We start from the raw sequence: 72,089 nt of genomic DNA on the forward strand, positions 1-72,089 counted from the left end.
CCCATGATGGGCCGGGATATGTTATCGTGCACAGTGTTACTACTTCTTTCATCGCGTCCCGGGCCGGATGTGTATAGTTCCACGCACGAGGAGACGATGTCGTACGTGAGGTGTGATATATGTTATATGTTATGACGATACGATTATTCACCGAGTCCCGGGCCGGCAGTAGTATGATAGTATATGTGGTAAAATAAGGAAGGAACACCGAGTCCCTCCTTAGAGGGCCGGGTACATATGTATATTATGATGGTACGCTATAGACGTACACCACTCCATTCACCGAGTCCCTCACTAAAGGGCCGGATACTTTATGTAGGCATGCATATGAGATTAAAGCAATACATTGTGACCCTGAGCCCCGCAGTGAACCGGGTATAATACGATGATATACATGATAAGATGATACCGTATATGATGGTATGATACCGTATACGATGATATGATGAAATGAAATGCATTATGATACGATGATATGTGATTATGAAGTAATGATGATGACACCGAGTTCACTAGAGGGCCGGACACAGTATATGATGGTGTATAGGATTACGTGTCCTAAGGTGCAGGTACAGTAATTTGTTAATTGTTATACTTATCCCCTGCATCCCTATTTCAGTTATGATCTCAGTTACGATGTGTTATGCTTTACATACTCAGTACATATATCGTACTGACCCCTCTTTTCTCGGAGGGGGGCTGCGTTTCATGCCCGCAGGTACATATGTTTATTCTGGAGATCCATCAGCGTAGGAGTTCCTCTCAGCTGTGTCGGAAGTGCTTCACTGTTCTGGAGCCTAAATTTTGATGGTGGTCACTTAATGTATATATTTGTACATTCAGGGGTACGGCGGGGGTCTTGTCCCGCCATATGTTGTTGTTACTATTCTTAGAGGTCTGTAGACATATGTATATGTGGGTTGTTTGTGAGTTAGTTTCGATGTTGCCTATTCGATATGTTGTGAATGTTTTTGTTATAGCAGCCTTGTCGGCTCGCGTGCCCTTTCATGATATGATACAAATGAAAGAGGCTACATGTACATGAAAAAGTTTTAAACTATTGGGGTTTTTGTATATAGTATCACATAACACACGGTTCAACTTAAGTGTAGTTGATAAATACGCATAAGAGGGTCCAGGTCGGACCACAGTTGCGGCCTACGGGGTTGGGTCGTGACAAAGACAGCTTAGGAGGAGTATATTAATCGAAAGTCCTTTTTGACATTTTAAAAATATATGCAATAATCCAACGATTTAATATCAAAGAGGTTTATTATCTCATTTAAAATTTGAAGGGAGTATTATTTTCCAAACCCAAATTTTTAAAGGGTACGTGAGCCTTTTTCTTTACAAAATTGGTAAAGTATTTTATTTCAGAAAAATCCTAAATTGAGTGAAGATAATAAATAAAACTAAATGAGTTGGGTACGTTTTGAGATATTTGTTATGAGGAAGCTATTGCATTATTGTAAAGCCTCTACCCCGAAAAATGAAGGCTCTGTTTTGGCAGTGTTGACTGACACTATAAATACCACGTCTTCTTCACAGCTAGGAATTAGGGTTCATAATGTCAATGCCAGTAGATATCTTTTGCTTCTAAACCTAGACAAATTCTGAAAAGTACTCATCTGAAACATTCTCTCAATTTCAAAATCCGCAGATATCGCGCGCATTAGGTATTCTTCCAAGCACATTTACGAATTTGGATGAATGAATTCGCATCTCTTCTCAATTGAATGAATTTATTGTAAATTTCCTCATGCATTTCTCATTTTCTTAATATATTAGCCGATTTTTGCTCACACAGTAAAGCTTTTTAGCGGGAGCTTAAAAGAGAACTGATTCGAGGTTTTGAACATATTCATTTGATATTCTATCTCGTTGATTATTAGTTAATGTGCTTGTGATCACAGCAGAAATTCAAGGAATATTCTACGGTAACGGTAATCATTAGAAACCGCTTAAACTCTGAAACTGTTCATCACATACATTTTCTGAATTTCAATCTCCTCAGAAATCACGCGCATATGGTGTTTGTATACAGAGTCCAGAGCACAATCACGAACCTTTATTAACGAACTCAGATCTTACTGAGGTTCTCTTTCTTATTGATTGTATATTGTACATTTTCGATGAATTTATCATTCTCATGTAAATTTATTTTTTTGAATTTGCAAGTACATCATTTGTCCAACAGGAAAGTTTGGAAATTTGGAGGTAGCTCAAACTCAAATTCAAAATCGTAAGTCAGAGGATCGAATTTTAGTGTAAAGATGTTTAAATAATATTCAATTTTAATTAGGGAGATTTTTGTTTTGATGCATTGTGATTGCAGAAGAATTTGAAGAACGTCATGGAATTTTTTTACGGAAGCAGTAATGATATGCAAGCTTACAAAGTCCATTCCTTCGACGGCAATGTTTCGCCGATCAACGCTCAGAACTTCATAGGACGAGGCCGTTTCTATCCTGGATCAAAAACTCCTACCCTCGATCCTTACGTTTCTTCAGAAAGTACAGGTAGTTCTTCCAATATAGTCTCTCCGCTAGCCAGATACCTTTGTCCTCGCTCGCCGCTGCCATTTACTAGCGATTCTCCGAAGCACCGTTCTTTGGTCAATACTAGCAGCGGAAGCAGAAGCGGTTCCGGCGGCGGAGTTTCCCGTTCGCCTCTAGCGTCACTAGAAAACATCGAGATTCCCCTGATGTTCAGAACTCCGGTGAAGGTCGAAGAGGATGTGGTAGTCATGGACGGTATTCTCGTTGAGCCGAAACATGGTCCGAGAGCTAAATTGTCACCGTCGACATCAGATTCAGGTGGACGGTTGTCTTCGTCGACATCGGGAAAAGACAATAGCTTTCATAAATCGGAAACTTGTCGGTGGTGGGAAGATTCCGGCAGTTGCCGCTTTGGTTCCAAATGCCGGGTCTCTCTCTTCTTTTTCTTCTCTCCTTTCAAAGAAATATGATCCAAATGCTTGTGAAATATTCGTGCAGTCATGTACGGTTGAGATCAACTTTCTAGTTGACAGTGATCTCAACCACAATTTTTCGCATTAGTCAACTTCACCAAAATCCAAAACTCTTACCATTTCTAAATATTTTAGTATTTATTATTGCTTCAATTAAACAGTTTGTACACGGGAAAGAAGATTTACGCCCAACTGCTTTCGCCAACAGAAATTCATCTGAGGTATTAACAATTGAATGGAATGTATTTACTGCTGATTTTTTTTAGTGATGATAATGCATCCATTAAAATTCATGGTGATCACCTTCACATGGTTATGTTTGTAGGCACTGCTCTGCAGATCATACAGTTCTGGATCATCTTCGTATGGACCAAGGGGACGATCTGTTCATCACCAGGTCCACTCAACCGCGCCTCCAACAGAAGCAGCAGAAATGTCCACCCCAACTACTACTACTACTCTTAAAGTGTTTACTAAAGACAAAGAGCCCTCAAGCAGCGACAGTAGCACCACTTCCACCTCCACCGGTACTATCTCTGGCACTGACTGGTGTCCCCTGGATGATAATATCGAGGTCACCTTGCCTTCTTCTGGTGAAAATTGTGCTTCCAGGGAAGATGTTGATGCTCATATACAGACTGTTCTCTATGGCCCTTCTGGAAGGAAGAGATTGCCGGTATTCATTGACTTTGCTGAGGAGTAGATATTCCATATTAACGAGTCAGTTCAAGCCATCAATTCTCAATAAAGGTAATCAAGAGCTGTTAGTTACTTCGTTGTGTTCAAAAAGGGTTTAGGTGCTTTTGTTGTGTTGCAGATTTGACATCCTGAAAGTACTATCATAACCAAGACAATACTCTCAAATAATATCTAGTATATGAATGGACAACTGGGCATTATATCATACAACATAGAATTGCTGATAGTATAATGTCTGGGACATGGAATAAAACAGGAAACATATCATAATTGATCGAACATGCAGGGGTCTTGTTTTTGAATTGCTTTCCTGAATATTGAGCTTTTGTATCTAAGATCAAGTTAATTAACATCACCTGCCTATTTCAGCAGATAGTCCCTGAATACTCTGAGACTGCTTAATTAAGGCGATTAAGTTCAAGATTTATAAAACCAATTAAGTGAGATGTTTTGTTTTAGAAAAACAAATGAAGCTGGGTTTGTTTTTCAAAACATCCATCAACTGAGAGATAGGTGCTAAATTTTCTTCGATCCTTGCCTTGTCAAGATTGTATTTAGGTAATCCTCTGCAATTGTACAGTTTCTTTTGTTGTGCTAGTATATTTCATTTAACATTGTAAAACAAGTGAAGAGGGAGAAACTTCCTGGAAAACCACTAGGCTCAAATTGGTAATATGTAATTCAAATTGTGGCATCTTGACCATTAAGGAAGTACTAGGATATAAATTCATATTCAAATTGTGATATCTTGACTATTGAATTGACTTTGCAGAAACTTATTGTGCTAATATTTGAAGCCAGTATAAGTTCACAACATGTAGCTTTGAATTCGTAAACTCTGTTGATAATAAAATCAATTTCTATGGGTTTAGTAGCTCAAGTGCGTAGGTTTACAAAGAATTGCTGGTCGTCCTTACGGTGTTTTTAGCTATAAAACAGTCCTGAAGGGTTGGCGTTTATGGGAAAAAGAGGTTCAGAGATCTGCCTTTTATTGGACAAAATATCCAAAACTAAACAGAACGCATTTGTCTGTGTTATTACTGTAATGTAGTTTATTAGCAGTAATACTTATTCTTAATGTGATGCTTCCCAAATTCTTTTCGATGTTAGCCTTGGTTTCAGTCATGCATTTAAATTTCGCCTCTTGTGGGTAGCAAGTTCTCGTATCCTTTTAAGGAATATCCATTCTCACCTGTTTAAACAGCTCCTCGATAAATCTAAATCTCCGCACAACTACCTTAAATTTAAATGATTTAGCAGATGAACACCATAATTTATTTTTTGAGTTAATTGTTAAAAATCTCCTTAAATTTGACACACTTTACTAAATACACACCTAAACTATGAAAAGTCTTAATTATCCCTCAAGCATGGATTCTTGAAATAATTTACTCCCTAAATTATGAGAAATCTTAATTACCCGCTCAAATATGAATTTTTGGAATTATTTACCCCCCCCCCCCACCCCCTAATAAGCCACATGATTAAAAAAAAATATTTTGTTTCAATTTATATAACTCGTTTTCCTTTTTAGTCAATTCTAAAAAGGAATGATATAGAGCCCGTTTGGATGGGCTTAAAAAAGTAGCTTTTATGTATGAAATGCTTTTAGAACTTTGAAGTGTTGAAAGTTATTTTTATAAATAAGCAGTTGAGTGTTTGGATAAAAGTGCTTATGATGTGAATTTTAGGGTTAAAAGAATAAAAAAAAGTAGTTTGAGAATTTAGTTAAAATATAAGGGATATAAAAGTAATTTTCATGGTCAAAGAAAATGACTTTAAGCACTTTGGGAAAAAAAGTTAGGAATCCTAACTTTTCATTTTTGACTGACTTTAAGAATTTTATGGCTTAAAGTCAGCATTAGGCAAACACGTCCAAAAGCTAAAAAGGGGCTTTAAGTTGGTTTTGACCAACTTAAAGCCAATCCAAACAGGCTCATATTATATTTAGTAAAAAATTTAACTTAAATTTTTTTATTTTATCCCTAATGAAATAATTATTGTCACACAAATATTTATGATTTATTTTAGAGCACATTTTTTTAAACTTCATTTCAAGTCAAACTATATTTTATAAATAGGAACGAAAATTAATTTTTTACTAAATATACAAATTTATCATTTCTTTAAGAATTGTTTAAAACAGAAAGTGAGTCATATAAATTGGACATGGTAACTTTTTGTGCCTTGTGACATATTATGGGTAAATAGTATCAAAAATTTATGTTTGAGGGGGTAATTAAGATTTCTCATTGTTTAGGGGGTAAATAGTTCCAAAAGTGCATGTTTAATGAGTTAATTAAAACTTTTCATAGTTTAGATGTACATTTAATAAAATGTGTCAAGTTTTAGGGGGCTTTTAACTATTAACTCTTTACTTTTTAGGCTAACATTAAGGTGAAGGAGATTGGATGGGGTCACTCATATGGGTCAATATGGATCTATATTAATTAAAAAATAATATATATAAATATATATTTAATATATTAATTAAAAGGAAAGAGATATTGAAAAATTGTGTATTTAGAATTATAAAAGGTTTCTCTTTTAGAGAAACAATATAACTTTTCCTAAGAACCGGAAAAAAAAACGCAATTTTTTTCTTCCTTCTCCTTCTTCTTCTCCAATTCCTTCTCTTCTTCTTCTCCAATTCCTATAAAGTCCAAGTGAAAATTCTTGTGAAGATTTTTCTACGAAAAGCGAACAACTATAATAGGTATGCAATTATAGACTGTGGTTTTATATGGTATAGTTCATTTTAGTATGTGATTATACTTTCTAGCTAGTGAAATAATATTCAATGATCTTACAAACTAGGTGTTTGATTAAATTTTTCATTTGTATCAGAGCTGCATTGTTTATTTGTTTCCTGATCTAGATAAATACCGAGACGAAGTCCCTGTTTAGCGTTTATTTTTTTTTCTCTTGCTGCAATTTTTGTTGTTGTTTTGGCGTGATAGCCGAATACTAAGGCATGTCATTTTGCACTTTTTATGTTTGAATTCTTATTAAATTCAAACTAAAAAGAGAGTGAGTTTAAAGTTTTTTTTCCTAATAGGATATGCTTATTTTTTAAGGATTTTTTTCTCCATTTTTTATCATTGGCACATAAACTAAAGTTCTTTTTAATAAACAAAAAGGTCAAGATTTATGGCACTTTAATTTGTTGTGCATCAATTCTTGAAATTTGTTTTTCAAAAGTTTTTTTTCATAAAAAAAATGGAGGAGAGACGCACTTGGGGAGACCAAAATCTCACCCAGTTAGCATTTGTCATCACAACACTCTGTCATGCTTCAGTTGAAAATCCAAATCGGATCTGTACCGTGATGACATAATAGAATTTTAAAGTGATATGTCTTCTTGAATCTATTTTCCATATGGATATATTTTTCATTCATTAGATTTTTTTTTAAAAAAGGACTTGAATCATTAAATGGGTCTCATAATTTGGATTCGGTGTGCTGGTGTGATGATTTGTGTTTCTTAGAATTAAAGGCATCTAATCTCATAAATTTTGAGAGCAGATTGATTTTCATTGTTGAACCCCATATAGGTTTTTTTATATAAATTATTGTATAATTCTTTTGTTATATGATTAATCTTAATCATTTTTTGTATGTGCTACAAAAAAATCATGATATTGATAACGATATCTAGACGAGTTTTCACAAGAAACAGAAAAATATGGTGAAAATTTTGATTGATAATTTGGTTAATCTCTAGCCAAAATTTGATGTTCAAGATGATCTTACAATATTTGTGAAACACATAACGAGAATTAACAAGTTAATTCAAGAAGTTGTGTGGGCTGGGAGTTTATTAACCGCGGAGAAGAAATATATTATTTTACGATCTGCATTGCCTGATGATTTTCAAATGAAATTACTTGAAAAATCATGGCATAAGTTACACCTCAAAGTGTCAAGATCTTACAAGCCATTGATCCAACATTTTATGGATAAGTGCACCACAAAGTTAAGAAGACTGTGTGTCATTCTCATTAGCTACCTATAAGAAATAAATTATCTATGGACTTGTATAAATTTTATTTATCTATTCATGTCCCCAAAGAAAAATAATTTTGATAATGTGTATTTAATTTGTATAATGATTGTTTATATGTGACATGACTTATATAAATTTATAATTTAATTATTATGTTAATTATTATTGTTGAGTGTTTCTTATGTACTATAGAATTTATGCTTATTCCATCGTGAATTTGTGTGATTTAAGATAAGTGTTCCTTAGATTATTAATTATGTTATATTTACAACATATTGGAATTCAAATGAGGATTGCGAACTTAGTGAACTTTCGATTCTGAACCCTATATGAAATAGATACTGACATAGTGAATTATTTTAAGAATTATTATGTATATTAATTTAGGCTGTAATTTGTACATCGTTGTCTCACGTAACTTTATACTTATGTAGATCAGTATTTCAACTGTAGGAGTAATATTGTTGCTGGACTTAACAAAGGTGATAAGCTTAACAGTAATAACTATAAAATATGGAGCATGAAAACTATACTCATACATTCCATGTACTGACGCATTTGGCCTGCATCATTTCATGATGCAGAGACAAGTACTAGAGATCATCAACCGGCGTACCGTTGAAGATCTACCCACTCCCAGCTAGTTGGTGAGTCCTCCTAGTTTCCAGAGGATGCCGAGATCTTCCTTATAACTTTATTTTATTTTCTTTATTTTGATTGTTGGTAGCAATAGACTTGTCATTGGCACCTCCTAGATTGTTGATAGAGGCTTCATAGACTAGAGTGTGGAAATGTTGTATTGTGCATTTTATCTAGTTTTATTCTATCTAGTTATTGATTTGATAGTTGTTGGCATTTGGCCCTATATTATGGATAGTATTCCTATGATTGAGTCTTCCGCTGGTAGAATGTGAATGAATGGAAGTGTGACTGGACCAGGTGGTTCACTTGGAGGCTAGAAATGACTTTCGAGTGCCGGTCACATCTAGGGTACCCTCCCGGGGCGTGACAAACATGGTATCAGAACCCAGAGTTCAAGAGTCCTAGGGAGTCTATGAAGCCGTGTCTAGTAGAGTCTTGCTTATGGGTGTGTTGTGCACCACACTTATAATCAAGAGGCTATAAGACATTAAGAATTATTTCACTTCTTTCATACTCTGAATTCGTGCGATAGAGTTAAACTTTATAAACTTCCTTTCTAATTCGTGCGTTTATACATTACAGATAATACCTCTTAAGCATACTGCTAGCCAGAGGAATGCTGATAACGTAAAGATGCCACAGTCAGAGGTACGCCCATAGAGGGCTAGAGGCCGACCGGGGAGGTATGCGGAGGCACCTCAAATGCCTACTACTCCACCTGCACCAACTTCGGAGGCAGATTTTCGAGGGGCGATTGCTATGCTCACTCAATTAGTGGCTGCCTGAAATGGTAACCAGAGTTCGCCAACTCTTAGCTCTAGTTCCCAAGAGCCGTCTGCTGCCACCAGAATTAGAGACTTTCTGAGAATGAATCCGCCGGCATTCACGGGGTCTAAGGTTGATGAAGACCCCCAAAATTTTATTGATGAGATGTGGAAAATCCTGAAAGCTATGCATGCTATAGAGATTGAGGGGGTTGAGTTGGTGTCTTACCAGCTCAAGGATGTGGAAAACATCTGGTATAACCAATGGGAACAAGGTAGAGGTGAGGATGCTGAACCTGCTATGTGGGATGAATTTGAGGGAGCCTTTATTGACCACTTCTTTCCTCGAGAATTGAGGAAAGCAAAAGTGGAGGAGTTTGTGAATCTGAAACAAGAAGGTATGACTGTTAAGGAGTACAGCCTGAAGTTCATCCAACTGTCCAGATATGCTCCAGAGATGATCCCAAATGTGAGGTCGAAGATGAGGAAATTTGTCTCCGGCTTAGGAAGACATGTGAAGAAGGAGTGCAAAGCGACATTGCTAATCTCCGACATGGATATTTCAAGATTAATGGTGTATGCTCAACAGGTGGAGGATGAGAAGAGGAAAGACAGGGAGGAGCATCTGAGCAAGAGGACAAAATAAGCGGGGCATGAGAATGAACCGAGGCAGAAAAAGAGCAACAGGTCCTTCTTCCAGAAAAGGCCTTCCAGTTATGCCTCATCGACTGCAAGTGCACCTATGCCGCAAAATAGGTATGATCGGCAGGGACAGAGTCATCAGAATGTCAGACCCCAGGGTTCTCAATCCCAGGCTAGCGTGGGTCAAGGTTTGAGAGGGAAGCCACCGTGCAACAAGTGTGGTAAGCTCCACTTCGGAGAGTGCAGAGCGGGAAGGGGTGGTGGTTATAAATGCGGCCAAATGTACCATTTTCAGAGGGAGTGTCCAACAGGGAGGAAAGAGACCAGTATTATACCACCGCACCATCTGCTAAAGGTAATCAGAGAGACACTACTTCAGGTTCGAGCGGAGGTACAAACCGTCTATATGCCATGGGTAGTCGCCAAGATCAGGAGGACTCTCCAAACGTCGTGATGGATATGATTCGAGTCTCTTCTCTTGACTGTTATGTTTTGATGGATCCGGGTGCCACCCTATCTTTTGTGACTCCTTACATGACAAGTAAATTTGATAGAATTCCTGAATGTCTTCATGAGCCTTTCTGCGTAGCTACTCCTGTCGGTTATTCTGTCTTAGATGAGAGAGTCTATAGAGATTGCACTATGTCAATTCATCACAGGGATACTGTCACGCCCTGGGAGGGTACCCTAGACATGACCGGCACTTGAAAGCCATTTCTGACCTTCAAGCGAACCACCTAACTCAATCATTCCGTCATTCAGTCATATATGCTCAAAGGAAGGCTCAATTATAACATGTTATTTACAATATGGGGGCCGAAGGCCAAACATGTTTAACTCAACAAAATAAGTATAATAGGACTCCTCAAAATAACAGTCCAACCTCCCCACACTCTAGTCTATGAAACCTCTATCAAAGTCTGGAAGGTGCCAATGACAAGTCCATGGCTACCAACAATCAAAATACAGAGACAAAATGAAACTATGCAAGGAGCTCAAGATCCTCTGGAAACTAGGAGGACTTACCAACAGGCTGGAAGTGTGTGTGGATCTTCAACGGAGCGCCGGCTGATGATCTCTAGTACCTGTCTCTGCATCATGAAACGATGCAGGCCAAATGGCGTCAGTACATCAAATGTACGAGTATGTAAAATGGACAGAAGAAACGAACATCAAGAAAACATCAATATCAACTCAGGATCTCAACTCATATATACATATATACATAACAACTCACTCAAGGGTCCTAAGTCTAACAAGAAGTGTTTTAGACCGGAACAAATCTCATGCCACTCAACTCAACTGACTCGGAGTACTAGCAAGACCTAAATGAGAGTTTCTCTTATCCGACAACCATCTCTTATGAGCCAGTGATAGTACAACAATCAGACGTTGTTGCCACGTTCGTCCATATCTTGCCAGGGCATGAACGCCTCCCTAATCATGGATTCCATCGATTAGTCAAGTCCTATCATTTCAGGAAAAATAAATGGGAAACATCCGACTTTAATGGTTCGATCCCATGAGAAGCATCCGACTTTAACGGTTCCATCCCTACCTATGTTGGCGGTGTAGTTCCTGGGGTCCGAGTACGGACTATACTCTCACCCACCTCGGTGCTCGATACTCCTCCCATAACTCTATGCTCATAAGACTCCCTCCAATCATCTCAAACAAGCCCTCACGGCTAGCTTCATGCGGGACATTGCCAACTCATCAACTCTATCCCCATTTCAACTCAATTAAGTCATAATGGCAAGTTTCATTTAGGACCTCGTCCACTCGTCAATTCTATCCTCCAATCAACTCAATCAAGCCTCATTTAGATAAGCATTTATAACATCTCCTCAAGACTCATCACAACTCTATGACTTTAGCTCAATAATTCGAGTAGAATAACACATTTAAGGAAATTGACTTATGCAACATAATTACATAGTTAAAGAGATCAACAAAACATATAATAAGTCCTCTCCATCAACTCACACTAACATGAAGGTTTTAGGAACTTTTTTTCTCAACAACATCAACACATATAGCATCAAATAAATAAAGGACAAAACTCATTCAAACATAAACCATACCAAGAAACTCCATTTTTCATGGACATCTAACCTCAAAGCAAGAGTAGGGCACATGGGTGAACTCAACCCATGTTTTGGATAGCCTTACATACCTTAGTGAAGACTTGAAAATACTTGAAGAAAACCTTGTTGTTGGGCCTTCAATGGGAACATGGAGTCTTGAAGCTCTTGGAACCCTTCTTATTGGAAATGGAGAAGAAGAAGAGAGAGAGAGAGAGGGACTCCTAGGGCTTTTCTAGAGAGAGAGTGGGGCTGCAAATTGTGATCCCAAAATGCCCAAGGATGATACATATATAACTTGGGTAAGTTCCCAAATTGCCCCATCTTAAAAGTTCTGAAAATAGGCTAAAATGCTCCTGGCTCGATAGTGGCGCGTCGCGCCAGGCCAATTACGCCTAAAAACCTGCACAACTTTTAGTGGCGCGCCGCGCCAGAGACCAAACTACTGAGGCATGTTTCTGGCGCGATAGTGGCGCATCGCGCCCTTACAGCGCCAAGGCCAGTTTTTTCTAGGTTCTGGAAATTTAGCCTGAAAAACCCTGCACAACTTTTAGTGGCGCGTTGCGCCAAGTACCAAACTACTGAGGTATGTTTCAGGCGCGATAGTGGCGCGTCGCGCCCTTACAGCACCAAGGCCATTTCCCCAGCAGTTGCAACCCAGGCCAAAAATGAAATTCCTTCCGTGCTAGTTTGTCTTAGGATCGTCATATCTTTTGATTCCAAACTCTAAAATGTATATTTTTGGTGGCGTTGGAAAGAAGACTCGACGACCTTTAATTCAATTAGTCGTGGGCCACCCAGATCGTCATATTTCAAAATATAGGGTCGTTAGAAGTCAACCCCTTATGCGAACTCCTTCTCAAACTTAGCCACGATGAATCTTTTGGATTTGATTTGGTCTTAGGGGTCCTTCATGACCCCACATCACCTCTAAAGCTGCTCAATTTCTCAAAACTCATCTTAACTCACGCAAATGCTCCACAATACTCGAGTTCGACCCTACCCGAATACAAGAAGTGTCCGAATCTTAGGAATTTTTTTTGAGAGGTATTACATTATCTCCCCCTTGGGATCATTCATCCTCGAATGACGAGTGACCAAGAATAGACTCGGGGTACAAATCACAATCAGAACTCAATCAATTAATCAATCAAATTCTCAAACAATTATCAATCAATACTCAAAATGCACAAATGAATTCAAGTCAAGGAAATGGGCATTACCTTCAACATCCTCATCGGTAGGCACGAATAGATATGGATATTTAGATTTCATGGCTTCCTCCGCTTCCCATGTGGCTTCCTCAACAAATTAGTTTCTCCAAAGGACCTTGACTGAGGCGATCTCTTTATTCCTCAATTTACAGATTTGGCGATCAAGAGTTTGGACCGAAACCTCTTCATAGGATAAGCTATCCTTAACTCCAATGCTATCAGTGGGGACTACCAACGAGGGATTGCCCAAGCACTTTTTCAACATCGAAACGTGGAATACCGGATGAATAGAGGCTAGCTCTGAGGGTAACTCCAACTCATAGGTAACACTCCCAATCCGCCTCAAAATATGGTAAGGACCAATATATCGAGGACTGAGCTTCCCTTTTCTTCCAAACCTCATGACACCCTTCATGGGTGACACTTTCAAATACACCCAATCACCCACCTCAAACTCTAAGTCTCTCCTCCTCACATCGGTGTAAGATTTTTGGCGGCTTTGGGCTGTCTTTAGCCTATCTTGGATAACTCTCACCTTCTCCATGGCTTGGTGAAAAAAGTCAGGCCCAATCAACTCAACCTCACCAACTTCAAACCTCTCAATGGGCGATCTACACCTCCTCCCATACAAGGCTTCATAAGGAGCCATTTGAATGCTTGCATGATAACTATTGTTATATGCAAACTCTATGAGAGGTAAGTGATCATCCCAATTTCCCTTGAAGTCAAGCACACATGCCCTCAACATATCTTCCAATGTCTGGATGGTGCGCTCTGCTTGGCCATCTGTCTGAGGATGAAAGGCCGTACTCAAGTTCACCTTCAAACCTAATCCCTTCTGAAAGGATTTCCAAGAATTGGGAAGTGAATTGGGCTCCTCTGTCTGAGATGATAGACAAAGGGACCCTATGCAATCTGATGATCTCCTGTATGTACAACTTTGCATAATCTTCTGCGGTGTCAGTAGTCTTAACCGCCAAGAAGTGAGCTGATTTCGTCATTCTATCCACAATCAGCCAAATGGAATCGTGTTGCTTTCGGGACCTCGGCAAGCCTGTAAAAAGTCCATGTTGATCATCTCCCACTTCCATTTCGGAATTTCTATGTTTTGGGCTAAACCACATGGCCTTTGATGCTCAACCTTCACCTGTTGGTAATTTGGACACTTGGAAACAAATTCCGCAATATCCCTCTTCATCCCACTCCACCAATAGATTTCCCTTAAGTCATGATACATTTTCGTGGAGCCTAGATGAATAGAGTATCTGGAACTATGCGCTTCGTCCATAATCCTCTCTCGAACATCATCGACATCAGGTACACACAATCCACTTTGGTACCTCAACACACCATCTCCCCCTTTGGTGAAAACCATCACCCCTTGTTTGTGAACAACTTCCTTCAACCGGAGGAGGACGGGATCCTGATCTTGTTTCTCCTTTACCTATGCTACAAGTGAGGATGTAGACCCATCCTGAACAGTAATTTCGCCTCCATTGTTCTCTTTCAGATGATCTCCCAATTGGGCTAATCTATGTACCTCCTTCGCCAATTCCCTCCTTCCCTCATCTACATGAGTAGTGCTACCCATAGACAATCTGCTAAGAGCATCAGCAACAACATTAGCTTTACCTGGATGGTAGAGGATGCTCATGTCGTAGTCCTTGAGTAGCTCGAGCCATCTCCTTTGCCTCAGGTTGAGTTCTTTCTGGCTTAAAACATATTGTAAGCTCTTGTGATCGGTGAATACGTCAACATGCACTCCATACAAGTAGTGGCGCCAGATTTTAAGCGTGAATACCACAGTTGTCAGCTCAAGGTCATGAGTTGGGTAATTCCTCTCATGAACCTTAAGATGTCTCAAAGCATAGGCTATCACCTTCCCTCTTTGCATCAACACACAACCCAAACCAATTCTGGATGCATCACAGTAGACCACAAAGCCCTCTGTCCCATCGGGCAAGGTCAGGACAGGAGCAGTGGTTAGCTTGGCCTTCAGTTTCTAGAAACTCTCCTCACAAGTATCGGACCATTGGAACTTAGCCTTCTTTTGAGTCAGCTTAGTCAATGGTGATGATATGGATGAAAATCCCTCTACAAACCTTCGATAATAGCCGGCCAAACCCAAGAAGCTTCTTATCTCTGTCGGGGATGTGGGTTTGGGCCAATTCTTCACTGCCTCAATTTTCTGAGCATCAACCTGAATACCATCTCCAGATACAACGTGGCCTAGGAAAGCCACTGATGCAAGCCAAAATTCATATTTGGAGAACTTTGCATACAATACCTGGTCTCTCAAGGTTTGTAAAACGACTCTAAGATGATAGGCGTGCTCTTCTTCATTCTTGGAGTAGACCAGAATATCATCTATGAATACAATCACAAACATATCAAGATATGGTTTAAACACCCGATTCATGAGATCCATGAAAGCTGCGGGGGAATTTGTCAACCCAAAGGACAAGACCAAAAATTCAAAGTGGCCATAACGAGTCCGAAAAGCAGTCTTCGAAATATCACATTCCCTCACCTTCAACTAATGGTAGCCGTATCTCAAGTCTATCTTTGAGAAACACGTGGCACCCTAAAGTTGATCAAATAAATCATCTATTCTGGGGAGAGGGTATTTATTCTTTACGGAGACCTTATTCAACTGCCTGTAGTCAATACACATTCTAAGGGACCCATCCTTCTTTTGCACAAATAGGACGGGAGCACCCCATGGTGAGGCGCTCGGCCTAATGAATTCCTTATCTAACAAGTCTTTCAACTGTTCTTTCAACTCCTTCAACTCGGCCGGAGCCATTCTATATGGAGGGATTGAGATAGGCTGGGTATCAGGAAGAACATCAATTCCGAAGTTGATCTCCCTATCAGGAGGGACTCCAAGAAGATCCTCGAGAAAAACGTCGGGAAACTCATTGACAATCGGGACTGACTCGAGAGATGGAGACTCAATATGGCCATCTTTCACTCGGATAATGTGATAGATACACCTTTTCGAGATTAGCTTCCTGGCCCTAAGGTAAGAAATAAACTTACCCTTAGGCATAATGGGACTACCCCTCCACTCTATGACAGCTTCGTTTGGGAATTTGAACCTAACAACCCGAGTCCTATAATCAATAGAGGCATAACAGACATAAAGTCAATCCATGCCAAGGATCACATTGAAATCAACCATGTCCAACTCAACCAAGTCAGCCAAGGTATCCCTGTGATGAATTGACACTGTACAATCTCTATAGACTCTCTCAGCTAAGACAGAATCACCCATAGGAGTGGCTACACTAAAAGGCTCAAGAAGACATTCAGGAATTTTATTGAATTTACTAGCCACGTAAGGAGTTACAAAGGATAGTGTGGCACCCGGATCCATCAACACATAACAATAAAGAGAAGAGACTCGAAACATACCCGTCACGATGTTTAGAGAGTTCTCTTGATCTTAGTGACTACCAATGGCATATAAAAGATTTGTACCTCCGCTGGTGCCGGAAGTAGTGCCCCTCTGATTGCCCCTAGACGATGGTGCGGTGGTAGAATGCTGGGCTTTGTTTCCCCCTGTTGGACACTCCCTCTGAAAATGATCCATTTGGCCGCATTTATAACAACCAACCCTTCCCGCTCTGCATTCTCCTAAGTAGAGCCTACCACACTTGCCGCATGGTGGCTTCCCTCTCGAGCCTTGACTTACACTGGTATGGGATTGAGAACCCTGGGGTCTGAGATTTTGGCAACTCTGTCCCTGCCGATCATATCTGTTCTGCGGCATAGGTGCACTGGCGGTGGATGAGGCATAGTTGGAAGGCCTCTTCTGGAAGAAGGACCTGCTGCCCTTGATTTGCTTTTGTTCATTCTCATGGCCCGCTGATTTTACCTTCTTGCTCAGATGCTCCTCTCTGTCTTTCCTCTTCTCATCTCTACCTGTTGAGCATACACCATTAACCTGGAAATATCCATATCCGAGATCAATAATGCTGCTTTGCATTCCCTCTTTACATGCCTCCCTAATCCGGAGACGAACTTTCTCATCTTTGACCTCACATCTGGGATCATTTCTAGAGCATACCTGGACAGCTGGATGAACTTCAGGCCATACTCTTTAACAGTCATACCCTCTTATTTCAGATTCATAAATTCCTCCACTTTCGCTTCCCTTAATTCTCGAGGAAAGAAGTGGTCAAGAAAGGTTCCCTCAAATTCATCCCACCTAGCAGGTTCAGCATCCTCACCCCTACCTTGCTCCCATTGGTTATACTAGATGTTTGCCACATTCTTGAGTTGATAAGACACCAACTCAACCCCCTCAACCTCCGTAGCATGCATAGCTTTCAGGATTTTCCACATCTCATCAATAAAATTTTGGGGGTCTTCATCAACCTTAGAACCCGTGAATGCTGGCGGATTCATTCTCAGAAAGTCTCTAATTCTAGTGACAGCAGACTGCTCTTGGGAACTAGAGCTAAGAGTAGGCGAACTCTGGTTACCATTCCGGGCAGCCATTAATTGCGTGAGTATTGCAATCGCCCCTCAAAATTCTGCCTCTGATGTAGTTGCAGGCAGAGTAGCAGGCACTTGAGGCACCTCCGCATACCTCGCAGGTCGGCCTCTAGCCGTTGCTGGACGTACCTCTGATTGGGTATCTCGGCGTTATCAACGTTTCTCTGGCTAGCCGTACATTTAGGAGGCATTATCTGTAACGTATAAACGCACGAATTAGAAAGGAGTTTTATAGAGTTTAACTCTATCGCACGAATTCCAGAGTATGAAAGAAGTGAAACAATTCCTAATGTCCTATAGCCTCCTGCTTATAAGTGTGGTGCACAGCACACCCATAAGCAAAACTCTACTAGACACGGCTTCATAGACTCCCTAGGACACTTGAACTCTGGGCTCTGATACCATGTTTGTCATGTTTCGGGAAGGTACCCTAGACGCGATCGGCACTTGAAAACCATTTCTGACCTTCAAGCGAACCACCTAACTCAATCATTCCGTCATTCAGTCATATATGTTCAAAGGAAGGCTCAATTATAACATGTTATTTACAATATGGGGGCCGAAGGCCAAACATGTTTAACTCAACAAAATAAGTATAATAGGACTCCTCAAAATAATAGTCCAACCTCCCCACACTCTAGTCTATGAAACCTCTATCAAAGTCTAGAAGGTGCCAATGATAAGTCCATGGCTACCAACAATCAAAATACAGAGATAAAACGAAACTATGCAAAGAGATCAAGATCCTCCGAAAACTAGGAGGACTCACCAACTGGCTGGAAGTGTATGTGGATCTTCAACGGAGCGCCGGCTGATGATCTCTAGTACCTGTCTCTGCATCATGAAACGATGCAGGCCAAATGGCGTCAGTACATCAAATGTACGAGTATGTAAAATGGACAGAAGAAACGAACATCAAGAAAACATCAATATCAACTCAGGATCTCAACTCATATATACATATATACATAACAACTCACTCAAGGGTCCTAAGTCTAACAAGAAGTGTTTTAGACCGGAACAAATCTCATGCCACTCAACTCAACTGACTCGGAGTACTAGCAAGACCTAAATGGGAGTTTCTCTTATCCGATAACCATCACTTATGAGCCAGTGATAGTACAACAATCAGACGTTGTTGCCATATTCGTCCATATCTTGCCAGGGCATGAACGCCTCCCTAATCATGGATTCCATCGATTAGTCAAGTCCTATTATTTCAGGACAAATAAATGGGAAACATCCGACTTTAATGGTTTGATCCCATGAGAAGCATCCGACTTTAACGGTTCCATCCCTACCTATGTTGGCGGCGTAGTTTCGGGGTTTGAGTACGGACTATACTCTCGCTCGCCTCGATGCTCGATTCTCCTCCCATGACTCTATGCTCATAAGACTCCCTCCAATCATCTCAAACAAGCCCTCACGGCTAGTTTCATGTGGGACATTGCCAACTCATCAACTCTATCCTCATTTCAACTCAATTAAGTCATAATGGCAAGTTCCATTTAGGTCCTCGTCCACTCGTCAATTCTATCCTCCAATCAACTCAATCAAGCCTCATTTAGATAAGCATTTATGACATCTCCTCAAGACTCATCACAACTCTATGACTTTAGCTCAACAATTTAAGTAGAATAACACATTTAAGGAAATTGACTTATGCAACATAATTACATGGTTAAAGAGATCAACAAAACATATTAATAAGTCCTCTCCATCAACTCACACTAACATGAAGGTTTTAGGAACTTCTTAGCTCAACAACATCAACACATATAGCATCAAATAAATAGGGGACAAAACTCATTCAAACATAAACATACCAAGAAACTCCATTTTTCATGGACATCTAACCTCAAAGCAAGAGTAGGGCACATGGGTGAACTCAACCCATGTTTTGGATAGCCTTACATACCTTAGTGAAGACTTGAAGAAAACCTTGCTGTTGGGCCTTCAATGGGAACTTGGAGTCTTGAAGCTCTTGGAACTCTTCTTGTTGGAAATGGAGAAGAAGAAGAAGAAGAGAGAGAGAGACTCCTAGGGCTTTTATAGAGAGAGAGTGGGGCTGCAAATTGTGATCAGCTCCTATTTTCATAGATACACCATCTGAATCAAATCATATTGATATTGTTGGTTCGAGTGGGAGTAACTTACCAATCTAAAGCAATTTTTTTATCTTTACCTCGATGAATAAGTCATGCAGAAATACCCCGTCGTCGATTTGAGATCAAAGGGAAAGAATTTTGTAATAACCTGTAACTTAAAGTACGTCTACGACTCCTAAATGCCGATGCATTGGTGTGATTTTGAGAGAATATTATTGCAAATGGTTATGAATACCAAGTAATCCTTATATTAAGTCATTTAAAATGTTACACCACAGTTATAGGCCAAAAAGATCATTAAAAATGTTCAAGTTTAAAGGTTCATGTTGGATGAATATTTTAAATGATCTAATTTATCATCTAACTTTGAACGAGTATATCTCCTAATATATAATAAGTTAGAGTTTATACAACCTATCAAATGAAAGGTATTTGAGTCTAGTTTCTAGCAAAATAAATCGCTCATCAATACAACTTCGGAGTAAAAATTTATGGGCATTCTATTACAGATACGTGCACTGCCCAATCATTGCGGATCATGTGGCACTTTAAGAAAGTTATGTTTTTATATTGAAACTTAGATTTCATTTCATATATTCCTAAAACTCTAAGTTTTTGTTCCTAAGAGTTTTTTTCATCCTTTCTTCATAATATATTAAGGGTTCTGTAACACCCCCCAAAATATTTCCCTAAGATTCAGACCTTTTTTGTATACGTGTAGGGTCGAACTCGATTAGTGTGAAGTGTATGCATGAGTTAGGATGTGTTCCCAAGTAATTAAAGAGTGTTAGGGGTGATGTGGGATCATAAAGGATCCCTAAAACCAAGCTAAGTCCAAAAGGATTCGTCTTGGGTAAGTTGTTGAGGGAGTTTATATAAGGGTCGACTTCTAACGGCCATATCATTTGAAATATGATGATCTGGGTAGCCCACAATCTATTAAATTAAAGGTCGTCGAGTCTTCTTTCCAACGCCACCAAGAATGTAATTTTTAGAGTTCGGAGTCAAAAGATATGACAGTCTTAAGACGGACAGGTACTGCAGGAATTTCAGGCCTGGATGACAACTGCTGGAAACCTGGGCTTGGCCCCGTAGTGGCGCGACGTGCCACTATCGCATCAGGAACAAGCCTCAGTAGTTTGGTCCCTAAGAGATATGCAGGGGTTTTAAGCCTATTTTCCAAAACCCAGAAAATATGGACTTGGCGCTGTAAGGGCGCGACGTGCCACTATCGCGCCACAAAATGGCCTCAGTAGTTTGGTCCCTAGCGCGATGCGCCACTATTGGGTTGCAGGGGTTTTAAGCCTATTCGACTTGGCGCTACAGTGGCGCGATGCGCCACTATCGCGCCAAGAGTGTTTTGGCTTATTTTCCAGATTTTGGAGAAAGGGCAATTTGGGTATTTCCCCAAATTATGTATACACAACGTTAGAACATTTTGGGATCATTTTCAGTCCCTCTCTCTCTCTCTAAAAGACCTAACATTTCACTCTCTTCTTCTTCTCCAAATCCTTCTCCAATAAAGAGTGCCTTCAAGAGCTTCAAGATTTCAAGTTTCCCATCGAAGATCCAACAACAAGGTTTCTTCAAAATCTAGTCCAAGGTATGTAAGGCGATTCAAAACATAGGTTGAGTCCACCCATGTGCCCTATACTTTCTTTGAGGTTAAATGTTCACAAGAGTAGAGTTTCTTGATAGGCTTATATCCAAATGAGTCTTGTCATCTATTAATTTGATTCTTGTTATGTTGATGTTGTTGAGTCAAGAAATTTCTAAAAATGAGCCTTCATGTGAGTATGAGTTGATAGAGATGAGTTGTTAAACATACTTTATTGATTTTCTTAACCATGTTAATTTTGATAAATATGTTAATTTTCTTGATATATTATTCATCTTGAATTATTGATTTAGAACCTTGGACTTGTGATGAGTCCTAAGGATGTGATAAATGAGAAGAGGAATGGTTGAATATGTTGGTAGGTTGTTATAAATGCTTATCTAATGTACACTTGATTGAGTTGAATTGAGGATAGAGTTGATGAGTTGACAAGGTTCTAAATGAGACTAGCCGTGATGATTTGTCTGAGTTGATTGGATGGAGTTTTATGAGCATGGAGTCATGGAAGGAGTATCGAGCATCGAATTGGGTAAGAGTATTGTCCATACACGAACCCCATAAACTACGCCGCCAACGTAGGGAGGGATGGAACCGTTAAAGTCGGATGCTTCCCATGGGATCGAAGCGTTAAAGTCGGATGTTTTCCATATTATTATCCTGAAATGATAGGACTTGACTGATTGATGGAATCCATGATTGGTGACTCGTTCATACACTGGCAAGGTATGAACGGACGTGGCAACAACGTCGGCTTGTTATACTATCACTAGCTCATAAGTGATGGTTGTCGAATAAGAGAAACTCCTATATAGGTCTTGATAGTATTCTGAGTCGGATTGAGTTGAATGATATATGATTGGTCCCGTTTAAACCATATTCTTGTTTAGACTTAGGACACTGGATTGAGTTGTTATTTCTCTTGAGTTGAGATTCCGAGTTGATTTGATTCTTCCTTGACGTTTGTTTCATTCGGCCATTTTACATACTCGTACATTCCATGTACTGTTGCATTTGGCCTGCATTGTTTCATGATGCAGATATAGGTATTAGAGATCATCAACCGGCGCACCGTTGAAGATCTACCCACTCCCAGCTAGTTGGTGCGTCCTCCTAGTTTCCGAAGGATGCCGAGATCTTCCTTACAGCTTTATTTTGTTTTCTTTATTTTGATTGTTGGTAGCCATAGACTTGTCATTGGCACCTCCTAGATTGTTGATAGAGGCTTCATAGACTAGAGTGTAGAAATGTTGGATTGTGCATTTTATCTAGTTTTATTCTATCTAGTTATTGATTTGATAGTTGTTGGCATTTGGCCCTATATTATGGATAGTATTCCTATGATTGAGTCTTCCGCTGGTAGAATGTGAATGAATGGAAGTGTGACTGGACCAGGTGATTTGCTTGGAGGCTAGAAATGACTTTCTAGTGTCGGTCACGTCTAGGGTACCCTCCTAGGGCGTGACAAACATGGTATCAGAACCCAGAGTTCAAGAGTCCTAGGGAGTCTATGAAGCCTTGTCTAGTAGAGTCTTGCTTATGGGTGTGTTGTGCACCACACTTATAATCAAGAGGCTATAAGACATTAAGAATTGTTTCACTTCTTTCATACTCTGAATTCGTGCGATAGAGTTAAACTCTATAAACTTCCTTTCTAATTCGTGCGTTTATACATTACAGATAATGCCTCCTAAGCATACTGCTAGCCAGAGGAATTCTGATAACGCAAAGATGCCATAGTCAGAGGTACGCCCATTGAGGGTTAGAGGCCGACCGAGGAGGTATGCGGAGGAACCTCGAATGCCTACTACTCCACTTGCACCAACTTCGGAGGCAGATTTTTGAGGGGCGATTGCTATGCTCACTCAATTAGTAGCTGCCCAAAATGGTAACTAGAGTTCGCCAACTCTTAGCTCTAGTTCCCAAGAGTCGTCTGCTGCCACCAGAATTAGAGACTTTCTGAGAATGAATTCGCCGGCATTCACAGGGTCTAAGGTTGATGAAGACCCCTAAAATTTTATTGATGAGATGTGGAAAATCCTGAAAGCTATGCATGCTACGGAGATTGAGGGGGTTGAGTTGGTGTCTTACCAGCTTAAGGATGTGGAAAACATCTGGTATAACCAATAGGAACAAGGTAGAGGTGAGGATGCTGAACCTGCTCTGTGGGATGAATTTGAGGGAGCCTTTCTTGACCACTTCTTTCCTCGAGAATTGAGGGAAGCAAAAGTGGAGGAGTTTGTGAATCTAAAACAAGAAGGTATGACTGTTAAAGAGTATAGCCTGAAGTTCATCCAACTATCCAGATATGCTTCAGAGATGATCCCAGATGTGAGGTCGAAGATGAGGAAATTTGTCTCCGGCTTGGGAAGACATGTGAAGAAGGAGTGCAAAGCGGCATTGCTAATCTCCAACATGGATATTTCAAAATTAATGGTGTATGCTCAACAGGTGGAGGATGAGAAGAGGAAAGACAGGGAGGAGCATCTGAGCAAGAGGACAAAATAAGCGGGGCATGAGAATGAACCGAGGCAGAAAAAGAGCAACAGGTCCTTCTTCTAGAAAAGGCCTTCCAGTTATGCCTCATCGACTGCAAGTGCACCTATGCCGCAGAATAGGTATGATCGGCAGGGACAGAGTCATCAGAATGTCAGACCCCAGGGTTCTCAATCCCAGGCTAGCGTGGGTCAAGGTTTGAGAGGGAAGCCACCGTGCAGCAAGTGTGGTAAGCTCCACTTCGGAGAGTGCAGAGCGGGAAGGGGTGGTGGTTATAAATGCGGCCAAATGAACCATTTTCAGAGGGAGTGTCCAATAGGGAGGAAAGATCCCAGTATTGTACCACCGAACCACCTGCTAGAGGTAATCAGAGAGGCACTACTTTAGGTTCAAGCAGAGGTACAAACCGTCTATATGCCATGGGTAGTCGCCAAGATCAGGAGGACTCTCCAAACATCATGATGGGTATGATTCGAGTCTCTTCTCTTGACTGTTATATTTTGATGGATCCGGGTGCCACCCTATCTTTTGTGACTCCTTACGTGGCAAGTAAATTTATAGAATTCTCGAATGTCTTTGTGAGCCTTTCTGCATAGCTACTCCTGTCGGTGATTCTGTCTTAGCTGAGAGAGTCTATAGAGATTGCACTGTGTTAATTCATCACAGGGATACTGTCACACCCCGGGAAGGTACCCTAGACGCGATCGGCACTTGAAAACCATTTCTGACCTTCAAGCGAACCACCTAACTCAATCATTCCGTCATTCAGTCATATATGTTCAAAGGAAGGCTCAATTATAACATGTTATTTACAATATGGGGGCCGAAGGCCAAACATGTTTAACTCAACAAAATAAGTATAATAGGACTCCTCAAAATAATAGTCCAACCTCCCCACACTCTAGTCTATGAAACCTCTATCAAAGTCTAGAAGGTGCCAATGATAAGTCCATGGCTACCAACAATCAAAATACAGAGATAAAACGAAACTATGCAAAGAGATCAAGATCCTCCGAAAACTAGGAGGACTCACCAACTGGCTGGAAGTGTATGTGGATCTTTAACGAAGTGCCGGTTGATGATTTCTAGTACCTATCTCTGCATCATGAAACGATGCAGGCCAAATGACGTCAGTATATCAAATGTACGAGTATGTAAAATGGCCAGAAGAAACGAACATCAAGAAAACATCAATATCAACTCAGGATCTCAACTCATATATACATATATACATAAACACTCACTCAAGGGTCCTAAGTCTAACAAGAAGTGTTTTAGACCGGAACAAATCTCATGCCACTCAACTCAACTGACTCGGAGTACTAGCAAGACCAAAATGGGAGTTTTTCTTATCCGATAACCATCACTTATGAGCCAGTGATAGTACAACAATCAGACGTTATTGCCACGTCCGTCCATACCTTGCCAGGGCATGAACGCCTCCCTAATCATGGATTCCATCGATTAGTCAAGTCCTATCATTTCAGGACAAATAAATGGGAAACATCTGACTTTAACGGTTCGATCCTATGGGAAGCATCCGACTTTAACGGTTCCATCCCTATCTACGTTGGCGGCGTAGTTCCTAGGGTTCGAGTATGGACTATACTCTCACCCACCTCGATTCTCGATACTCCTCCCATTATTCTATGCTCATAAAACTCCCTCCAATCATCTCAAACAATCCCTCACGGCTAGCTTCATGTGGGACATTGCCAACTCATCAACTCTATCCTCATTTTAACTCAACTAAGTCATAATGGCAAGTTTCATTTAGGACCTCGTCCACTCGTCAATTCTATCCTCCAATCAACTCAATCAAGCCTTATTTAGATAAGCATTTATAACATCTCCTCAAGACTCATCACAACTCTATGACTTTAGCTCAATAATTTTAGTAGAATAACACATTTAAGGAAATTGACTTATGCAACATAATTACATGGTTAAAGAGATCAACAAAACATATTAATAAGTCCTCTCCATCAACTCACACTAACATGAAGGTTTTAGGAACTTCTTAGCTCAACAACATCAACACATATAGCATCAAATAAATAGGGGACAAAACTCATTCAAACATAAACATACCAAGAAACTCCATTTTTCATGGACATCTACCCTCAAAGCAAGAGTAGGGCACATGGGTGAACTCAACTCATGTTTTGGATAGCCTTACATACCTTAGTGAAGACTTGAAGAAAACCTTGTTGTTGGGCCTTCAATGGAAACTTGGAGTCTTGAAGCTCTTGGAACTCTTCTTGTTGGAAATGGAGAAGAAGAAGAAGAGAGAGAGAGAGACTCCTAGGGCTTTTCTAGAGAGAGAGTGGGGCTGCAAAATTTGATCCCTAAATGCCCAAGGATGATACATATATAACTTGGGTAAGTTCCCAAATTGCCCCTTCTTAAAAGTTTTGAAAATAGGCTAAAATGCTCTTGACGCGATAATGGCGCGTCGCGCCAGTGCAGCGCCTGGCCGATTACGCCTAAAAACCTGCACAACTTTTAGTGGTGCGCCATGCCAGAGACCAAACTATTGAGGCATGTTTCTAGCGCGATAGTGGCGCGTCGCGCCCTTACAGCGCCAAGGCCAGTTTTTTTTAGGTTCTGGAAATTTGGCCTAAAAAACCCTGCACAACTTTTAGTGGCGCGTTGCGCCAAGGACCAAACTACTGAGGCATGTTTCAGGCGCGATAGTGGCGCGTCGCGCCCTTACAGCGCCAAGGCCATTTCCCCAACAGTTGCAACCCAGGCCAAAAATGAAATTCCTGCCGTGCTAGTTCGTCTTAGGATCGTCATATCTTTTGATTCCAAACTCCAAAATGTACATTCTTGGTGGTGTTGGAAAGAAAACTCGATGAACTTTAATTCAATAAGTCGTGGGCCATCCAGATCGTCATATTTCAAAAGATAGGGTCGTTAGAAGTCAACTCCTTATGTGAACTCCTCCTCAAACTTAGCCACGATGAATCTTTTGGATTTGATTTGGTCCTAGGGGTCCTTCATGACCCCACATTACCTCTAAAGTTGCTCAATTTCTCAAAACTCATCTTAACTCATGCAAATGCTCCACAATACTCGAGTTCGACCCTACCCGAATACAAGAAGGGTCCGAATCTTAGGGAAACATTTTGAGGGGTGTTACAGATACCTTGACTGACTTAGTTAAGATAGACATGGTTGATTTTGATGTGATCCTTGGCATGGTGTTTCGAAACTATGAGCTTATAAGGAAATTTGACGTTGTTTGATAAAAAACTCACGGAATGGTGTTTCGAAACTATGAGTTTGAGTTTATATGTATAATTTAAATGATTAAGGGACTGGTTCTTCATGAAGTATGGATTGGGGAGTAATATTAACCTCATAGGTAAGTCATGATCCCACTTGGAGAGTTGATAAAGAGAAGGGTGTGGCGATATGCCATTTATCTATCGTAATTATTGAGATTGTCGCTTATGAACTATTATTGTGTTTTTTTCCTTGTTGTGCTTCTTGATTAGCTTCTTATAGTACTATATATGATGTTATCTTATAGAACTCAGCAAGGGAATTTGACGACACGACGCAAGATAGTACGTCCTTGAGTAAAGTATGTAAAGCTAAAACCTCTTTAGCCATTAAGGCACGATCCAGAGTCGCATGTTCCTAATATAAATGTCATATGAAATTACATGATGAAGCATTCCTATTTTGCAAATCTTCCCATGTTGGATGTCTAAACCGATAAAGTTATAGTTTTCTTTTTCTAGTCAGAAAATCCATATGTTTCCGTCCCCATATGTGTCTTTAGTTGAAACTCCTAAAAGTTACATGGTACATGTGTATCATAAAGTTTAAAAAAACAATTGGCCAAAGATTATTCATATGTGTATAAATCACATAAATATACAACTCTCAAGCTAAAGAAAATAATCAACAAGTGTTTCATGAGTTACTTATAACAAGCCTTTACATGCAAGTTGAGGTGATAGCCTACTCTGCAGCATGGGGTGGGTATTTTTAGGTCTACTACCTGCGTTGCTATTCTGTGCATAGAATTCAAATAGAGTTAATTGAAACTTCCCATCGTGGATTCACCTGACTTATAAAAGCCTACGAACAGACCATACCGGATACCGAGGGCATAACTTGATAGACCTCGTTATCCAGACTATGAAATTTCACTCATGGTCATGATAGTGGGCTACAGATGCAATATAGGGTTCACAGATCGCAAACAGTAGGCTATCATGTGACTCCCTTATGGTTAGTTTTATAAAGATCCACAAAGTTATATAACGATATAAAGATATAACTTAGGCAAATTATATGAATCTTATATATATATATATAAATGAATAAGACATGTAGCACTAGATGAGGACCCTTGAGATGGCCACAGTTCCAGTGTTGGATTATGTCGCTTGAATATATATGCTCAGATTTATCTATCTTGATATTTGATTCATTTGAGTATTCTTACATGTCTACTTGTTATTCAGTCTGCTTTACATACCAGTACATATTTTATATGTGCTGGCATCCCTATTTTTGTGGCACTATATTTCCATCGATGCAGGCTCAGGTATTCAGGATAGCAGACATTTCCAGTAGAGTAGAGACTTCTAGTTTAGCAGTGATAATTTCACCTCTACTTGGAGCTATTAGATATCTAGAGCCTATATTTTTCTATATATGTACATATGTTAGAATGGGTATGTCAGGGCCCTGTCCCGACCAAATATCAAATTCTTAGATGCACTCTTTAGAGGCTTCTTAGACTTAGTTTTGTTTAAGTTAAAGTAGCCCATTGAGCCCTTTTGTCATCTATGTTTAGTGTGTGTCTTGGTATATGTTCCGCTGCTTATGCGTCTACAACTTTAGTATGAGTTAATACATATATTAGTAGGTACTCGGATAAGTCCTCGATGTCCGCCCCTTTGTAGTTAGGGGCGCGACAAAACTTGGTATCAAAGCAGAAGGTTAAAGTGTCTCAGGGAGTCTACGAAGCCGTGTCTAGTAGGACCTTTCTTGTAAATTTTTTGCGCGCCATATTTATAATTTAGGGACTACACGGTTATTTAGGAATTTGATCTTCTTTCATAATCTAGATCGTGTGATAGAGTTAAGGCATAGAAAGTAAATTCTGACTTATATTCTCTTTATTTGTGTTACAGATCATGTCTATTACAAACAAGAATAAAGTAGGCCTGAGGGCCACAGCTAGTACTACTCAGGAGGCGACTATTTCATAACAGTCTCAACTATTAGGTGATCAAAACCAGCACTCAGAAGAGCTTTACATGTCCTATACTTCCAGGTCCTCAGATTTTCAAGACAAAAAGGTCTCTGTGAGTTTCTACACCTCCACTAGTGTCAACAATAGTTCATGTACCACCTATACCACCTAAAGGTGCCTCCGAGAAAGATCTTTGAGGGGAAGTATAGTTGCTCACTTAGTTGGTAGCTGCTCAGGTCTAATGAAAAAATACAGTTACACCTAGAATTGTCCGATGAGAGGAAGCTGGATCTAGAGTATGTGATTTTCTCCATATAAATCCCCAGTGTTCACTTGATCTAGTGTAACAGAGGTCCCACACCAGTTTATAGATAAGATCAACAAAATTTTTAGGGTCATACATATCTCAAAGACTGAGGCAGTTGAATTGGCCTCCTATCAGCTGAAAGATATCGTCATCGCATGGCCAGTGCAGCCTCGTCATTCACGGGATGATCTTCCTTTAGCGTGGAGTGTTAGGTTTCAAAAAGTGGGTTTCAACTTGGATTGCTGATTATTGAAGTTGAGATTGGAACTTTGGATTTTGCCTCAGGTTGTCTTCTTTTTTTTGTTGTTGTTATCCCTTAAAGTTCAGCGATAATAGGTGACTCTCTTAAGGTAAGCAAGTTTCAGATGGCGTTGAAGGTTTTCAGGATAACTAAGGGCCGGCAGAATACCCTTTGTGGCTTGGAGAAGGTGGAGTTGGAAGAGTATGGAAAGTAATTGGAATTTTGAGTTGAGTTACATTTATCATGGTTCTGTGTTTCTCATTTCATAGGTTTTGGTGTAGTTTGATCTTCCTCTGATGAATCTAGTTTTTTCGATCAAGTTCGGGTTGATTGGGCGAGAGTTGGAGCTCAAAAAGGGATTTGTAGGAGTTTTTAGAGTTTGAAGTGAATTTGAGGCTTTTCCTCTCATCTTGAGTTTTGTGGTAGCATTGTTCGACTAGAGAGGGTACTCGAGGGCCTGGCGGAGCATGCAGGACTGATACCCTCGTCATTTTGTGCCTTCGGGTTGTAAATATCCCTGTACTTTTGCAAATGAAAGTCCTTTTTAGTAGTGGATGTTGTAATGACCCTCCAGGTCATTTTCTTTGATTTCTGATCTTTTCAGCATTTAGAGCTAACATGTAGCAACCCCAAGTCATTAATGACTTGCTAGCCCTAATAGTTTGGTCGCCTGGTCATTTATTTGGGTTTTTTGCCCATTTTCCTACTTAGGAGCTCGTAGAGTTTGAATTGTTGTTTTTAGTCAAAAATCCAGGAAAATAACCTCAAAATAGAATTTTGATGGTTCCATAGGCTCCGGAATGACGCTAATAGCATGGTCGGCATGAGTATCGAGCCTTTTAGTGCGAGTTTAGGGTCATTTGGTGCTTTAGCCTTTAAAATTTGGCCTAAAATTGACTTTGATCAACATTCTTATTAAATGAGCTCGGATTGAAGTTCTATTAGTGCGGTTAGCTCTGGCATATTGAGTTTGTTCTAGAAAGAAACCTTTTCGTATGGTTCTCGAGGCTTTCGATCTCATTTTGAGCCTCCTTGTGGATTTTGGCTAATAATAATGCTTGGGTGTGAAATCTACTTTTTATCGAGACAACCTCGGATGGAAATTTTTGAGTGTGCCATTGAGTTCGGAATATAGAATTTGGGAGGTAGCATAGTTTGTTTGTGCGCTAGGGTTCCAAAGAAATTCTGAGCACCCCGTTAGAGACTTAAGCATTTTTAAATATCCTTTAAACCAGCTTTACCTGGTTCCTTCGCTAAAGCCACCCTTGGATGCTAAAATGACAAGGGTGTCGCTAAAGTGACCATGGCCCCCTGGGTAGATATCGCTAAAGCGACAGGGCCCGCCTCTTTTGAGGTGGCCGCTTACGCGACCTTCAAGATCGCTTTTGCGACGTCTGTGCGATTAGTTCATACTCGATTTTCAATTTATTCTCCAAGTTCAAACTAGTATTTCTCTCTCATTTTAAGTCCGAATTTGGTGATTCGAAGTCCTATTTATGGTGATCTTGGATACGATGTGGAGTATTCAGAGAGCTTCAGAAAGCATCGTATTGAGGTAATTTTGTGCCCAAAGGGCTGCCATCTTCCTTTATAAATGGTGAACGATATTGCATGGACTGATTCTGTATTTTTGAGCATCGAATTGTGTTTTATTTTGAAACATAAGTTTATATTTATATTTGTGTCTTTAAAATTCTTGTACTCCTATTTTGATTTAGATGCTCGACTACTGAATGATGTCAGGTCTTAGGGTGATTTCTTGTATTTTATTTCAGTTGTTCTTTTTCTTCTCATTACTATTTACATTCTGCTTTACTTATTCATCTTCCGCATAATAGCCTGTTTCCTCTACTTTCGGGCTAAGGGTTAAGGGTTAGGCTTACCTGGTGGTGTGTGTTAGCAGGTGCCATCATGCCCTGAGAAATCGGGTCACGACACAAATATTTTTTCAAAAATGTTTTTTAAAAGAAATCATTTGCAAAGGAGCAATACAATTCAAGTGTACCATCTTCATTCTTGTTTTAAGGAAAAGATGCAGATGGAAAAGGAAATAAAGTTCATCATTCCTCCTCTCTTTTTCCAATCTGTATTGGGAGAAAATGGCATATACACATGAATGCATGCGGGGTTGACACATGACATCAGATGAAGCTTAAAGATGATGTGGCCTAAGAGATCAAACAAGAAATATACATAAAGATTTTATTGATCGAATATTCGAATCAGAGACTAGTTGTTTAACTTAATCCCATATCATTACCGAATTTACCAGATGGTTATTATTAGGAAATGTGTCAAATATATATGTATGAAATCTTGCAAATACGTGAAACATTTTCATTGTACATTATACTTTAAGGATCGAGTGGAGTTTTCCTATTACTTGACATATTACCTTTGGTGCCTATAAATAGCAATTTTTATTTACTTGTAAAGGGATGGATTCTTGGCAATACTAAAGCAATATACTGATGTTCTTGTGCTACATGCTTTTTATTATTTCCATATTCTTTACTAAGTCTTAGCTCTCAAACACGTACATCAAACCATCTATAAATTCGTAACCAATTTGTGGGAGGACTATTGGTGGAATGGGATGAAAAAGGATATTGCAGAATTTATGGCTAATTATCCAAATTGCCAACAAGTTAAGGTTGAGCATTAGAAACCAGGAGGTATGACTCAAGATATTAGTACTCCTACTTGAAAGTTGAAATATTTGAATATAGACTTCATCACAGGTTTGACTTGCACGTGTCAACAATATGATTCCATTTGGGTGGTGGTGGACCGAATGACTAAGGCAACAAATTTCCTCCCCGTTAAGACTTTTTATTCAGCTGAGCATTATGCTAGACTTTACATTCGAGATTTAGTTAGATTGCATGGGTTCCCATTATCCATTATCTTAGATAGGGGTACTGTCACGACCCAAGCTAGGCCCTAGGTGCGTCACAGTGATTAGAATCCCGAAGAAATCTAACCAAGCCTCTTAGCATATCATTCATGAGAATACATAAGTTAAGTAAAGCAGTAAAGCTAAGACATAGAAGTGGAAATAAAGTCTCAACAAGAATAGTCTCAAACTCAAAATGAAATGAAAACATAGACTCCATGACATCCAACATTCCTCTACTATTCTAGATAGGGTCACAAGACAGGCTCCTAGATCACCCAATATAAATGATGAAAAGTCATAAGAACATAAGGAAAAGTAAATTGTCACATCTGGACTCACCACAAGTGAAAATGGTAATAATCTCTAGCCACAAATAGGAGAATGAACATGATCTTTGGACCTTACATTCTGATATAATGTAGGCAAAAGTATGCATTAGTACATGGAATGCACTAAGTATGTGAGAAGTATGCATGAATAATGAAAATAGGACATAATCAAAATGAACATGATGGATGACCAAGAACTTAAAACATGAATAAAACCTTGAAAACATTTTAACATCATAATCATGTGATCAATGCATCAAATACATCATCAAGATAACTTTATACCTTTTCATAAACTTTGGTGTGGGATATGACCTTTAACCGACGTACAAAACCATGTGAGCTATAACATGGAATCTGATGTAACTCCCACGTCGAGAAGGGGGAGGCTACTTTGCCAAAGTGGACTCCATGAGAACATCATAATTATGAGCTATATGTAGATCCACTAGCTAGGCCATATTGACATCATAAACCTACACAGACAACGTAGTTAGGGAGTAAAAATTGCTACAAGGGGTTTTCATGTAAAATTTTTGTGTCCATATTGACATCATAAACCTACTTTGCCAAAGTGTAATACCATATTATCATTGTAAGATCCTTCTATCCCGTGGTTTTTTCTCTCTATCTATTTGAGGGGTTTTCATGTAAAATTCTTGTGTCCAATTTATTTTTATTATTTATTATCATATCAAACTTTAGCTGTAGTGTTTCCTCCCCCCAATACTTATAAACTACTCGGAGCTCCCCATGGTTTAGTATGGCTACTAGAATAAAACCCACCTTAAAGTCCTCTCGATGCTTAGTCAATATCCTAACGAAAGTCATAAATCATAGTCATTAACATCATTAGGAAAGACAATAAAAGATATCAATCCTCATCAAAAAATAATCATAAGAATAGCTCATTAACATAATTGATTTATAAGAATCAATGAGTTGGTGAAAATGTCCTTTCACCTCTTTAACATAATTGTGTGAGAATTACCTTTCACACTATAAATACTTTCTTAAAACATCCTTGAAACATCATTCACAACCTTTCAAGAGTCATTCATAAGCCTTGATAATCAGTCATAAACATTCATTCAAATCCTTTATAATTCATGATCATAATTCATTTAAAACATACTTGAAAACATCATATGACATGGGTCATTGAAATTTAACTTGAAATCATGAAATGTATTGTGAATTATGCACAATTTGATCAATAATCATAGGATAAATCATAAATAAGAAGACCCAATATAAATTCATGAAACTAGGGCTTTTTAGAAGAAGAATTCAAAGAGAGAATTTGAAAAGAACCTTGGACTCCATGGGTAAAAGGACTCATGAATGAATTCCCACATAACTTAAGCCTTAGAATCCCTAAATTATGATGAATTATAGTCATGAACTTGATTTTTCTTGGAATTTGCTTGAGAAAGAAAAAAAATCCTTAAGAGAGAATGTTAGAGAGAAGATTTTGAGATTTGGGTGTGAGGTTGAGAATCAGAGAGTTATGAGGTCTTAGGATAGTTAATAGGATAGAATAAAAACTCAAAACCATCCACATTCATTAATGACTTAATAGGAAAAAAGATCAAAATACCCCTAACTTAACTGAAATGGGCACCTGCACGGAAGGTCCACCACGGTCCGAAAGCTCAGTATGGCCCGTGGTGGTGTTCATGGTGAGGAGGTGTAAGACCTCGAAAGTTGAAAAGTTGAAATGAAAGAAAAGTCCAAGAAAAAGGACTGTCCTAAAGTTTATGACTTGTCCTAAGAGTCGTGGGGATTTCTATGGTTCGTAGGAGCGGCTAGTAGGAATGAGATTAGAAAATTGACTAAGTTTGGAATAGAGTTTATGAATCAAGTTGACGAATGGTAATAATGGTAACGACTCGTAGAGTGAGTCATAGAATGAATGTATTAGTTTGGTAAAATAATGAGCCTCAATACTTTTTGAACGACTCAACAGGACGAGTAGTAGGATGAGTTATGAGTCATAGAATGGACTCGTAGGATTGGGTCCTGAGTTCTGACCTTTGGCTAAGTGAAGAGGGAAATTAATGAGTCATTTGTAAGACTCGTAGGAGAGTCGATGACTCATAAAGATGAATCGAAGGGACTAAGTTTCATTCCAATATCCTATGATTTTGGATCACTACTTATTGACGACTCATATTGACGACCCTAGACCAAATGACGAGTCGTAGAAGTCATCCGTAGTATCGTAAAGAGTGATTCTTAATTGTTAATAGATGTTAAGTCCAATTATTAAGTGTGAGAATATATTTGGAGAGGTCACAAGAATCCTCTAGCACAAAATCGAGTTGAAAGCTTCCTTACCGATTGAGTTTTGGTGAAAGATTTTACTTGGGTCAAATTTAAATGATCATATCTCCTAGAATATAATGAATTAGGTATTTCATAACCTATCAAATTAATTTTTTTTGAGTCATCTTTCCAACTCCACCAATTTTGTCTCATTTTGAGTTTGGAGTAAAAAGTTATGACCGTTTTACTTAAGACTGCCAAATCAAAAATATTACGACCTTGTGTTACTACCCGTGGAAACAAGTTATGAACTGTAGAAATATTTACGACCATAAACATGATTTGTAAACAAAGATTAGAGGATCATGTTTTTGGCTTTTTCCAAGGGTTGACAGGACGAATTAGGTCTACGACCCATAAATATTTTAACGACCCATAAAGAGTGATTCGTAGGGTCTTCCAATGAGATTTTATGAAAGGTTGTTTGGTATTTTTCCTATAATTTCCTCAATGTATTTGGACATTTTTTGGGACTAGATTCTAAACTATTGACTACCCTAAGTATTTCTAAACTCTCATTCTCTTATTAACTCTCAAAAATCACAAGTGTTCTCTCCCGAGGGCTCCTCTCAAAGGTCTTCTCCCACACTCAAGCTAGGGTCTCAAGATCAACAAGGTTTCACTTCAATTTCTTAGTGGATTCAATCAGGGTATGTAAAAATTGATCTATGGGTTCCTTTCACCCATGGAGTCCCAAGATTTTCCTCAAAATCTCCTTAGATTTTATTGGTTTCTAACCCTAGTTTGATGAATTGCATTGGGTTATTTTAATTTTATTTTTAATTATTATCAGTGATCATTATAAGAATGATTCTACATTGCATGATTTAAAGTTGGATTATGAATGCCCATGCATAATACTATTTTCAAATGGTGATTCTTATGAATTAGGATTAGTTTCAATGGGGTTTTCAATGAAGGCTTTATAAATTATGTTTTAGACTTATGAAATATTGGTGAAGATTATAAATGATGATTTCAATGATTTTGTATAAATTTTCTTCATTGGTAATTAGGGTTATGCTATGGATTATTGGTACATCCAATTATGCTTCAAATTGATGTCATCTTCATGAAATATGTATGGATTGATATAAAGTATATGATCATGCATGTTTTTAAGTCTATCTCATGATTTCCAAGTCAATTGATCATGTATTCAAGTTTACAACATATTTTCAAGCATAAGTTATGACCATGGATTTCAAGTGATTTCAATGAAAGCTTTACAAATGATTTTCAAGGCTTATGAATGACTCATGAAAAGTTATGACTGATGATTCAAAGATGTTTTAAGCAAGTTAATGATATGGTGATTTAAGGAACTAAAGATGTTTATGAACAAAGATGTGTGATGATTAAAGGTCTACACTCACATTACATGAGATAAAGTTAAGGAGCTATTATATGATTATGTTCTTATGAAGAGTGGACAGGTAGTAGATATGGCTCCTCCCACATGATATTTGAGTTTATGTCTTATGGTTTGTCTATTCTGTTGAGAGTTTACATAGTACCGAAAGGACCTTGAGATAGGCATTCTCTCCCGTAGTAAAGGCAAGAGACCCATAATAAGATTCCATGGATCACTCGTAGAAGAGGCTTGATTTCTTTGAGGGTCACCCATAGAAGAGGCTCGATCCTTCATGTAGCTTAGTGGATCCACTTAGGCATATAAGAGTCTACCTTGGAAAGTAGTCTCCCTCTTTCCTCCAATGTATGGGTAAATATTGGAACTCCATATTATAGCTCACATGATTTATGTCAGTTAACGATCACTCTCACAAAAGGTATAAGGTCCCTCTTTAAAGGTTTAAGGTATTTCTTATTATGTCTAATATGTTTCTCATAGCGTAAAGTATTTTTTTCTCACTCATGGTTTTAATGAGTCTCAACACGACTTAAGTTCCTTACTACTTCTTATGAACTTGCAAGCTCTTTTATGATTCCTCATAATAACTCATGACTATTCATGCATTGTACAAGCTCTTTTCATAAGGTTGCATTATGGTTTTAAATGACATTAGCCTTACTCTTGATTCACTATCACGATAAATGGTTTACTTATTATGTGTTCTAGACTTGATCATACATCATTGGTTTTGTGCCATGTATTGTATTTCTGACATACTTAGTATATTCAAAATACTAATGCATACTTTTGTGCCTATATTGTGTTAAAATGTAGGGCTCGGCGATCACCCTACACACTCTCGTGTCTAGATAGAAGACGTGTTCACTTGATTTGGTAAGTACTCATCCTTCGGGGACTCCTATCGAGCTTATTTCTTCCCTTGCTACTTTTAGACTATGTTGCTATTTTGAGATGATCTTTTCTTTTTTGGGGAGCTAGTGGCTTGTTCTATGGCCCCATATATGTTAGTATGATAGAGGCATGTTTAGACAAGGAATTAATTTAGTCTGTTTGGGCATATTACTTGAGGTTATTCTTCTGCTTTTGTTATTATGTTTCTTTACCTTACGTATGCGACGTATGCTAAAATGGATTAATTGGGGTCCCTCTCATCCCGATCGTTGTGTCGTGGCTTGGCCCTAGTTTGAATCGCGACAAGAGGGCTTGGGCTGGGTTAGAGGGGTGACTCTCACGGGGTACACCACGGCTCGTCGTGCCCACTACAGATCATGGTCCCCATTGTTTTCCTCACCCTACTCAAGAGTCTTGGGGGGTTGAGTTCATAGAGGGGATTATAGTTCGTGGGGTCTACTACGAGCCGTGAACCCCTTCGTGAACCTTTACTGAACTTTCCAATTTTCAGGAATAGACCACGTTTCCCCTTCTCAGCCCATGTTCCTCTTCACTGCTCGTGAAGGGCTCCATAAAGTCCACCTAGTGCCAAAACAACTGCAATTTCTTATGGAACTTTCCTTAAACCCCATTTCTTGACTTTCCGACCTCCGAAGTCTTACAGGTACTCAGTTCACCTCTCGGTTTTGAAGATCATTTCAGAATGATGTTGGCACTCAAGTTAAGCTTAGTTCAACTTTTCATTCACAAATAGATGGTAAGGCCAAACGGACTATTGAAACTTTGAAGGATATGTTAAGAGCTTGTGTGATCGACTTTAAAAAAAATTGGGATGATCATTTGTATTTGATTGAGATCATGATGGCTATATTTACGACACTCTATGGAAGGAGGTGTAGGTCTCTGTTACGACCCGACCTAGGGCATAGTCATAACACGACGATTGAAACTCCGAAGGACTCCAACCAAGCCTCTTGTACATATCATAAGCATTCATAAGGTAAAGTAACAAGCGGAAACATCATAAGAGAGTCTAAACCTTGAATAGTAAATAAAGAATGTCACATGACAATATAGACTCGAAACATTTGTCCAACTATATGCCTCTACTCATGAATATGGTAAGGGGCTAAGACATGTCCCTACATCACCCTCAATATGAAACATAAAAAAAGTCTTTGGAAATAGTAACTAACTCAACAACTAGTTCCCGATAAATGAGGACTCACCACAACACCGCTGAATAGGGAAGCTTAACTAGCCATGTAGATGGGTATGATCTTCAACCTCAACCCCTACATTATGAGACAATGTAGGCAAAAGTATGCATTAGTACGTTGGAATGTACTAAGTATGAGGGCGTGACATGCAAGTAAATCATCGAATGCAAAGGTCAAGTAAAACACATGATAAGATGGAATAAGCAAAGTCATGAGAAAATCATTTGACCAAAGAATTTTAAAAGAATAACTTCAAATTCATAACATACTTAAGAGATCATATATATGTGGGATAAGAACCATAACCGATAATAAGACCATGCGAGCTATAACATGGAATCTCGTTGTCTTCCCATATAATGAAGAAAAGGGGAATTTACTTGTCAAGGTAGACTTTACCCCACTAAGCGGGTCATGCATATGCTATATGTATGGATCCAATAGATAGGCCATGAAGGCAACCTACGGTGTCACGTAGTTATGAGACAAGAGACTTTATATAAGGACCTCATATTTTGAGCTTCCACCTCAAGTCCATATTCGGTGCTAAGTCAAATCCCACGAAATACATACATGGCATAAAAATCATAATTTCATATATCATAGTCATTATCATAGGTTTGAAATCATGGAGTAGCTCATTTTCATAACATAAGTGCAATGTGGGCATTGTCCTTCCACATTAAAAATCATACATACATAGACATAATTCGTACTTAGAATTTCTTGATCATAGCTTATACTTGAAATTAGGGCAAAACATGAATGAATGATCAATTGACTTGAAAATCATGAAATTAACTTGAAAACATGCATGATCATAAATTTTATATCAGCCCATACATAATTTATATAGATAATACCATTAGGAAGTATAATTGAAAATACTCATAATTTACATCATGAACCCTAGAGATTAAAATAGAAGAATTCATGAAAAACACTCCTCAATTTAATGCAATAACCATCAATTTATATCAAAATAGACTCCTGATCATACTTTAAATCATAATTCATGCAATAGGAATAGAGATCATAAAACTCATAAAATACCATACTTTAATTTGATAGAAAACCTTGAGAAATTGATTGGGCTTCATGGATGAAAAGATCCATGAATCAATACCCACATACCTTAAGTGAAAACACCAAACAATTCGGAAGAACTTGAGAGTTTTGATGGAGAGCTTGAGTGAATTTACTTGAAGTCTTCAATGGAGACCTTGAGAGTCTTTTGTAGAGAGAGAAATATTTGAGTAGGTGAGTTGTAGAAGAATGAATAGAATTAGAGGTTTAGGTCAATTTATAGAGTTGGATTACGTCCTAAAAACGTCTAGGTTCATTTGCTAATAATTTGGGAAAAGTCTAAAATGCCCTTACTAAAAATTCAACTCGGCCAGAAAACCCTTGCCAAGTCCGCGATGCAGACCTGTCACGGACCTTTCTATTTTGTGTAGTTTCTTCGAAAATCTATCTTTCGATATACGGGTCCTAAAAATCCACTGAGACTATTTTTCCGCAGGTTTTGACTCCCTGATCGATATTCCGAACTTGGATTCGCAAAAAAGATTAAGGATAATGCATTACATGAGCGGCCTATTTCCAGGGCATTCTTAAGGCACTTATGAGCATTTTGAGGAGTGTTATAGTCTCTTATAAGATGATTTGAGGTTGGTGAAATGACTTTGATAAGGCCCGAGTCAGTTCATATGGATATGGATAAAGTTTGAATTATTATAGAAAGGTTGAAAACATCTCAAAGTAGCCAGGAATATTATGCAAATGTGAGGAGAAGAGAGCCTGAATTTGATGTTGATGATTGGGTTTATTTGAAAATCTCACCTATGAAGGGGTGATGAGATTTGGTAAGAAATGAAAGCTCAGTCCCTGTAATATTGGTCCGAATCTGATCGTAAGGCGATTTGACAAGGTGGCCTATGAGTTAGATTTTCTTGTAGAGTTGGAACCAGTGCACCTATTATTTCATGTGTCCTTATTGAAGAAGTGCATTGGTGATCCGACTTCAATTGTGTCTTTAGAGAGTGTTTGTGTGAAAGAAAGTCTCTCTTCAAAGAGGTCCAGTTTAGATTCTTAACCGTCAGGCTCGTAAGTTGAGAAATAAAAAAGTCACTTTGATGAAATTCCTTTGGAGGAATCAGTTAGTTAAGGGAGCTATTTAGGAAACCGAAGCAGATATGATGGCCAAGTATCCCCATTTATTTCCTTCGAGTTCAGTCTCAAAGTGAGGTAATAGTTCCTCCATAGTAATCTTTCATTTTCATGTCTCACGGTTTTCTCATGTCTCGGTATGCATGCATGTCCATAAAATTAGTTCAGTATTCATGTTTTAGTTCAGAGTCAGTCACTCCATCAGTTTTCAGTGATTAGCCTTTCAGTTTTGAGATTGCGGATCTTTCATGCATGTTCATGAAATCAATTCAGTATTCATCTTTTAGTTCGGAGTCAGTCACTCAATCAGTTTTTAGTGTTTAGCCTTTTAGTTTTGAGAGTACAGATCTTTTCCTTATCTTTTCATCCTATTTAGACTCCATACGAGGATGTATGTTCCCAAAGGAAAGATACTGTAACACCTCAAAAGTTTCTAACTTAGATCAAACCAGAAGAAGTTTAGAAAAATCTGAAGTCTGCAGATTTTTAGAAATTATGGGTCATAACTAAGGGTCGTAAACGGTGTTATACCCTATTTTAACCGGGTCAATATAATGTACAACATATTAGTGATTCCTAAATTGATTAACTACTTTAAGCAGTCTCCACCTAATTATTAGGGTGAATTAGGGCACCTAAAATTGATTAAAGTTAACTCCATTTTAAGGTCTTACTAAACATGATATTCTAGGTAAGGGTTCAATTAATCCTAACAGAAAGGGGTGAGGCATCCTTTAAGATCTATTAAAAATGGTTAACCGACCGAACGTAAATAATTAATTAGGCTAAGTAATAACTGATGTAAAACTCATGTATAAATGCTAAATGTCAAGTAATTAAAATAACGTTCTTGGAAATTGTTTTATGAAATCCTTCTTGTTGAAAATAATCTGCAATTAAAATGATTTTGAAAACATATGCTTTACTCTTGGTTGAAAAAGGGTACAGACATGAAGACCCGTTTATATTCAAAGAAAGATTAGATTTGTTTAAATAAAATAAAAGTTGTTTTGCATATAAATTCATTTTTTTGTAAAAGAACATTTAACCAAACTTTAATGTTATAGAGAAAAACTTGCCAAAAGTGTATATAATTGCTTATTCAAATCCCTTTACACGTAAAAAAATATCCCAACTAAGTTGTCTATTACTAGCTGAAGCAAACCAATAAATGATGCCTGGCTATGAATAAATAACACCAGTATTGACAACAAATTGCAAAAAAACATAGATATAAAGTTAGTCATACGAGAAAATATGTGCAAGAAAGTAAGAAAAGTCGTTCTCGACTTTCATGGAGTAGTAGCTATGTTCTGCAATAGGCCACTTAGGCAAGGTAAGAGAGTAGACGAGTAGATGACATGTGGACTCCGAACATGTAGATGGGTAAATGATATGCAGACTTTGCAAGCAAAGATGCTTAGTCTCAAAGTGAAGTGACACTCTTCGGCTCTGATGTGCATGTAAAAAAAATAGAAAAAAGAGAAGCAGTTAGCGAGGATAATCTGATTCTTGACATTGTCTAAAATAAGATAATAGTTAATCAAAAATTATATCATCCTTGAGAACACCTTAGATTCTCATCTAAATAAAACTAGATACTTCATGTATTTGGCACAAACTAAATATACACAAAATATGCTCTATAAATAAATCTCTAAAGACAATATAACAGAGAAAATAGGACTATTGTTTCACTGTTATTATATCAAATCACAGTTTAAGTGTAATGACCTTGAGGGTTATTTTAAAAATTTGCGCAAAATTACAATTTTATCCCTATCATTAGTGCCCCTGAGTATTATTTATTTAGTTCGTATGTGCATGTAAAAAAATAGAAAAAAGAGAAGCAGTTAGCGAGGATAATCTGATTCTTGACATTGTCTAAAATAAGATAATAGTTAATCAAAAATTATATCATCCTTGAGAACACCTTAAATTCTCATCTAAATAAAACTAGATACTTCATGTATTTGGCACAAACTAAATATACACAAAATATGCTCTATAAATAAATCTCTAAAGACAATATAACAGAGAAAATAGGATTATTGTTTCACTGTTATTATATCATATCACAGTTTAGGTGTAATGCCCTTGAGGGTTATTTTTAAAAATTTGCATAAAATTACTATTTTACCCCTATCATTAGTGTCCCTGAGTATTATTTGTTTAGTTCGTGTGGTTGAATGTGTTAAAGTCTTTATAGATAGTGAAATGGGCATATTCTTGAGTTCTATAGAGCTAAGAGGTGAAACAGTGGTTTTTGGTACCAAATGGAGCTACGAGTCTCGGAATGGAATTCCGTCAACTCCAGAATAGAGAATTTGGTCTAGGAAAGTTATCGGAAACTGATTTGGGATTGATATGTGAATTTGAGGCCTTGAGTTGAAACGTGAAGTTTTAAATAAGTTGGTTTGACTTCGATCAACATTTTGAGATTCGAGCATCGAATGAGATTTCTGTCACTTCCGTTGCATCCGGAATGTCAAGTTTGCTCTAGTTGAGCATTGACTTAGAGCCCCGGGACCTTAATCGTAGTTTTGAGTCTTTAGGCCAAAAGTTGAGTTTTAGGCCTATAGGGGGTCCGAGAGGGTATTATGGTCAACACGACTTCTTTTCGAAAATCTGAAAATTTCATTAAGTCCGGAATGTCGAATTTAGTGTAGTAACATATTCGGTCTATTTGTATTGGACTCCGAATGATTTTCTAGGGTCCAACCGAGAGCATTTTTAGACTTAGCAATCTGCTGTGTTCTAGTTTCTGGTGTTGTACTCTCTCTTCATCACGATAGCAACGTGGGGTTGTGCGATCACTATGTATAGGTTTCGTGGGCTTCGCGATTGCAAGGGTGAGCTTCGCGATCGCGAAGGGTTTCCTTTTCTAGTGTTCTTCGCGATCACAATGTGTCTACACCATCGCGATAGTGGTGCTCTCGTATGCTTCGCGATCGCAAGTCATTAAATGTCGCGATCGCGATGAGTAATTAAGGGTCCCTGAACAGTAACTTCAGGAAAAAGGTCTAATTTCTTCATTTCCACCATTTTCAAACTCTTGAAGCTTGTGGGAGGCGATTTTGACGAAGTTTTTAGAGAAAATCCTTTGGGGTAAGTTCCTTTTTCAGTTCTAATTCATTTTCTATCAGTTTTACATTCCTAAATCGTTGAAAAGTCTAGATATTAATTGAGATTTTGGGGGTTTTGTTCTTGAATTTTTAAATACGATTTTGATTGATTTCTTCCTTGTTTCTTGGCTTATTTTTATGGGGTTTTCACCCACATACTCTCTTCAATGAGTAGAACATGTTTTTGAAAAAAAATTCCAGATTTGATCCTTTTCGAAATCAAACATTTTTTGGACTATTTTACCCCCGGTTCTGAATCCTTGCAATATGGGTGTCATTGGACTCCTTGTGATTTGTATGTTTCATCCTTGATAGTGGGTTGTCGATTCAGGCATTGAATTCAAGGGTTGATCATAGGTAGGAGTGTTCGATTGCGGTTTTGGCAATTGAGGTAGGTTTGGTCATCCTTCTTTAAGACTGGATGAGGTAATTAGTCATTCATATGTTATAGACTTTGGGATGGGGTTGTAGTATGAGTTGAGAATGTTATATATATTGTAATATCCATGTGGGGGCTTATTTATTAATGTGTTGATGTGCGAGGGCTTATTACATAGCCCATGTGGGGCCCTTATTTGTTATCTTATTTGCTTTGAGGGCATGTGATTCATGATTTGCCTATGAGAGAGGCTTGAGGATATTATTTGACTTGTGATGCCCACCTGAGGGGTTGAGTTGGGGGTTTTGAGCATGTTTGAGTATTGAAATATTGTTGAGAAAGGGGTGAGCACTTAAATTGAAATATTTTCTTCTCATTGCTATTTATTGAGGGTAAATATCATGTGTAGGTTAAATTTTAAGAACTTTGAAACTTGTACTACATGTTGAGTTGAATATTGCTTCCATGTCATATGTGTTTTTATGCATTCATTCTCATTCATCATATCATGAAACATGGAAAATTGGAAAATATAGAAATTCTTTTTGAGAAAGAAAATGAAACACCTTTAAACCTTTGTATCTTGAGTCTCCGACTGAGATAGTTTTACGACAGGGTAGAGGATACATTGTGATCCCTTGATCACAAGGAGGTGGCAATGATGATAAAATATTGTGATTGAGGTATATGGTCTGCGAGATCCCCATGGGTCCTGCTTGGTAGCACAGCTCAGCAAGTGTATACGACAGGCTATGCAACAGTCTTGATTCCACCATACCACCACATCATTATATTGCATTGCATCGCATTGCATTGATATATGCACTACTTGACTTATTTGGTTAATTGTGATTATGAGTTGTTATTATGAGTTTAATTTATTCGTGCCATTATATATAAATTGGCGGCACTCATGCCGGAGTGGAACTTTTCTGTGTGCAGGTGGAAGCGTTCCTTAGTTTATTTCATAGATTTGATTAATTTCTTGTACTTAGTCGGCTAAAACCTACTGAGTACATGTGGAATGTATTCACCCCTACTTCTGTGTCCCTCTTTGATGCAGATACTAGTCAAGGTACCTCACGTGGCAGCTGATATACTAGCGGATTCTGTATTCTCAGATTAGTGGTGAGGTATCGAGATTCGGATCGTCACTAGTCTATCTTTATTTTCTCAGTCTTTTGTATCATTCAGAGACTTATATTGTATCTTCAAACTCGAAACTTGTATTAGGTTCTCTTTATACTTATGACACCAGGTTTTGGGATAATTTCATTGTTGTCCGTTTGTTGTGTTTAATTGTGGCCTGACTTTTCTTTGGGAGTCTCGTATGGTTTTACTTTTAGGCTTACATATTGGGATATAATTTAGGATGTGTGTCATCGTGACCTCGATTTTGGATCGTGACATTAATATCATGAGTTGAGCATGTGCTAGTAAGTACTGTTTCTCTACATACTAGCATATCTAATTCCAAACCAAAGTAGTCAATTTATCATTAATTTTTAGACAAAAAATTAGTAGGGGTCATCCAATTCAAGTTTTAAATCCAGCAGAACATAGATTTGTATATGATAACTCCATCTATATGATTACAATCAGATTTTCAACAATCTAAGAAGATATTATCATATTATAGCAGTACCCAAACTCTATTAATATATTGGAACTAGTTTTTCGACATGTGCATTGCATGTGTATATCAAATCATGCAGTACGAAAATATATATCACATAAAATTAGTAAAAATTATACTAAGAACTTTCACACTCAATCAAAGCAACCCACTAATATATTTATCACATAAATTAGTAAAAACTTTACATGCTTTTAATATCTTATTGTTGTGACTACGCTAATAAAAAATGAGTAGTCTAACATCTTGTTGCATAACCCAATTTATATGTCAAGTACATTTTATACACCTTTTCGTTCCCTTGTTGTATTTTGATAGAAACTCATCACTAATCTTACACCTTCTCTAAGATGCAAGGATAAAAATATATTAAATGAGAGTAAGCTTGAGAAATTAATTAGTAACAATAATCAATATAATGTAGAGTTTGTACACTCATAGTTAATCCTCTGAGTAAGTTTATATAACTTGACGATTTTTATTTTATTATCTTAAATAAATAATTGCAAAAATTTAAGACTTTTTTATTACGCTAAGCAAAAAAAACAATTAAGGAAAATCACAATGTTTGGATGGGTATCAAATAGCAATCCTCTAAAATAAATAATTAAAAATATAAAAATGCAAGTCTTACATCAATCTTTTTATCCCACGAGAAGTCTTTGAGAATCTTGAAATAAAATAGTATGTAATTGAAATTGATATATTAAACTATAGAGTGCGCTAGGCATCATTCGGTTACACCAAATCATCCATGTCTAGAAGAGCTCCCTTATATTTGCATGCTAATAGTGTGGAAACCATCCTAACAATCTGAAACTTCTTTCTAATTAGTTTAGTTTGCTTCAAAAAAATCTATCTATCTATCAAATTAACAGGTAGACATAGTATTTCTTTGCTATGATTAAACCTGTGGGGTAATCCCTATTTTTACTTGTCCGTTATTCCATAAATACTTTTTTATATTTATTTGTCAATTAGTTATTCTTTAAATCATTTTCAAGACCTAATACTAATTATCAATTAATAGGGTAGTGTGGTCAAATAGACATGTCAATTAATATTTTCTTAAAGTGTGCCAAATTCAAATGTGACAAGTAAAAATAAATTGAGGGAGTACCTTTTATTTAGAATATGCAAACAATTAATTAAACTATTAAATGTTAATTTCGTGTCTTCTGTTGCTTGAATTGCCAGTAAAAGCTGAAGCGCTTGAATCACCCAACTTATTAGTATTGATCCATCATCTCATTGATATCAAATAGTTGAAATGCCATATAATCTAAAATTTACAACTATGAACCTGGATATCAAAAAATAGTTTTTAGTTTAATCAAAAGAAATCTAATTATTGTTAAAATCTAAATCAAGAACTTACTTTGATTAAACATGTGCATAATAAAAACATTATTAAAAAATCATAAGAAGCTACATAGTTATTTTTAAAAAATTTAATTTTCTTTAACCTCGAAAGATAGCAAGTAGTATGATCAGAAATACATGGGTTTAAAACACCATTGACAAAATTAGTCAAGTTCACAACATTTTTTTATAACAAACATAATTTAAATTATAGAATCTTGAACTTACAACTTCAAGAATTTGATTCCACTTTAAACAGTTGTCGATGATGGTCATATTCCATTAAAAGATATTTTCTTCAAGTGAACTTTGATTGCTAGCAATTTTAAAGTGTACATGGAAGAATGCCGATAGAAAAATATAGGGATACTTACTGAACACATGCATGTATAAAAAAAATATAGGTATGCTAAGCAGTGGACATTAGCAAAATTTTTCCAGAAGCATAATCTCCAATAAATCTGATTTTCTACCCAAATGGTCAACAACAACTCGTGAATATATATATTCATTCGTACAATTCTAGTAATCAAGTATATATAATAGTAATAGAAAAAGAGTTGAGAAACTATGACGACTATTTGAAGCAGGTAAAAAGAAGTACCATAGACGAAATATTTCATGGAGTGATTTAGACAAGGAATAGGAAAAAAATCCTGGCAAACAAAAAAACTAACCCGAAACTTTTTAGTGTATCCCGAGGTGATGGATAAAGTGAAAAGATGCTTTGATTTGTTGGAAATAGTACTCCAATACTATTACAGTGGTAGTTGAAAATGGGAATGAGATGTTTGATGTTTGTGACTTTTGTGAGGAGAGAAATATGAAGCATGGCACTGTATATTTTGTTTCACAATTGGCTTGGTTTTCTCTAGATACTAAACAACACAACATTTATGAAGGGTTACTTCTTTTCGTAATTGGAGGTTTTATTTTTTATTAGATATTAATTAACTAAATAGTATAATTAATAGGAAGGGTATTTAAGTAATTTAATATTCAAATTAGAAAGTTCATACTTTAAGATGGTATAAATATAACTACAAATAAAGAAATACCTAACTCATGTTTTTCTAACACAACCGCAGAGGTTTAATATAGCTGGTCAAAAATAGAGAATGATCAAATTTTTCTTTGTAGTGCAGTGAACTAGAAATATCATCGCCTCAGATCTACTTCATCAAGAACAGATTTCAAACCAAAGTAAACTTGAATATCCCTGTTATGGTCACAAGCCAACAAAATAAGAATGAAGACTTAAAAGGATATAGAAGTTTAGAGTAGTAGTTAAGGATGAAAGTGTAGTATGCTATAAGATATCGAGAGTTAAGATTTTTGTGGTGCTTCTTGTGTGTATCCAAACCCTATTTGGACTAAAGATTTAGAGTAGTAATAATAGGCGAAAATTAGGACTTCTTGAGCGGGAATTTGAGCTCGCGGATTTGAATTTTTGGTCAAAGAACGTTTGAAATTTGAATGTTTGATGTGAGTTGGATCTTCACGTGATTGAGATGACCATAGAACAAAAATAGAGCGGACAACCTCTGCCTATGGTTGATGAAATTGTTGCTTATCCGAAAATAGAAGAAGGAGAAAGAGGAACGAAGAAGATACCACTGAAAAAATTTAGGTTTTGGGGTTAAGATATTTTATTTGAAATGTGTTAGGTTGAAGCATGGACTAGTTTGGTTGGCTGCCCGTTTGGGCTGATATATTTTGTCCTTTGGGATTCATTTAGGCCCAAATTTGATGACTTCTTCCTCCTTTAAATTATTTTTTTGAGCTTCTAATTTAATAACTAGCGCAATATATATTATATAAAGACGATTAACAATTATATAAAACATAAAGTACTTATAATTAGTTTAGTAGGTATGAAACTTAAAATAATGTCACGACAATCAATTTTAAGAAAGTTGCTAGTAAAGTAATTGTACTATTGATGATAATACACTAATAGTTTTAAGAATAGTAAACTATAATAAAATAGTAGTAGTAAATAAAAATTAGAGTAATAGTAACAATAATAGATAATTATGGTAATAATAGTAATAAATGAAGAATAATAGTAAAACATAAAGTATTCGACTTACTAATAATTTGGAAGCTCGAGAAAATAAATTAAAAGAAAGGAGGGACAAAATTCAGTGTCAACAAATGGAACTACGACTCGTGGAATGGGTCCGTAGATGAGACTTCAGAAATCAGGGTTTATGAACCAAGATCTACTAGTCAAGTTTACAGATAATAGAATGATTTACAAATCGTAGACTTGGCTGTAGATCAAGGTTCAGAAACTTAGAAATTTGATTTGAACATGATGAGTGAGATTTATGGATCGTGGTTGATTTTACGGGTTATAGATGGCCTCGTAAACCAAACTTTTGAAAACACAGAAACTAAGAGAATTTCCTGCATGTTTAGAGCATCGTTTATGAACCGTAGATTGATCTATGGACCATAGATACATATAATAGATCCATCTTCGGGACCCCATCCCAACTCATTCTACAAAGCATATCTACGACTCATAGCTTGAACTACGGTCCTTAGAGAGGGTCTCATAGATTAAACCTCAGAGATTGTATATTTCAGTATAATCCATCTCTAATCAAACAAGAAGGGTCGTACTTTGAATTATGAACCGTAATTGTCTCGTGGTTTAATGTCATGCCTCGCGTCTACACCCTAAGCGAGGTCGGCACTCAGAAACCATTGTTGGTTCCTAAGCAGACCCTTGGCCTGACTGACTCACTAAGCGGAAGACTTTAACTCGTAAAAATACTCAGATGGGCTGAAAATTATGCATACTTAATACTCGAGTTTAAATCATAAAACTCAAATATACTATAATATAAAATACATAACTCAATGTTTTCAAAACATACTCAAATGAATAAACTGAACAATGTCAAAATGGTCTATGAAACCTCTAAGACTGACTTTAAAATAGGTACCCAGACAGGTCTATGGCTACCTCAAACTAATAACTAATAACTGAAATGTAAAGACTCAAGAGTGCCTCTGAATGCAAAGCGGTCTCACAAAGTTGAGTAGAAAGTTGAATCTTCAACGATGCGCTTGTTGAGGATATCTATAACCAGTTTCTGCATCATGAAAAGATGCAGCGCCAAATGGCGTCATACATTAAATGTACGGTATGTAAAATAGTTGAAAAGAAACTTACTCATAATACTATACTCAAGGGACTTGACTCTGAAAATAGATCAACTCAGAAAAACATGCAATATAATAAACACAATGCTTTAAAAGACATGAAATAGTAGAAGTAACTCAATATATAAAAATATAATATATTACTCTTGGGGAGTTCCTGTTACACCCCGTACTTTGATACCTTAGAATGCTTCTTAAACTTCTCAAGTTTTTGGGAAGGCTCTTAAGGTTCTTAAAAGTCGTTATGTGAGTCGGATAGTTAATAATGCTATCAGATAACTCCAAGAAAAGGAGAACAAAATGCTTCATAATAAGGAAGATTGGAAATAGGGTTATAAAAATTCGAAAGGAGTTGGAGGCCAAGAAATGAGACGTAGGACTCGATTGACTCGCATAAGCTACCAACTTGGAGGTCTTACGTACTTAAGTTACTTGAGAGCGTGTTGAGACTAAGTAGCAAGGAATACATAGGCTCTTAAAGTGCGATGAAATTACGAACCCACGGAAAAGAAATAAGGAAACGACGTACCTACTTGAAGCAAGTAGGTGACTCACCTACTTGACATATGGAAGCACGTGATAGGTACACATGGCAGCTCAGGAAAGTGACACGTGGCAGCAGGTGACACACCATGAGGTGGACCCCCACCTGCCACATGGCAACCATGGATTGGTTGCATAATTGAGGTGGCTGCCTAAGGGTGTAACACGTGTCACCCTTAGGGGATGACATGTGTCACTCTCCAAAAAGATATATATCTATGTATGGATGACTATTAAGTCATTTTTAGCCAAAACCTTGAACAAAAATAGAGAGAGAAACGTGGAGAAGAAAGCAAAGGCAGCCATGATTTGGACAAACACTATTGTTAGTAAAATGAGTATAACTCCTTATGTAAGGCTTCGTTTTAAGTAATTCAAGATGTTTTGGAAAGATATTTTATAGGGATATAACTCTCATTTAGACTCTACAACCCAGTTGTGCTTTTCTCTCCTCGAAATATGGTGGTGAAGCATGGGGGAGCTGCTGCCCAGATTGTGTTTTGGAAATCCTACACGGACAGCTGTGAGTATTTTGGTCATATATTTTCGTACAAAATTGTTGTAGGCGTAATTCAAAATTGTTTGCGACCTTGATACACATGTATATAACTTTCATTGAGTCCAAAAATCCTGTTTCCCTCAATTACCCCTCCGAAACTAAGCAACAATATAAGACAGTGGGCTGTCCAGATTTTACATCTTGGATAGTTTTGGCGAGTTTGACAAGTTTAACGTAAGGTAAGGCCTTTCCTTTTAAATTGGAGTTTATGGTATTGTTATATGGTGTATTACACCCCTTGTATGCTACTGGAATTTTAAGAATGTCGTAGAAATGCTCGACGTTCGAAATAAACTAAATTGGAATTGCTATAGTTAAATTGTCGTCGAAGGATAGTGTTGTTCGTGTGAGGTGCTGCTGCAGGGGTTTGATGTGTTGTTGCAGGGCCTAAATATGTTCTAATGTAGTTTAGGGTGCTTCTGGTTGAATCCACACGACCCCTCGTTGCGTATAAGAAAGGGCGTTACAAAATAAAGGCTAGATGCCTTATTGTGCTACCACATTTTTGAATAAGTCGTTCGGAGTTTATGTTGTATATTATTGGCGTGAATTGCTGCAGGTTGTTATTTTTGGTTGGCTGTAGGTCTTAGGGACCAAATTGGAAATTTGGATAGGGCACATTATAGGGGAGGTGCTGCCCAATTTTCGTCGACGCCTTAGCGAATAACAGAACTAGTCGGGAAAACAACTAAGGAAATAGATTCCATTAATACTAAGATGTAACCTAGGGTGCTGGAAAGTAAAAGGGGTTGATATTCATACTACTTTCATGTTGAATAGATTCAAAAGACGGCGAGGCAAGCGGGATAAGGAATAATTCAAACAAGGTATGTAAAGCTTTCTCTTGGCATATTTTGGTATAAGTTCATACACCTATCTTTCTTTCCTTTTGGAAATGTTTAGCCTTAAGTGGATTGTATACGAAGTGTAGGGATAATTCCATTCCCAGAATTCCGAGTATGCCTCATAACCCCTATCCACTGTTCAATATTGGAGTTCCTTTGAAGATTAAGTATTGCCTAGTAGGGCTTCTATATGTCAGAATGTAATGTGTGGGAAGCTATCTCTCATTCCCAGTGAGATGTATTTGATACAAAAATGAGATTACGATTCCATAGTGGTTCACCAAGCCCCATGAAGGGCCGGGTACAAAATATGTATATGAAGATCACTTGAAGGAAAGTGTAGAGGTATGTAAAGCCATTCCTTCTTTTGGCATGTTTTGGTATAAATATGTAAAGCCTATCTGTTCTTTCTTTTGGGCATGTGTTAGATCTATATGACAAAGTGATATGTGTATGAAGCTTGGGTAACTCTATTCATGAGCTCTGAACATGATTCATGATTCATAATTCGTGTTCACTGTTGAATGTTAAGACTCTTAAAGTAGTTAAGCTTCCATTCGTCAAGTCTTCTATATGCTGAGAAGTAGGGTATGTAAAGTTATTCTTATTCTCTTTTGGCATGACTTAGATGTAAGTATTATATATATGAAGTTTGAATTTATTCCACTCTTAAAACTCTGAGTGTGATTTAAGGCTCTTGTTCACTTCCTACTTATTAGAACTCCTGTAATTTCAAAGTTTCCATGTGATAGGAAATGGTACATGTAAAGCTTGTCTTTTCCTACTTCTAGAAAGACTAGACTAAAGGTACTACAGGACATGGATTTGGATATAGCCCCATTTATAGACTCTGGATGTAACTCATGACTTGTACCCACTTTTGAATGATAAGGGCCTTGAAGTAGTTGAACTACGACCCTTAAGCCTTCTATAGGTTGAATAGTGTTGGAATGTGTAAGCTCCTATACCTAGGGGCTCTTGAACATGCTGTATGGTGATATCTAAGGGATGTTTGATATGTTACAGAGTTTTGTGTGCATGTATATACATTATGATATATATATGGATCGGGTCGAACGTACCTCGACACATTTTGCTATGTAAGGATCGGGTCGTACGTTCCACGACAGATTATGCATTATACGGATTGAGCCGTCGTACCTCGGCAATATTATGCATTATACGGATTGGGCCGTCGTACCTCGGCATTATTATGCATTATATGGATCGGGCCGTCGTACCTCGGCATTGTTATATGATATACGGATCGGGCCGTCGTTCCTCGGCATTATTATATGATACATGGATCAGGCTGTCATTCCTCGGCATGTACTTTCTATATACAGGGATCGGACTGTACGTTCCACAGCGTTAATGGCATATATATACCTATTATAATAGTTGATGTGTTTGTAACACCGGGCCCCCGAGTAGGCCGGATACGGTACGTGATAATGGTATACATGACTTTATTTTATGAGATGCAGGTACAGTACCCTATTAAATGCTATACTTGGTTTCCTGCATCCCTGTTTCAGTTGTTATCTCAAGTTATGTTATGCTTATATACTCAGTACATGTATCGTACTGACCCCCTTTTCTTTGGGGGGCTGCGTTTCATGCCCACAGGTACAATACAGATTTTGGGAGTCCACCAGCTCAGGATTCCACTCAGCAAGTTTAGAAGAAGCTCCATTGATTTGGAGCCAAGTTTTGGTACCAAACCACCGATGTCTATATTTGGTTACACAGGGGTACGGTGGGGGTCCTGTCCCGCCATATATTGTCGTTCCTATTCTTAGAGGTCTGTAGACATGTATGTGTGGGTTGTTTATAAGTTTATTTCGGCTTTGCCTTTATGGCACATTGTAAATGTTTTTACGTTATGGCAGCCTTGTCGGCTTGCATTCTCTTCCATGATACGATATGAATGAAAGAGGCCATAAGTACACGAAAAAGTTTTAACTCATTGGGGTTTTTGTGACCAGTATCACTTCTCTCATAGTTCAATTTGACTACAGTCGACAAATACGTAAACGGGGGTCCAGGTCGGACCCCAGTCACGGCCTACGGGGTTGGGTCGTGATAGAAGTGGTATCAGAGCAGTTCGTCCTTAGAGTGTCTATAGACCGTGTCTAGTAGAGTTTTGTTTATCGGTGTGTTGTGCACCATATCTATAGACAAGAGGCTACAGGACATTTAGGATGTTACCTTTCTTTCATAACTACGATCGTGCGATAGAGCCGAGTCATAGGGAATGAAATTCCTCATACTAAGTTGTGATTTCAGCAGAAGGGCAACATCAATAGAAGAAAGGTACTGATGATATTGGAAGTTACACAGCACGCAGGTAAGTAAGGCACGAATGATAGGTGCGAGGTAAGGTATTGAATTACGGTTGACATGTAAAGTTGAAAATTGAAAGGAAAAGTGACGGAAAGTCTAAACAGGTGCAGTTCGAGTTGGACATAAGAGGTAAGTCCATCAGTTTATACTATTGTTGATATTGGACGCCCTGTGAGGTTGCGATATGACGTGATATGATATTTATATATGTATCTTTATACGTGTTGCCCCTGTGAGGCATTGTTGGCATTTTCTACGTGCAGGTGTTGAGATAGTAAGAAAAACAGAGGAAACTCTACCCAAATTTCCTTGAAATAAAAGGAAAATGATTTAGGAAAGACTGGTAGTTCTGGATAGAACGATATATTAAGGATAAGACTAACTAAGAAGAGTAAGTAACCCACAGTAAGAATCGTGACAAAGGTTAAGAAGTGTTATACTATTGGGTAGAATGCGAACAGGATATGATGTGAATATAATGAGGATAGTTATGAAAATAAGTAAAGCCTTCTAAGAAAGTGGTTTCGAATAAATTGCTATGTGACTCGAGTACCCATAATTAGACTGGATTAGCACCTCATGATTGTGTTAAGTTGTCGTACCTAGGCAACCAAAGGTATGAAAGATATAAAGGAAGGCATAGATATGGTGCAGTATAACGAATGTGTTGGAAAAGAATCATACGTATTGGAAAATTGGAAATAAGGGTGTAAGGTAGAACACAACAGATAGTGACATGGGTACACCCTAAAGAGGGGAAGTGGCTTCAAGTGAGATCCCATACTGGCACGAGTTAATAAGATCTAAAGGCCAACAATAAATGAATAAAAGCCATGATACCGGAGATAGTGCGGGGAATTAATAATAAGGACTTGAATAGTATGACATCAAAGAATAGGTTCATACAAAGGGGATGAATACAACAAGAGAATTACGATGAAAACTTAAACATACTGTAAGGAATAGCCAGGCTATACTCGACTGAAGGTGAGATGTTGGTAACAAAGTTACAGACTACTAGTATTGTGGTGTACAAGCAGCAAAACAAGGAAAGGACGAGAAATCTCTCCTATACTGGAATATGAGGAAACTCAAGGGTAAGTAAAGAAAGGAAGTAAGAAACGATACAGGTTTACGTACAAACTAGTATGGTGATGCTAAAGCATCTTTCGGGCTACTTTAACCTCCTACACATGTTCGTGTAAAGGGTACAATATGATGTGTGGTAAAGGAACTGGAAAGAAGTAATGGAAAAGAAATATCACCTGTTCCCTATGCCTACAGGTAATCTACCTTCTTAAATAGACCATATGAGTTAATACAAGGCCTATGAATGGCAGCCAGTACAGAAGAATCCTGAAGCACTCGTAAGACCTTATGAGGCTAGTTAACATTCGGGGACGAATGTTCTAAAGGGGGGAAGGATGTTACACCCCGTACTTTGATATCTTAGAATGCTTCTTAAACTTCTCAAGTTTCTGGGAAGGCTCTTAAGGTTCTTAAAAGTCGTTATGTGAGTCGGATAGTTAATAATGCTATCAGATAACTCCAAGAAAAGGAGAACAAAATGCTTCATAATAAGGAAGATTGGAAATAGGGTTATAAAAATTCGAAAGGAGTTGGAGGCCAAGAAATGAGACGTAGGACTCGATTGACTCGCATAAGCTACCAACTTGGAGGTCTTACGTACTTAAGTTACTTGAGAGCGTGTTGAGACTAAGTAGCAAGGAATACATAGGCTCTTAAAGTGCGATGAAATTACGAACCCACGGAAAAGAAATAAGGAAACGATGTACCTACTTGAAGCAAGTAGGTGACTCACCTACTTGACATATGGAAGCACGTGATAGGTACACATGGCAGCTCAGGAAAGTGACACGTGGCAGCAGGTGACACACTATGGGGTGGACCCCCACCTGCCACATGGCAACCATGGATTGGTTGCATAATTGAGGTGGCTGCCTAAGGGTGTAACACGTGTCACCCTTAGGGGATGACATGTGTCACTCTCCAAAAAGATATATATCTATGTATGGATGACTATTAAGTCATTTTTAGCCAAAACCTTGAACAAAAATAGAGAGAAAAATGTGGAGAAGAAAGCAAAGGCAGCCATGGTTTGGACAAACACTATTGTTAGTAAAATGAGTATAACTCCTTGTGTAAGGCTTCGTTTTAAGTAATTCAAGATGTTTTGGAAAGATATTTCATAGGGATATAACTGTTATTTAGACTCTACAACCCAGTTTTGCTTTTCTCTCCTCGAAATATGGTGGTGAAGCATGGGGGAGCTGCTGCCCAGATTGTGTTTTGGAAATCCTACACGGACAGCTGTGAGTATTTTGGTCATATATTTTCATACAAAATTGCTGTAGGGGTAATTCAAAATTTTTTGCGACCTTTATACACATGTATATAACTTTCATTGAGGCCACAAATCCTGTTTCCCTCAATTACCCCTCCGAAACTAAGCGACAATATAAGACAATGGGCTGTCCAGATTTCACATCTTGGATAGTTTTGGAGAGTTTGATAAGTTTAACATAAGGTAAGGCCTTTCCTTTTAAATTGGAGTTTATGGTATTGTTATATGGTGTATTACACCCCTTGTATGCTACTGGAATTTTAAGAATGTCGTAGAAATGCTCGACGTTCGAAATAAACTAAATTGGAATCGCTATAGTTAAATTGTCGTCGAAGGATAGTGTTGTTCATGTGAGGTGCTGCTGCAGGTGTTTGATGTGTTGTTTCAGGGCCTAAATATGTTCTAATGTGGTTTAGGGTGCTGCTGGTTGAATCCACATGACCCCTCATTGTGTATAAGGAAGGGCGCTACAAAATAAAGGCTAGACGCCTTATTGTGGTACCGCATTTTTGAATAAGTCGTTTGGAGTTTATGTTGTATATTATTGGTGTGAATTACTGCAGGTTGTTGTTTTTGGTTGGCTGTAGGTCTTAGGGACCAAATTGGAAATTTGGATAGGGCACATTATGGGGGAGGTGCTGCCCAATTTTCGTCGACGCCTTAGCGAATAATAGAACTAGTCTGGAAAACGACTAAGGAAATAGATTCCATTAATACTAAGATGTAACCTAGGGTGCTGGAAAGTAAAAGGGGTTGATATTCATACTACTTTCATGTTGAATAGGTTCAAAGGACGGCGAGGCAAGCGGGATAAGTAATAAGTCAGACAAGGTATGTAAAGCTTTCTCTTGGCATGTTTTGGTATAAGTTCGTACAACTATCTTTCTTTCCTTTTGGCAATGTTTAGCCTTAAGTGGATTGTATACGAAGTGTGGGGATAATTCCATTCCCAGAATTCCGAGTATGCCTCATAACCCTTATCCACTGTTCAATATTGGAGTTCCTGTGAAGATTAAGTATTGCCTAATAGGGCTTTTATGTGTCAGAATGTAATGTGTGGGAAGCTATCTCTCATTCCCAGTGAGATGTATTTGATACGAAAATGAGATTATGATTCCATAGTGGTTCACCGAGCTCCATGAAGGGCCGGGTATGAAATATGTATATGAAGATCACCTGAAGGAAAGTGCAGAGGTATGTAAAGCCATTCCTTCTTTTGGCATGTTTTGGTATAAATATGTAAAGCCTATCTGTTCTTTCTTTTGGACATGTGTTAGATCTATATGACAAAGTGATATGTGTATGAAGCTTGGGTAAATCTATTCATGAGCTCTGAACATGATTCATGATTCATAATTCGTGTTCACTGTTGAATGTTAAGACTCTTAAAGTAGTTAAGCTTCCATTAGTCAAGTCTTCTATATGCTGAGAAGTAGGGTATGTAAAGTTATTCTTACTCTCTTTTGGCATGACTTAGATGTAAGTATTATATATATGAAGTTTGAATTTATTCCACTCTTAAAACTCTGAGTGTGAGTTAAGGCTCTTGTTCACTTCCTACTGATTAGAACTCCTGTAATTTCAAAGTTTTCATGTGATAGGAAATGGTACATGTAAAGCTTGTCTTTTCCTACTTCTAGAAAGACTAGACTAAAGGTACTACAGGACATGGATTTGGATATAGCCCCATTTATAGACTCTGGATGTAACTCATGACTTGTACCCACTTTTGAATGATAAGGGCCTTGAAGTAGTTGAACTACGACCCTTAAGCCTTCTATAGGTTGAATAGTGTTGGAATGTGTAAGCTCCTATACCTAGGGGCTCTTGAACATGCTGTATGGTGATATCTAAGGGATGTTTGATATGTTACAGAGTTTTGTGTGCATGTATATACATTATGATATATATATGGATCGGGTCGAACGTACCTCGACACATTTTGCTATGTAAGGATCGGGTCGTACGTTCCACGACAGATTATGCATTATACGGATTGAGCCGTCGTACCTCGGCAATATTATGCATTATACGGATTGGGCCGTCGTACCTCGGCATTATTATGCATTATATGGATCGGGCCGTCGTACCTCGGCATTGTTATATGATATACGGATCGGGCCGTCGTTCCTCGGCATTATTATATGATACATGGATCAGGCTGTCATTCCTCGGCATGTACTTTCTATATACAGGGATCGGACTGTACGTTCCACAGCGTTAATGGCATATATATACCTATTATAATAGTTGATGTGTTTGTAACACCGGGCCCCCGAGTAGGCCGGATACGGTACGTGATAATGGTATACATGACTTTATTTTATGAGATGCAGGTACAGTACCCTATTAAATGCTATACTTGGTTTCCTGCATCCCTGTTTCAGTTGTTATCTCAAGTTATGTTATGCTTATATACTCAGTACATGTATCGTACTGACCCCCTTTTCTTTGGGGGGCTGCGTTTCATGCCCACAGGTACAATACAGATTTTGGGAGTCCACCAGCTCAGGATTCCACTCAGCAAGTTTAGAAGAAGCTCCATTGATTTGGAGCCAAGTTTTGGTACCAAACCACCGATGTCTATATTTGGTTACACAGGGGTACGGTGGGGGTCCTGTCCCGCCATATATTGTCGTTCCTATTCTTAGAGGTCTGTAGACATGTATGTGTGGGTTGTTTATAAGTTTATTTCGGCTTTGCCTTTATGGCACATTGTAAATGTTTTTACGTTATGGCAGCATTGTCGGCTTGCATTCTCTTCCATGATACGATATGAATGAAAGAGGCCACAAGTACACGAAAAAGTTTTAACTCATTGGGGTTTTTGTGAGCAGTATCTCTTCGCTCATAGTTCAATTTGACTACAGTCGACAAATACGTAAACGGGGGTTCAGGTCGGACCCCAGTCGCGGCCTACGGGGTTGGGTCGTGACAGTTCCTCTAATCGAAAATCATCACTTATGAGCTACGTAATAATACAATAAATTGCTATCATTGCCACAAACGTCCAATACCTTGCTAGGGTAAGGGATACAACTCATCTCTCGATCCAATAAAAGTACTCTTTTGAGACAATGAAGAGCCGTCCCAATAAACAGTACGATCCTATCCTACATTGGCTATGTAGTTTATGGGATTCGAGTTATTATATACTCTTACCCAAATCGGTGCTCAATACTACTCCCAAAACATAGTTTATTATGCTCATATCTCAAGTGAGTGTATGTACTCAATTATCCCATTTAGTCTTTTTTGGACTTAGCTCAAACTTAACTCTTCTCAACTCATCTTTTCTTTTTAATAATGAGTGTACTAAAATATGAATTTTCTTCTCAACTCAATCTCAAAATGAAGGTTTAAAGGAATTTATACCCATGCTAAAAATATGATCAAGATACTTATCAATTCAACTCATGCTCAAAATGTTAATTAAGAGACTTCTCAAAACTCAATTCATTTTCAAACTATTTTTCAAGTAATTTATGAAAATAGTCATTCTTTAGCTCAACAGTGTATAAAATAATTAAATACAAGACTCAACTAGGATTCATGCGAATGCAAACATGAATTCATAATTCCAAAACTCAACTCAACAAAGTATAATCAAATATATATCATAACTCATTAAGAAATTGTATAAACATCTCAAGAATTCAATTTATTGGAATTGATCTAGGCTAGAATAGTATGGTTTGTCATATTGAACTTGATCTAGGCTAAAATAGTATGGTGTGTCATATTGAATGTGAAAAAATCTAAAATTTCCTTCTGCTTTCTACAGAAAGGGTTCTACGGTCCGTAGGTGGTACTATGGTCTGTACATGGCCCTCGTAGAAGCTATTCAATAGTTTTTAATCAGGGATCTTTGAACTTTTACCATTTTTTAATCCCTATACTATATTGTTTTAGGCTATTCGAAGTGGGATAAGTGATTCCTATCAGTCTTAACCTCTCATTCTCTCATAAGGGCTCCAAGCTTCAAATCTCCATTGAATGAATTTAAGCTAGTGATTCTACTCCAGGTACGTGAAAATTTATCAATGGATATCTCTTTCACCCACTGAGTCCAATAAAATTCCAATTCTTCAAGTTTATGAATTCTCCAAATCTAGGGTCGTTTCTATGATCTTTATGGGTTTTTCTTGCAATTCAGTTCTTCTTCAATCATAGACTTTAATTGTATATTCTATTCATGATTCCTTGATTTGAAATATTATTTTCATGAACCCTCAAGTTTACAAGTATTTTCATGATTTAGAATTATGATCCTTCAAAAGCATATTTTCAGATTAATAGATTTTCATGATTTACTATGCTTTTAAATAACGTGTCTTCAGTTATTGTCAATTTTGAATTATGATTCAAGAGCGCCTCAATATTTATTAGTTATCAGATTGTTGTATTATCAGATTATTACTCTATTAGTTATATGTATATTTTTCATGAGAGTACTACTTAGCACCGAGCAGATTTGGGATGAAGGTTTCCAATCAGCATCCATTGACCGTAAGTAGAAATTTCAAAGTCCTAAAACTACGTGCCATCATAAGATTTGTCTCAAATAGATATTAACTTAGTGAATCTACATTAGCTCAGATTTAGCCTTTATATCTTGACAAGTATATTGGACCCTTTTGGTGGGACAATACACCAGACTCCATGTTGTAGGTCACATGATTATATATCGGTTTTAGTATCTCCCACAGTCCATTTTCAGTTATTGCATGATCAAGTATTTCAGTTACTTCAATACATTTTTATCAGTTATCATGTTATTTACTTGATTATTGCATCAACATAGATTACATATTCATCTTGTTCATTATTAATATCCCTCATACTCAATATATTCAAAGTACTGACCGCATACTTTCTGCCAATATTATTTGATAATATAGGTTCTGATGTCCTGCATCTAGTGCACAATTAGTACTATCTATGATCAACATAGTATCTAGTTAGTGAGTCCTCATCTCTCGACGATGATATTATATTTCAATTTCAGTATCTTACTTTAGTTTCAGACAGTTGGAGTTAGCTAGGGGCTTGTCCTATCAACTCATATTTTAGTAGAGGCTTTCAGACAAAACAATTAAATTTCAGCTCATGTTTTACACGAATATTGTCTATTTGATGATTAGACTCTTTTAGACTATTCATGTTGTCTTTCGTATTTTAGTTATCTCTTATTGTTGATGTTATGAATCTTAGTGTAATGCCATGTCATGAGGTTAACTTGGGGTCACTTGTGTCTCTAAGTACTGTGTCGTGACTAGGGAGTAATCTCATATCGTAATAGTTGTTTTAAAACACTTTCCTCATTTGGTGATATAAAATATTTCTATGTCTTGAAATGAAAGCGTGTATAATATTATAAATCTGAGAAATCATCATTTCTATGAATGCATAAGTAATCATTTTAGTTCAATATACATACATATATATATATATATATATATATATATATAAGTTTTAAATGAGTAGTTTCTTATAACCGACATACAACATGTGAGCTCATACTATCCAACTTATAATCCAGTTGGTGAGAGTTGCCCTATACCTTGCGAGGGTATAGAACTTGTCTGTCTAATATGGATTCACTACTAAGCCTCTTGGGTTAAAGGAGTTGTCCGTCTAGCTGTATGCTCAAAAATTCTACGATGGCACGTAATTATGACACTTGGATTTTTTAAACTCGCATCCTCTTAGTGGTAAATAATCCTTCTAAAATAATTTGTAATTATTGTTATGCTCATAAATAGATAAACTATCTGTTTGGTTGAATCATACATGAGACTTTACTCAAAATAGTTCTTTAGAACTGTACTGAACTGAACTTTCTGAAAATCTGACTATGCTTTCTTTCTAAAAATATGCACTTGAGGAAAAATATATTTTTTGATACTCTTTTAGAAATAATTCACTAAAAGCTAAATATACTTTCTTGAACTATTTTTTGAAGTTAAAAGTACTTTCTTAAAATACTTCTTGAAAATTTGCTTTATCATGAAAATAATGCATGTTAATACCATAACAAGACTTTCAGACAGCTCTAGCTAAAGAGGTCCAAGTTATAGAATAACCATGAATCATCAATCAAGAATCATCAAAGAGGATGAAACACAATAGTTACAATAGTAGAATTCAACAATAAGAAGTTTGAATTAGAAAGAATTTAAATTCATGGACTTTTGCATGAAAATCTTAACTTTGATTTCACTAACTGAAACTGTAAATGTAGGGCATGAGGAAGAACTGAGTTCCTCACTATGATATCCTTACATACCTGAATTTCTCTACAAATACTAATGAAGAATCACAACTTGAAGACGAACGAACAAGAAACCCTTTCTTGAAATTCTTGGATTCTTTTCTTAAAAACCGTAAGGGTTAAGGATTTCTATTAATAATTCATTATTAAATGATGGAATCAAATTAGTAAAGATTGAAATCTTTAAAGAATGACTTACCTTGATAAAGAACCTTGCAAGAGGAAACTTAACTTGAGTGTTGGAGTTTAGGGAGAATGAGAGGGGATTTAATGATGAAAACTGATTGTTTAATCCTCTTAAGCTATTTTAAGGTCATTTAAACAACCCCCAAAGGGATTAGATAAAAATAACCTCATTAAAAAATAGATCATCATAATTCCATTCTCACAAGCACGAGTGAGGGCCTCATCTGATAGACAATCACTCTGGCCGTTGGTTTTGTCAGACTAGAGCTTCTCTGATATAATGATAATAACTTTTTAATCTGGACTTAGATTTATGAACGGTTGGTGGCATTGGAAAAAATACTCATAAAAATTTAATTTATTTGATAATGGGATACACAAATCTTTATATTCTAAGATATATGATCATTTGAAGTTGACCTTTCAATGATTTTATGGAAAAACTTAATCGGTAGGGAAGCTTTGAACTCGACTTAGTGCTAGATGTTCCTTATGATCCTAATTCACATCTAATATGCTTCCAATATTTAGGAATTTATCTTGACACATATATACAATTAGAAATCATTAGGTTCGGTCCTATACACATATAGAGACTAGTTTGGGTTTTAGCTTAGAAATTTTGAGGTGTTACACAATAGTTTTCTTATTATGTTCATTTATTAACATATTCAAATACACTATTAAAGGAGTTAATTTTATACCAATGTCCTTGACCTCATAATGAATTCAACTGTACCATTTTCCTTATAAACACAATCCAGACTCAACTTACCAAAAGAGAAAAAGAAAGAAAAAGAACTTTAAAATTTTGTTTATTTTATTTATTATGCTTCTTTTATCTTCTCAATTTGTGTAATTCAGAAAAGAAAAACATTGGAAAAAAGAATGAGAAGATCCTAAACAAACTTTATTTTAAAGAGCCCAACTGGAAAAAAAAAGAAGCACAATTCAAGAATTTCGGCATTTTTCTAATACTTATGTTGCTGAGAATAACTTGTATCGCAACTCTACTTCTGTAAATACCCTATAGCGCTCTAACCTAGAGTATTCCGTAAAACAAGAAAATTTGTGGAAAATGGACATAGGGAACAAGTTCGCATCGCATATTGAGAGCATAATTTTGATTCGGGTAAATTTTGAGACAGTGGAGTTCACGATGTCCCTATGTCATGGAGTTCTGATAATCCAATCTGGGGAGAAGGTCCATTTCGTAGACCTAGGGTGTTACTGTCATGAGCCGACCTAAGGCCTGATTGTAACATGGCGATTGAAACTTCGAAGAACTCCAACCAAGTCTCTTATCATATCATAAAGCATACATAAGGTAAAGTAAATGCGGAAATATCATAATAGAGTCTAAATCATGATTCATATAAAAGAATGTGACTTGACAACATTGACTCAAAATATTTTTCCAATTAATTCCTCTAACCATGAACATGGGTGGGGGCTAAGATATGTCCCTATCTCACCCTCAAAATGAAAGAAATAAATATCTTTGAAAGAAGAAACAACTTATAAATCGCCCTCGATGGATGAGGACTCACCAAGACTCCATCGATAAGAGAGCTCAAATAGCCACGAGGATGGATACGATCCTCAACCTCAACCCCTACATTATGAGACAATGTAGGCAACAATATGCTCTAGTATGTTTGAATGTACTAAGTATGTGGGCATGGCATGCAACATAAATCGTAAGATACAATGATCAAGAACATACATAGTAGGGAGGATAAGTAAAGCCATGAAGAAAACCATAATGATCAAAGCATTTAAAAGACAGTTTAAAATCATAAAATAACATAATAAGCATATACATATGTGAGATAGGAACCATAACTGATAATAAGACCATGAAAGCTATAATATATAGCCCCATTGTCTTTCTATACAACGAAGAAAAGAGGAATCTACTTGCCAAGGTAGACTCTACCCTGCTAGGAGGGTCATGTGCATAGGCTATACGTAGATCTACTAGTTAAGCCATGAAGGCAACCTACGCTGGCACGTAGGTTAAGAGACATGAGGCTTCTACTAAGGCTTTTGATAGGGCTTCAATCTCAAGTCCACTCGGTGCTAAGTCAAATCCCACGGAATACATAACATAGTAAACATACTTAGCATATATCATAACTTGTTCATAAATTTTATAATTCATAGAATAGCTCATTTCATAACATAGTTGCAATGTGAGAATTTGCATTTCATAATTATAAATCATACTTGCATAATTCATATCATTAGGTCCTAGGTCACCACATAGGGACCTAAGTCACCTTTCTTCATAACTTGCATGAAATTCGTATCTTAAACATACATATAATTCATGATCATAATTCATGCTTAAATTTAAAGTAAAACTCATATACACAGTCAATTTGAATAAAAACCATGATAATACCTTGAAATCATTGAATTCATAATCATACTTCATAATATCATCATTGAAAATAGCTTTATGCATGTTCATCCACAATTCAACTTAAATCATGCAATTTTCATAGAAACATACTTATAATGATCATTAATAATGATTTAAAATGAAATTGAAACTGTCCAACACAATTCATAAAATTTGAAGTTTAAAAGTAATGATTTCATGAGATTTTTGAATTAAACCTTGGACTCCATGAGTGGAAGGGACTCATGAATCAATCCACACATACCTTGATTGAAGTTGGACTAGAATTTGAGAAAGGAGACTTGATCTTGATGAAACCCTAACCAATGCTTGATAACCTCTTGAGGAACCTTGGAAGAGAAGTATACAATTTGTTTGGGAAAATAATGAGGGACTAAAAGAGTTTTAGGAGAATTTAGGATACAATTCATAATGAATCTAGTACTTAAACACGTCCACATACATTATTAGAATGTAGAAAAAATACCAAACTACCCCTCATAAAAATTTTGAAATTTAAACCTACGGTAGCACTTCTACGAATTGTAGGAATTATGATGAGTCATCATTATGACTCATCCTGCAGGTGTTAGAAAAACCTAAAAAATTGAGCCTCTGAAGTTATTCCTACGAGTCATGTTTATGACTCGTCGTTGTCTTTATGAGTCATCAAAATGACTCATCTTGCATGTTTGAAAACCTGAAAGTTAGATAGTCTTTGAAGTTTCATCACGACTCATTTCTACGAGTCATAAACTTCTCTTCAATTTGTCCTATTGAGTCGTAGATGGAGTCTTTAGGCTCAGTAGTTTGAAGGGTTTAAGGCCTGCAGTGCTACCCCTTTCTATGAGTTGTAGACTCTTCCACGAGTCATCATACGACTCGTAGATTCTCATTTTGCCTTAGATAATTTTCAAACCCTGAACTCGTGTTTACAACCCATAAAATTCTCTATAAGTCGTATACCAACTCATAGACTTGACTTCCATCGAGTTTTCTTGAGATTTTTTTCATTCGACTTTTCATCTTACGGGGTCTTATAATATCTCCCCATTGGGAACAATCATACTCGAGTGAGATTCAACTAGCACAGGAAAGACATGGAAAGAGGACTAGCAGCCCAACATAAACATAAAGAAATCTTAAGATGCATAAAACATGTAAACTTTACACTCAACATAAAACATAGCTTTTGAAAATCAACTTTCATGAACATACATGCATATGAGTGACATATGGAACTGAATACGTAGAAGTTTGATCAATTTGATCATGAACAACTTACTACCTTAGACTTGGGTGAAAGGAAAGAGATACGGATAACGTTTTATCATGTATGCTTCTGCTTCCCATGTAGCACTCTCTACTTTTTGATTTCTCCACAACACTTTGACAGACACAACATATTTATTCCTTAGTCTTTTCATTTGTCGGTCTAAGATTTCTAACGAAACCTCCTCATAAGTCAAGTTCTCTTTAACGTTCACAATTTCCAATGGCACAATGGAGTTTGGATCACCCACAAATTTTTTCAACATTGATACATGAAATACCGGATGAACTATAGCAACTCAAATGGCAAGTCTAACTCGTATTATACCTTTCATGGGTGAAACCTTCAAATTCCCTTTCTTACCAAAATGCATTATACCTTTCATGGGTGAAACCTTCAAATACACCCAATCATCTACATCAAATTCGATCTCTCTCCTTCTAGTGTCCGAATAGGACTTTTGATGACTTTGAGCCGTCTTTAATCTTTCTCTTATGAGCCTTACTTTCTCCATAGCATCGACTACCAAAGCTAGACCAATCAATGTCATCTTATCCACTTCAAACCATCCCAATAAGGATCTACATCTTCTTCCATATAAGGCTTTAAAAGGAACTATTTAGATGCTAGAGTGATAATTACTATTGTAGGCAAACTCAATAAATTACAAATGCTCATACGACCTTCCATTAAGATCAATCATACACGGTCTTAACATATCCTCCAAAGTTTGGATCGTTATTTTGGCTTGTCTATCGGTTTGAAAATGGAAAGCGGTACTTAGCTTAACTCTAGTACCAAGACCTTTTTGGAATGACTTCTAAAAATATGAAGTGAATTGAATACCTCTATCCGATATAATTGACAAAGAAAGACCATGAAGTTTCACAAGTTCACGAATGTACAACATAGCATAGTCTTCAGTACCATAAAATGTCTTAACCGGTAGAAAATGTGCCGATTTAGTCATTTGCTCCACAATAACCCAAATAGAATCATGTTGTCTTCTAGTACGAGGCAAACCCGTTACAAAGTCTATATTCACATCTTCCCACTTTCAAGTAGGAATCTCAATGTCTTAAGCTAAACCACCCGGCTTTTGATGCTCAACTTTAACTTGTTGACAATTAGGATACTTGTTGACAATTTTGTCCTTCTTAATGCCATTCTACCAATACACTTCCCTCAAATCATGGTACATCTTGGTGGATCTAGGATGAATTGAATAATGAGAACTATGGGTCTCATTCAATATCAACTCTCTTAACCCATCAATATTAGGAACACACAAGCGACCTTGGTAATGTAGTACCCCATCTCCCCCTTGGGAGAAAGCCTCAATAGCTTTTTTGACAACCGACTTCTTCAATTCAACCAATACCAGATCATTTTCTTGTTTGACCTTAACATCTGCCATAAGAGATGATTCCGAGCCATTATATACCAGAACACCTCCGTCATTGGAGTCAACGCACACCAAAATATGCCAATCTATGGACATGTTTTACCAACTCCCTCTTACTTTCCTCGACATATGCAATACTATCCATGGATAACCGACTAAGAGCATCGTCTACAACAATTGTCCTACTCATATGGTATAACACACTAATGTCATAATCCTTTAGAAGTTCAAAATATCTCCTTTGCCTAAGATTAAAGTCCCTTTAGCTAAACACATATTGCAAGCTTTTATGGTCGGTAAACACATCAAAATGCACCCCATAACGGTAATGGCACCATATTTTCAAAGTAAACACAGATCATGGGTTGGATAGTTCCCTTCATGCACTTTTAGTTGCCTAGAAGCATAGGCTATAACCTTACCATGTTGCATCAAAACACAACCCAAACCAACACGTGAGGCATCGTAATAAACAACAAACCCATCTAAACCTTTGGGCAATATCAAAATAGGAGCCGACGTAAGACGATTCTTCAATACTTGAAAACTTTTCTCACATTCATTCGACCATTGAAATTTCACCTTTTTGGGTCAACTTAGTCAAAGGAGAAGTAATGGACGAAAACCCTTCTACAAACCTCCTATAATATCCGGCTAAACCCAAGAACCTTCTAATATCCAAAGGAGATAATGGTCTAGGTCAATTCTTAACCACCTCCATTTTCTTTGGATCTACTTTCCCATCACCGGACACTATATGGCCAAGAAAAACAACTTTTCTTAGCCAAAATTCGCACTTACTAAACTTGGCAAATAATTGCTTCTCTCTTAATGTTTGCAACACAATTCTCAAGTGACCCATTGATATTCCTCGTTTCGAGAATAAATCAAGATGTCATCAATGAACACCACTACAAACATGTCCAAGTATGGCTTGAAAATACAATTCATCAAATCCATGAAGATAGCAGAAATATTAGTCAAACCAAATGACATTACTACAAATTCAAAATGAGCATACCTTGTTTGAAATACCGCCTTGAGAATGTCATACTGCCTTATCCTTAGTTGATGATAACTGAAATAGAGATTAATCTTAGAGAATTAACTTGCTCCTTGTAATTATTCGAACAATTCATCTATTCTTGGAATTGAATTCTTATTCTTGATGGTCAGTTTATTCAATTACTGGTAATAGATGCACATACGTAGTGAACCATCATTCTTTCTAACAAACAAAATGGGAGCACCCACTGGAATATACTTGACCTTATAAAACCCTTATCCAACAAATCATTCAATTGCTCTTTCAACTCCTTAAGTTCTGCCGGAGCCATATGGTAAGGAGGAATAGAAATAGGTTGAGTATCGGAAAGGATATCTATGCCAAAGTCAATTTCCCTTTCGGGAGAAATACCGAAAAAGTCATTGGGAAATTCATTAAATATACGACAGACTCAAGAGTGGGAGTTTTGGAACCAACATCCCTAACTAGCACAATATGAAAAATGCACCCTTTGTATATCACTTTTCGGGCCTTAATACATGAGATGAATTGACCCTTAACCACCGAATCATTACTCTTCCATTCAAGAATAGGCTTATTAGGAAAGTGAAACTTAACCACACGGGTCCTACAATATATAGATGCATAAGCGGCATGTAACCAATCTATACCAAGAATGATTCAAAATTGGTCAGGTCTAATTCCACAAGATCACATGGAATAACTTTATCCAAGACTGACACATGACAACTTCTATAAATTCTCTTGGTTATTACCGAATCACCAATGGGAGTATAATCAAAAAGGGTTCAAATAGCACCACAGGGTACACATTAAATATCATAGCAAGGTAAGGAGCAACAAAAGATAAATTGGCACTCGGATCAAGCAATGCATAAACATCAAAGTTTAAGACCCATAACATACTCGTGACCACATCAGGAGTTTCATCCACATCTTGCCTAGTATAAACAGCATAGAATCAGTTGTTGCGTTGGCCACCCTTAGATTGAGCTTGGGTGTCTTGTTGCACTAGGCCTCCTTGAGGATGACCTTCTCCACCTATGTTGGCAATATGAGGGGGCTCGGATTGCTTATGGTCCATCTTTCCATATCCATAGCAAGCACCCATTCCCATAAAGAATTTACCTCTATAATTCTTTCCACACTTTGCACACTTAGGAAAAGAAGAGCTACTAGCATTCACACCTCCTCCTCCTTGAGTTTATGGTATGGCACCCAATCCTTAGCAAAATTCTTCCCCAAACTTTGGCCTTGTTGAGAGCGGCCACTACTACCACCATCGGTCCTAGCATTGGAGAACCCACCTTCATATCGGGCTCTTTTAGAATCCTTCTTCCTCATCTTCTTGAGCTTTTCTCCTTCAATTTGTTCGGCAAAAGTCAAGAGATGAGATATATCCATCTCCTTATAATCAAAGTAGTATGACATTCCTTAGAATCTTTCACGACCCAACCAGATGGGCCGTAAATAGTGCCCGAACTGGACACTCATATCTATACCTATTATCTATAATCAATCAACAACTAAATATGATATAGGACTTAAGGGAACAAAATGTCATCTCAAAACTGTCTCATATTTATATATTAACACAACCTATCTCCTGAGGAGTTAAAACATCAAAGTAACATAGTATGTAAGCCAACAAGGCTGTCATTACATATAGAAATGCCCCACTATATATATACGCACACCGATAAGGCTGTCACTACATACCATATTCCCAAAATATACATGTACATACACAAGCAGACAAGGTTGTCACTACAAGTAGGAACGCCTCAAACGTAAGTCATACTAGTAAAGTTGGATAACATCTATACACAACCCACACATGTGTCTACACACCTCTAAGAATATCAACAGTAATATATGATGGGACAGGGCTTCGCCGTACCCCTGAATAAATAAATATATACATCAAAAGATCTATACCAAAATCTAGGCTCCAAGACAATGGAGCATTTCCAAAATAGCTGAGTGGAAATCCTAAGCTGGTGGATCTCCAAAATGAATATCTATACCTACGGGCATGAAACGCAGCCCACCAAAGAGAGGGGGTCAGTACGACATATGTACTGAGTATTCAAAGCATAAGAACATTAAGTATAGATGAATCATGAAAACAGTCTCAATAATTGAAAGCATCTGTGGCCAACATGTGATAATATCTGCATAACTCTATATAACTGAATTTGACTTTACGACGTATGGTATGCATAGATTATAGTATAATTGTTAGTGTTGTGAAACATACAGCCCGATTCATACATAATATAATAGTGTCGAATAACGTCCGGCCTAATCCATAAATATAATATGTTAGTGCCGAGGAACGTACAGACCCATCCATATATAATATAATAGTACCGAGGAACGTACGGTCTAATCCATATATAATATAATATGTTAGTGCCGAGGAACATATGATCCGATCTATATATAATATAATA

At 37.4% G+C, this 72,089-nt stretch overlaps 1 protein-coding gene across 6 annotated transcripts; it reads left to right on the forward strand.

Annotated features, from left to right (window-relative positions):
• The first annotated feature begins 1,456 nt into the window (after positions 1-1,456).
• On the forward strand, positions 1,457-29,112 carry LOC129877778 (uncharacterized). 6 transcript variants are annotated; one of them, XM_055953311.1, is made up of 6 exons: positions 1,457-1,676; positions 2,179-2,242; positions 2,336-2,926; positions 3,133-3,192; positions 3,297-3,721; positions 28,904-29,112. In XM_055953311.1, exons 3-5 carry the CDS (start codon positions 2,354-2,356, stop codon positions 3,672-3,674), a joined length of 1,011 nt encoding a protein of 336 aa, XP_055809286.1. In that variant the 5' UTR covers positions 1,457-1,676; positions 2,179-2,242; positions 2,336-2,353; the 3' UTR covers positions 3,675-3,721; positions 28,904-29,112. The 6 variants fall into 6 exon arrangements, with proteins under 6 accessions (XP_055809286.1, XP_055809287.1, XP_055809288.1 ...); XM_055953312.1 differs by lacking the exon at positions 28,904-29,112 and adding an exon at positions 4,443-4,774; XM_055953313.1 differs by lacking the exon at positions 28,904-29,112 and adding an exon at positions 4,040-4,424.
• Positions 29,113-72,089: the final 42,977 nt, after the last annotated feature.

Source organism: Solanum dulcamara, chromosome 12 (assembly GCF_947179165.1).
Source record: "Solanum dulcamara chromosome 12, daSolDulc1.2, whole genome shotgun sequence".
In the NCBI taxonomy this organism is placed as follows: domain Eukaryota; kingdom Viridiplantae; phylum Streptophyta; class Magnoliopsida; order Solanales; family Solanaceae; genus Solanum; species Solanum dulcamara.

Bases quoted from the DNA above. Each gene is read 5' to 3' on its own strand.
- LOC129877778 (XM_055953311.1), top strand. From the start codon at position 2,354: ATGGAATTTTTTTACGGAAGCAGTAATGATATGCAAGCTTACAAAGTC. The intron at 2,927-3,132 runs GTCTCTCTCTTC...TCAATTAAACAG, and splicing joins GCTTTGGTTCCAAATGCCGG to TTTGTACACGGGAAAGAAGA. The intron at 3,193-3,296 runs GTATTAACAATT...TTATGTTTGTAG, and splicing joins CCAACAGAAATTCATCTGAG to GCACTGCTCTGCAGATCATA.